Source organism: Pavona decussata, unplaced genomic scaffold, assembly GCF_977016875.1.
Source record: "Pavona decussata unplaced genomic scaffold, jaPavDecu1.1 SCAFFOLD_64, whole genome shotgun sequence".
NCBI lineage: Eukaryota > Metazoa > Cnidaria > Anthozoa > Scleractinia > Agariciidae > Pavona > Pavona decussata.
Window position 1 is genome coordinate 3591542 of NW_028145484.1, and position 71168 is coordinate 3662709.

The 71168-nt window shown below is 38.9% G+C and overlaps 4 protein-coding genes and 2 long non-coding RNA genes across 6 annotated transcripts in view; 4 read left to right on the forward strand and 2 right to left on the reverse strand.

The window, feature by feature from the left end:
* Nucleotides 1-1842: 1842 nt before the first annotated feature.
* On the forward strand, nt 1843-4889 carry LOC146478520 (uncharacterized; the record flags this gene model as incomplete). Its single annotated transcript, XM_085111704.1, has 1 exon — nt 1843-4889. A coding segment is annotated over one exon (2784 nt), but the record flags the coding sequence as incomplete, so codon positions are not given.
* A 205-nt stretch (nt 4890-5094) lies between these two features.
* LOC146478521 (xanthine dehydrogenase/oxidase-like) lies at nt 5095-31603 on the forward strand. The gene is made up of 41 exons (XM_085112151.1): nt 5095-5212; nt 5287-5448; nt 5599-5656; nt 8372-8470; nt 9270-9376; nt 9927-10053; nt 10640-10701; nt 10892-10978; nt 11345-11425; nt 12275-12416; nt 13149-13316; nt 14168-14244; nt 14709-14805; nt 15243-15352; nt 15937-16133; nt 16687-16852; nt 17569-17658; nt 18042-18159; nt 18901-18952; nt 19246-19372; nt 20145-20264; nt 20356-20478; nt 20762-20863; nt 21390-21453; nt 21567-21636; nt 21737-21824; nt 21974-22060; nt 22584-22709; nt 23142-23207; nt 23622-23767; nt 24376-24457; nt 24922-25017; nt 25675-25803; nt 26124-26198; nt 26505-26557; nt 26882-26996; nt 27593-27658; nt 28616-28804; nt 29485-29558; nt 29778-29871; nt 30532-31603. Exons 2-41 carry the CDS (start codon nt 5398-5400, stop codon nt 30580-30582), a joined length of 4032 nt encoding a protein of 1343 aa, XP_084968277.1. The 5' UTR covers nt 5095-5212; nt 5287-5397; the 3' UTR covers nt 30583-31603.
* Nucleotides 31604-44214: 12611 nt separating this feature from the next.
* On the forward strand, nt 44215-45899 carry LOC146478522 (uncharacterized). Its single transcript, XR_014865137.1, has 3 exons — nt 44215-44556; nt 44970-45074; nt 45481-45899. It is a non-coding gene; the product is annotated as an uncharacterized LOC146478522 (long non-coding RNA).
* A 1231-nt stretch (nt 45900-47130) lies between these two features.
* On the reverse strand, nt 47131-50460 carry LOC146478523 (uncharacterized). Its single transcript, XR_014865136.1, has 3 exons — nt 50127-50460; nt 48413-49276; nt 47131-48342 (listed from the first exon to the last, which is right to left on the reverse strand). It is a non-coding gene; the product is annotated as an uncharacterized LOC146478523 (long non-coding RNA).
* A 61-nt stretch (nt 50461-50521) lies between these two features.
* On the forward strand, nt 50522-65795 carry LOC146478524 (uncharacterized). The gene is made up of 21 exons (XM_085112103.1): nt 50522-50666; nt 51391-51469; nt 53182-53300; nt 53417-53519; nt 54147-54202; nt 54323-54381; nt 54486-54528; nt 54937-55050; nt 55529-55614; nt 55891-55974; nt 56629-56749; nt 56862-56892; nt 58346-58420; nt 58618-58774; nt 59273-59383; nt 59508-59574; nt 60107-60186; nt 60893-60914; nt 61385-61459; nt 62162-62201; nt 62687-65795. Exons 2-21 carry the CDS (start codon nt 51403-51405, stop codon nt 64399-64401), a joined length of 3225 nt encoding a protein of 1074 aa, XP_084968229.1. The 5' UTR covers nt 50522-50666; nt 51391-51402; the 3' UTR covers nt 64402-65795.
* Nucleotides 65125-71168, reverse strand: part of LOC146478525 (uncharacterized) — a 35043-nt gene continuing 28999 nt past the window's right edge. The window contains exons 6-11 of the mRNA XM_085112107.1: nt 70919-71006; nt 70361-70485; nt 68972-69112; nt 67746-67911; nt 67167-67375; nt 65125-66616 (exon numbers count right to left, since the gene is read on the reverse strand). Of these exons, the coding sequence (XP_084968233.1) occupies nt 66326-66616; nt 67167-67375; nt 67746-67911; nt 68972-69112; nt 70361-70485; nt 70919-71006 (1020 nt within the window). The 3' untranslated portion in view covers nt 65125-66325. The remainder of the gene's footprint in view (nt 66617-67166; nt 67376-67745; nt 67912-68971; nt 69113-70360; nt 70486-70918; nt 71007-71168) is intronic.

The following is a 71168-nucleotide window of genomic DNA, read 5'->3' on the forward strand; positions in this document are numbered from 1 at the left end:
AATCAGGTTTCAGGTTTCAGGCTTTATTTATTTCCACGTTTCAAAAACATTACAATGGTATAAAAATAAACAAGTCGAAACAAGAAAACAAATGCGCAGATTTGTGAACGAAAACCCAGTTCCGGTTATAAAAAGTTCACACACCTAATTGCGTTTGACGAAGCCGGAGAACGCAAGCCTAAATCTTGAGTCCAGTTGGTTATCCTGTGGCATGTTTAGCGCCTCGTAGCAGCGGGATTTTCGCGTAGGGTATAAAGAATACATTTCTAGTTGCTAGTATAGGAACTAAATATTTTTTAAAAATCTACTTGGCGAACATCAGTTAATGGAAATTTAGGAGGATTGAAATAAAATAAATAATGAAAGAGAACAAAGAAAAAAATCAGGAGTCCTTCAGGGAGTCGTTTTCAGGATTCAGATGTAAGCAAATGGGATTTTAAGTCTAGGCCAAAAGCACTGGGGAGATGCAGCATGCATTCTTGATGCTAAGAGGTTTTTTTTGCATCAGCAGCAAATTAAATTTGACGCTAAGTTTGCCATTCTTTGATCTTGGCGTAGAAACCGGCCCATTTTGGTTGGATCTCGAACAGTACGTGTGGATACCGGTGGACATCTATAACATTTTCAAAATAGGAGTCATAGATTCTAGGGAGTAAACTATTTTTATGCTTGTAAACAAGTTCACCCAATCGTAGTTTTGCAATTGTGATTTGAAATACAGTATCTGAACTGCCGCTTATTAGCCTTATAAGCCCCACCCTCCCCCCAGGTTATAGGTCCATCTACCCGTAAACCAAAAAATACATCCGATTATCAGCTCCTACCCCAGAGTATAAGCCGCCCTCTAGTTTCGTTCATATTGTTAGTTTTAATTTTGTTCCAAATATTGACGTTATAAACCTTAATTAAAAACCAGTAAATGAAAAACGTATTGGCGATCAACCGCTGCTATAGCTTGTTTCGAAACGTTTTTATTCCGGAATAAACCCCCTCCGATATAAGCCCTTCCGTTTATAAGTCCATCTAAAACCCCTTACGAAGGACAGTCCTTACGAAGTTGTATAAGCCCAGGGCGTATAAGCGGCAGTTTACGGTATATTCAGTATTCCTAACCTGTCAAACAATGGTTTAATGCGGACTCGAGTCAGAGCGTGCTTTGCCTTTAAACTCTTTTTTGTAACAGCAATATTAACCACAATATGACAGATGTGAATATATCCAACTGTAGTAAACTACCTTACCTACCTACCTCAGCAAAAGAGGCAAAGAGACAACAAACAACACGTACACTACAAAAGCAAGGTGTGTCATTTTATTAAAACTTTCCACTATTCGCTACCTCCTAAACCCGATCGTAAATATTCCGACCACGGCTCGTTGCTTGAACTTGGGCAGCTTGAGCTAGCCTGTGGAAGGGTGACTGGAGAATTGCAATGTGTCGAAAAATGTGTCGGATTCTGCGATACTTTCCCCTATAAACCGTGAAATCAGCCTTACTTTCATTTGAATATTTAGTAGCTTATATATTATATATTCTTATATATTATGTATTATTATACAGAGTATCTAAATATTTAGATACTCTGTATTTAATTATTATATAGAGTGTCAGTGGAGTGTGTGCACGACGGCCATGTTGGAGGACCGAAACAATACAATGATTTTCCTTTAGGAAATATATTCTATTTCAGTATGCAAATATCTTCTATTGTTTTAGTCCTCCAACTTGGCCGCCGTGCACACACTCTATATATAGAAATCATGTAATGCGCACTTGATCATTTCATGGAAGGTGCGCAATATAAGAATTAAAATTATTATTATTATTATTATTATTGTTTCTGTGATAATATCAATTATGTTTACGATGAAATTGTCCATTTCAGGAGAAATATTTTCAATGTACCATCGGGAAGAGCCGGAAAAGCCTTTATAGAAGAGCTAACTTTCTGGATAAAGCAGTTTAATTCGAATTCGGATCTAAACTCCGTTGCTTTGAAATCTTTTATGGTACTCCCAACTTTGATCCTGCAAAAGCCATCTGCTACTTCTAAAAGCAAGGAGCACAGTGCAGCGATAGAACGAAGATTAAACCTGTGGAGGCAAGGAGATTTAGATCTCTTGCTAAAGGAAGTAAGATTCATCCAAGGGAAGTTTGTGAACTCGAAGAAGGCTAGGACAGTTGAGGACATATCCAAAGTTTTTGCGAAATTGGTGTTCCAAGGAAAGTTATCTGCAGCTATTAAGCTTTTGGATAGCGAGAGCTCAACGGGCCTACTCAATCTTACACCAGAAGTCCTAGAAGGGCTGAAGGAGAGACATCCGGGAGCGGCAGATATCGCAGATGAGAGTTTATTATACGGGCCCATTGATTACATTCCTCCTGGCGTTTTTGACCTGATCGACGAGAAAATGATCTTTGATGCTGCATCCAAAACAAAGGGCTCAGCCGGGCCGTCGGGGATGGATGCCGAGCTATATCGAAGAATCCTTTGCTCCAAGAATTTCAAGGCTGAAGGCAAGATTTTGAGAGAGGAGATTGCCTTTTTCACAAGAAATCTGTTAAAGATCGCTTACCACCCGTCTTTGCTAGAAGGCTACACCTCTTGCAGACTCATCCCCTTGGATAAAAACCCTGGAATACGACCTATTGGCGTTGGCGAGGTCCTGAGGCGAATAGTTGGAAAAACTATCGCTGGATTTTTGAAGGAAGAGATCAAGGACGCAGCGGGCCCCCTTCAGGTTTGTGCAGGCCATAGTGCAGGCTCAGAGGCCGCGATACATGCTATGAGTCAAGTGTTTGCAGAAGAAGGAACAGATGGTATTTTACTGATAGATGCAAGCAATGCCTTTAACCAAATGAACAGATCCGTCGCCTTACATAACATCCAGATAACCTGCAAGGAAATGTCACTTTACATCATTAACACCTACAGAAGCCCGTCGAAGCTCTTTATTTGCGGCGGAGGTGAGATACTATCACAGGAGGGTACAACGCAGGGGGATCCCTTAGCCATGCCCTGGTACTCGGTCAATACATCTATCATGATCCAGAGCTTAAGGATAAGCACACCAGGTGTTAAGCAAGTATGGCTAGCCGACGACTCTGCGGGGGGTGGACAAATCGTGCCCTTGTATAATTGGTACAATCACCTGAGTCAGGAAGGAAAGAAGTATGGTTATCTAGTGAATGGACCAAAGAGCTGGCTGATTGTCAAGTCGGACGTACTTGCAGTTGAGGCAAAGAAGGTGTTTGGAGACGAGGTTAATATTACAACTGAAGGTCAGCGCCACTTAGGGGCCGTCATCGGATCTCAAGAGTTCAAAGATCAATATTGTCGGGAAAAGGTCCTTGGATGGAAAGGAGAACTCGAAGCCCTATCTGAGATAGCAAGGAGCCAGCCTCATGCAGCCTACACTGTTTTCACGAAGGGTTACAAATCCAAGTTTACCTATTTCATGCGCACAATAGAGTCGTTTGAAGATTACGTTGACCCTATTCAAGAGGCGATTGACGACTTACTCCTCCCAACACTATTCGGTCAAACGGAGCCCCTCCCTAGCAATCTGCGTCAGCTTTTTACTTTGACACCCGCTCAAGGAGGGCTTGGCGTACCTGACTTACGGTTTGAAGCTCCACAGCAGTTTGCTGCTTCTACGACAATAACAGCATCGCACGTAGATTCCATCACCAAACAGAGCACTTTCATGGTGGCAGGCGAGAGGTCCACGGAGGAGTTAAAAAGACAACATCAAGCTTCAAAAATTGCGTCGGTGAAATCGAGAATGGAAAGTATTGATTCCACTCTACCCTCGGATCTGCTGCGGTCAGTTAACCAATCGAGAGACAAGGGTGCGAGCTCGTGGCTTACCGCAGTACCTCTTGTCGATCAAGGCTTAGTGCTGAATAAACAAGAATTCAGAGACTCTCTGCGTTTAAGGTATAATTTTCCCCTGTCTGATTTACCAAGCAAGTGTGTTTGTGGGGAGAAGTATACCGTCTGCCATGCCCTGTCATGCAAAAAGGGAGGGTTCGTGGCGCAGAGACATGATGGCGTCCGCAACCTACTTACCTCTTTTCTTGGTAAGGTTTGCACCAACGTTGAAGTCGAACCACAACTACAACCTCTCGACAATGAGCAATTCAACCTCAGAAGCGCGGTGACAAGTCCGGAGGCAAGACTGGACATGAAGGCAGGGGGCTTTTGGTCTCGAGGAGTTACAGCATTTTTCGATGTCAGAGTAACGCATGTTAACTCCAAGTCTAACCTGGGAAAAGCAACATCGACAATCTTTAAAGAGCAGGAAGAGGAGAAAAAGCGGAAGTACCAACAGAGGGTGCTGGACGTTGAAATGGGATCTTTCACTCCCCTAGTTTTTGGAACCAACGGTGGGATGGGAGCCGACTGCAATTGCTTTCTCAAACGCCTAGCCGAGAAGCTCTCAGAAAAGAATGAGGAACCTTATCACATTACTATCACTTGGATTAGAACATTGCTTTCTTTTGAGATTTTAAGGTCGGTACACACGTGCGTAAGAGGCTCCAGGACACCTTTTCACAAAATTCCATTTGGGGATTTCATTGATGACTGCCGCTTAAACGCTAGCCAAGCGTGTCTCCGCTAATTTTAGAAAGTGAATGATGGCGTGACGTTGTAAATTAGTATTTTAGGATCTTTTTAACAACTTTTTTATTTCATCAAACTTTTAGTCTTACTATTGTTAAAAAATTGTGCTTGAAAATAGCTCTGTTGTGCTTGGAAATAGTCGCTTTTTTTTAATCAAAATGAATTTTAAATATTGAATTGTAAATAGGTTTTAATAGCTCTTTTTTCTACTTTTTTTAAAACTTGTAAATATCAATTTTGCTTGGAATATTATAATAAAGAAAGATTTTATTTTTTTATTATTATTATTATTATTATTATTATTATTATTATTATTACTATCATTATTATTATTATTCTCCTTCTTCTTCTTCTTCTTCTTCTTCTTCTTCTTCTTCTTCTTCTTCTTCTTCTTCTTCTTTTCAGTGAAGTTTCGCTCGACCCCACCGGGTGGGGGTCGGTAATCGTTCAACCCTACCTGGCTGGGGTCGGGATTAATTAAGGGATTTGGCTTGATCCCATAACGCAGAATTCATTGCTGGTGCTTGACTCTTGCAATCCCTTGATTACATTCTTGATTACATAGTTAGTCGTAGGAGCTCGAGGTAATGGCTGTTGACTTTGTTGCTAGTAAACAACAAAGGAGAACATTCGTTCTGATTTTGCTTTTTCTCCTCAGGGATTTGCGCACCTCGTGTGGCTTGGCGCAGAGCTGCAGAAGGCAGTTGTTGTTCTTTCGCCAATTTCGTTGTGTCAGTTGTAGCTTTCTGCCAACAGTTTGATTGACAAAATGCCTTCTTCAACCAGTGACGAGATTATTTTCTTTGTAAATGGCAAAAAGGTAAGCTTTGTGCCAATTTAACATAAGATGAGACGAGCTCAACGTGAACTGATCCGTAAACACGTTTGCCACGATGCATGGAAAAGCCCTTGACTGGTCAACCTTTCAGAGCGCTTGTTGACATGCATTTTTTTTATTGTTCCTTTACAGGTTATAGAGCGAAACGCTCAACCTGAAATGACCTTGCTTGGCTATCTACGAAACCATTGTATCCTTTGATGAAACGCAGACGATTTTAATCACTTTATGACCCTTTATAATAGTTTTGCGTTACTTTTTGCTGCCGGCGTTTCAAACGACCAAGAAGCTGACGCTGTTTTGATAGTTCTGAAGCGCCTGTAAGATAATATAAGATAACTTTATTACATCTGTGAGCTGTAAAGCTGCTCTGAGGTTTATGCGATGCTACTTTTGTAAATGGTGCCTGTTTTGAAAGTCCTCAAATAAATCAGTGGACAAGAAAAGATGAACTTGTAACGCCACGTTTGACTTGACCTGTCGAACCTCCTGCGGCTTACACTGTACACGGAGATGCTATTAATTTTGCTAAGTATGTTGCATCACTTTTGTGTTTTGGTTTCGTTCATGAAAAGTACAAATTGGAAAATTTACCAGTTTTGTACAGATCCTTGTAAAAGTATTGTTTTGTTTCAATTTGTCTCGCATATTTCGTTGCTCCTTTGCGTAGCGTAACTAGCCTTCGTAGCGCGCAAGCGTATTCGGGGCGGGGGTGGGGGAGGGGGTGTGAGCGAAGCATTCTTGAGATATCTTTGTTAAGGCATGAGTCGCACTTGGCAAAGTTTGGTGTGAATTTGGCCACTTTGGTATAAAAATCTGTCATCGCGGCACGTTGCGACCCTAACTTTTCTGGTTCAAAAAAAAAACTTTGAAACTCGGCCAAAACATAGAAGACGCCGTAGTGCTTGGATGGGGCAGGCGGATTTCGGAAAACTCAGGGTGAACAATAGTCATCACTGCGGTAACTGTCATCGCTTTCAGTGAATAGTGAACAATTATTACAACCTGTTGAAGTCCCCCATTGTTTTGGTGGCAGCGCGGAATATTCCCAATATTTAAATCCTCACAGCCAAATTTTCAGTCCTGGAGAGGCAACAACTGAGACCCAAACGAGCCCTTCACAGAATCCTTCTGCATCGTTGTCTCCAGATCATGTTGGTTCTAATGCATATCAAATATGATATGCCTGTCAATTTTGACAAGATAGTCAATTTGTTCAAAGGCCTACACCCGAGAATGATGCAGTTTACCAGCTTGGTGTATGACTATCAGCAGATCGAATAGCTATCAGAACTTGACAGGGCACGGAATGTACTTTGAACTTTCTTGTTTATGTTGAAACAATTATGCCGTAGAAATGATGTATATAGCTTAAAAAGCTGCTGTAAAACAAATTTGTGATTTGCCTAAAATGGGTCTCAAAATGCAGGAAATGAGGTTTCTGGAGACCTAGATTTTCAACCCCCCTAGTAAGAGCGCCTCCAGCGCTCAGCAAGATTTGGGGCTCAACGAACACCCCTATCTAACCCTTACCTATGCGCCTGAATAAGATTATGGGCCGAGAATTTTGAGCTCAAAGCATGGGACGACATTGCGAAAGCAATGAATGAGATTCATATCTGGTCTATTTCAGTTGTGCAAAGTGTAATCACTGACATTTTTCTTCCACCCAGTGGGACCCTAATAGTTTGAGTCCAATTGTTGCTTTCCAGTTGCAGTTCCGCAATTTTTTTTTTACTCAGCAAAGTTGCTAATTTTTCCCAAGTGCGTCCCATACCTTAACTGATAGTTTTTGAAGCAAATAATGAAGCTAAACTTAGAGTGTCCTTAGGAGAGGGCATACCCAAACCATAATAACAAAATGTTTTGTGAGAGGGGTCACCATCTGGATGTTGTCTAGAGCAACAGAATAGAATTACAGCCAGTCTACGTTAACCACGCATGTCCAGTATTTCTGAGTATGAAATGAACAGTCAAATTACTCTTTGTTATGTCCTGCATTTGAATGGAATCTTGAAAACGTCTCTTGAAAGCTTTTCGAAAGAGACCTATTAACTGAAAAAAAATTGAAAATACTTGGAAAACAGTTATTCTTATTTTTGAAATGCTTAATGCTGTAATGGAAGAAAATTAATAGTATTATATACCGGCAATAAACTAGGGAAATTTCTACTGGAACCCTGAAATCTCGTTAGCATTGTTCACAACTGACACGTACTGTTAATTTCAAAACTCCATTCAAATTTCAAAAATACTGGTCACGCATGACTGTACAGCCAGTTTAAAGTAAAGTTCAGTTTAAGCCAACTCAGAGCCTGCACGAGCAGATGCCCTTTCCACCTTTTGTTTCACACTTTTCACGGTGGGTAAAACAAGAACCGAAAAAGGCATCTGCTCTCGCAGGCTGGCCAAATAATCACTTTTGCCTCTATTCCTCTGACCCCTTGATTTATTTGAATTTTGTTGAAGTTAACGTAGGGTCCCATAAAGGAAGAAAAAATATTCCCAGTCACTTATGCGATAGAAAGAAGAGAAAAAAATTAACCACATAGTGCTCTCTTGTTTCATATATAGAGACCTATTTAAATAGTTAACACCTAAAACTGTGCTGGCTGTTCTGTTTTTTTTTTTTTTTTTTTCCTTATTAAGAAAAAAAAACTGGTGACAGTTATCAAACTGGAGGGCTGTTGTCATCTGATAACCCCCATCGCATTTGCACCACAGTACAATTTGTACATGTTTTGTACAATGAGACTGTGCAGAACTTAATTAGTGGGTTATAAAGAGTGATAACTAGAGTGATACACGATGTATTATTATTCTCTTGGCCACTTGAATGTGTATGATAAATTAGTCTTTTGAGCATTGCGATGTTGTTGAATTATAAACCTTAACATTGATGTAGTGGGTTTAACAGGAACCAAGCTTGGATGCAGTGAAGGCGGGTGTGGAGCCTGCACTGTTATGATCTCTAAGTATGATCATGAAAGTAAAAAGATCAAGTATCTTTTATATATTAATTATTTTACTACGGGAGCAAAATTTAAGAAAAGTATGTTGCATTTCATTAAAGAAAAAACAGTACTCATGCGCGCAGTAAAAAAATTCAACATTATTTACTAACGTTATTCTAAAAGACTTACTGGCAATTCTTAGAAAATATTTATAGCCACTGGACTCATCTTGGACAATATCCAGGGTTCTCCCTAAATTGGAGTAGAAGGAGAATGAAATGGAGTAGCCGGCAGAGGAATTTATTAATGCGCGCAAGTGCCTTCCACTGGAACATCCTTTTTCTTTTTGGTTTTTGGCACTGCCACCTGCCACATCTCAGCCAGCCCACGCTGCCGCTTTTCCGCCATTTTGCACGTGTTGGAATACAGAGTATGTTGTCTGATATGGAGTGCTTTTCGTCAGTAACCGCTGCCTCGCAATCTGAGCCTGTTTCGTTTGCTGGACGTTCGATCGACATCTGCAAGCAGATTTGAGCGATGGTGTGGCGAAATTCTCGACGAAACGTCAAGTTTATTCAGTCAAAAACATTTTTGGACACTTGGCTCTTGAAGGGAAACTTTATTTATTTCGTAATGTATTTACCCAAGGGAAAGTAGGCATCGCAGATGGAAAAGTTGCCGTTGGATGCAAAACAAAGTATCTATTTATATATATTTTTTAATTGGATCTGAGTAGCCGGCACGCCAAGGACGACTAGCCGGCGATTTTCGCCGGTCGCCGGGGCTTACGGAGATCTCTGAATATCATTAGGTCTTAGAACATACAGTAAACCTTAACATTGTCAATACACTTTTCTGCAAATGGTTGTCTCTTGCCATTGTGTGCTGTGGATGGAATGGCTGTCACCACAGTAGAGGGTATTGGTAGTACCAAGACTGCACTGCATCCAGTACAGGTGTGAACTACAATCACGTTAAATGATCATAAGTAATCAACTGGGTGACAGGATGAAAGATTTATGTTGCTTTGCACCTAAACGAAAAATATTTCAGTCATTTTTCGAAATGCAAATTGCATAGAGGCCACCTCTGAAAATGGGTAACTATGTAAAAGGATAATGTATTGTGGTCTAAAATAGGGTCAGGATTGGAAGGTTAGGACACCTTTACCATAAATGCTGAAGAGTTGACTACACCTTATAATACTAAACTAGTACAGGAAGCTATTAAAAATATGCACTTTTGGAAAATAGTAATTGCTGATTGAAGTTGGACGAGTGTGGGGGGGGGGGGAGGGTGGGTAGGTAAGTAGCTTCAGGTATTGATAGCTGATGCCTGATATTATCCCTGCATGTAGTTGAGGTATTTTTAGTGTACCTTTGAAATATTTTGTATAAATTTTATACTAGATTGTATGCATATTATAATATCAAAATGTTCACTATCATTTCCCATAGGCATCGTTACTAACTCTGATTATCTTGATCATGTGTTCTTGTTACAAAGGAACGTATTGCTAGATCCCATGGCTCCCAGTGTGGATTTTGCACCCCAGGAATCGTGATATCAATGTACGCCCTTCTGAGAAACAACCCAGTACCGACACACAAAGAAATGGAAAGTGCATTTGAAGGTAGGATGGTAAGATTAGACTAAAATCCAGCAAAATAAATTTAAAACTGACATTTGTTAAGTCTGGCATTTGAACCTGGTTTCAATACAATCAATGTTTTAACTAACCTTGGGTACTTACCTGCCTTCCTTCTTTTCACTTGAAAGGTGTGTACATAGAGTTTTTCAATAAATATTATGGCTGTTGGAACCCTGTTCAAAGCATTGCAAGAAGGATCGATCATTAAGCCTATGAATTCAGCCGCCTCTCGTTACTCCTGGCCATGCCCCCATAGTGGTACATGTTGTCTTTGTGAATGGTTATACAGGTTATAGGTGGTTTGCATTGCCGCCCTGTTGGTGTACAAAATAAAAGAAAATTTGTTGACATAGTTTGCTCAAAAATGGAAGTTAACTCCCAGAGGAGAAAAATCTTATTGTTCCTGTACACCAACATGGCCTCCGTGACATCACATGCAAACCATCAATACATGTCCATATGTTGGTATTAATCGAATGTTATGTTTTGTTGAGTCTTGGTCATTGCCAGGAATGTCCTTGTAGACATGGCATTTCCATTCATTGGTTTTACTTTCTTTCTACTGTAGGTAATTTGTGCCGTTGTACTGGGTACAGACCGATTCTTGAAGGCTTTAAAACCTTTACAAAGGTAAAATTGTATATTACTGTTGTCATGAATCACTGGAACTTCATTTGAATGCCTCACTCTTTTACAGTACATAGAAATCTGTCTAAGTGTTTTAAATTTCAATAAGCAGCTTGATTAGAAAATACTGCAGTCCTGTGATAAATTGAATAGTCATTTTGTATTGACAAGTGCATGGTTTGTTGTGTTTCAGGAATGCTGTGGTAAAAGCATTAATGGTTGCTGTGGTGGAGTCCAAAATGGAGACTGTAATAATGTAACACAGAATGGTGTTGTAAATGTGAGTTTCCTTCGTGGCAAAATCTAATTATAGTGTATTATTAATAATTTTTATATTATACAGTCAATGTATTCCATCTCTTCTAAATGCATGCTTCCATCGACCAAAAAGATGGGAAGGGCAAGGGTTCAACGAGGGCCAGGCATTTGCAGTAAAATTTGATAGATCTATTATGGTCCTTAATTTGGAAAACTTGTCCTGTCAGGGACAATGTGATCTGTCAGTGAGAAGTCTTTCTTGAGTTGCCACACTTTTGACAAACTTTCAGAATTTTTGAAAAATTTTCTATATAGTTACAACTTTAACTAGCTTAACTTGAAACAATATTCTCTTTTTTTGATATTTGACATTTCAATTGCACGCTAGGGTTCTAACGAACTGTTCAAGACAGAGGACTTTACTCCATATGACCCAACACAGGATGCCATTTTCCCACCTGAACTCATGGTAAGCCTGTGCACTGACACTGCAAAAAGAAACAAAAAATGGGACAGTCTGCATTATTGTATGCTTACCTATAGAGGCATCAAGCTTGTAAGCTTTATGGACTTTTTTTAAAGGTCTTCTAGGGCTGCTGCTGTTCCCAGTGAGCGGATTCCAAATTTAATCAAAACCAATAACAGAACACTTATTAAAAAGTCTAAAAAAATATTGTTAAAGTTATCACTGACAATGATTGAAAGAAATAAATGTAAATATATGAAACATATATTTTGAACTGCGGATGAAAGATCAAATACAAGAAAGATCCTCGCAGTTAGTACGCAACTTAAGCAGTGGCACCGGCGTCGCAGAGGTCATGGGTTTGAATCCCATTCAAGCCTGAATTTTTTTCAGGCTCTCTTTTCGCAAATGCTTAAGTTGCGTAGTAACTGCGAGGATCTTTCTTCTATTTAATAATTGAAAGTTAATTTTTTATTAATAAAATGCAATATCCAAATTCTGGTCAACCTGCTTGTCAAAATATTGTTGCCATAGTAACATTTAATTCTATAAACATTGACATGTGACACTAAATTGTTCCTGGATTCATTAGAAAAAGTTTGATGGCTTTTCTTTGGATATGAAAAGAGTTTCACATATTTTAGAAAGTCTATGCTAGTAGATAGATGAGTTCAATTTTTCTTGAAGCTTCTTGAAAAGAAAAAAAGGAAGTCACAGTTTGAGTTATCCAGGGGTTTCAATTTGTGCTTGAGAAAGAGAGTCTGATGATTTAGCCATAATTTGTCCAAGAGATTGTGAATGTTACCTATATTATTGTTGACATATATTTACTGATAAAGCTGTTATTCCAAGCTCCCAGAAGCTGCCAAACCCAAAAGTCTACATGTTAAAGGTGACCTCGTGACTTGGATCAGACCAGCGACATTGAAAGAGCTTCTTGAGCTGAAGATGAAATACCCTCAAGCTAAACTGGTGATCGGTAATACTGAGATTGGTGAGTATTGTATGTATGCACACCGAGTAAAGCATTTGAAAGGAAATTGTTTCTAATTAATAAATTAAACAAAAGAAAGATCCTTGCAGTTAGTACACAACTTAAGCAGTTGTGAAAAGAATTAAAGCCTGAAAAAATTCAGGCTTGGATGGGATTCAAACCCATGACCTCTGCGATGCCAGTGCAGCCGAGTGCTCTACCAACTGAGCTGTCAAGCCAACTGGGAGCTGGTTATATTGTGAGATTGTAATATACCCGTGAAGGATGAATAAGTGAAACATATATTTTGAACTGTTTGTTGCAGAATCAGCTTGTAAGGGCGCCTGCTTTTCGTAGCCAGCCCCTTGATTGCATACTGTTCCCCATGTCTCTGTAAGTTTTGCAATTCAAGCTTTATCAAGCTGCTGATCATGATCACACTGGGTGCATCCCATGCGAAAGGTGTTACATATAAAATTGCTTCTAATTTTTTCTAATGTTAACTTGTATATATAAATCATTAGAAATATTTAATTTCAACTGCATTGCATCAATTTATTAACTTTTAACTTGCATGATCAAACAAGAAGTCACGTTTTAACTAATTAAAAGTTCTTTCTTTCAGTAACATTACTTTTCATCTTAACAAACCAAACATACAGCCATCCTTGGCTTGCGTTTAGGAGTGAATTCAAATTGTTATGTTAATTAAAGCTCAACGAAACCAGCAAAATATTCTTCCTTGTCAAACAGGAATTGAAATGAAGTTCAAGAATCAGACCTATCCAGTCTTGATAGCTCCTACTCACATCCCAGAGTTGAACGCTGTGGAGCACACGTCAGATGGCATCAGGTTTGGTGCATCTGTGACACTTAGTACTTTGGAAGAGGTTCTTACTGAGGCTACACAAACTATGCCAGGTAAAGAAGTGGACTTGGTTGTTCAAACAATGACAGAGCCAACCCATGATCAGTGTCAGTAACAGTGTACAACGAATCCTGATTAATACCAGCAGTGTGGCTATCTGTTATAAATATTTTTTATCCTAAATTTTGATGAGGGATATGATGCTTAATTGACACATACCTTAATTTAGAATCAAGTGTTCAACCAGAAATTGAACATTGGATATTTAAGAGGTATGTCCTCCATGGGTAAAGTTTTTTTTTTCAGTGTAAAATTTTTCACTGTAGGTGAATTTGCACTCAACTTTTTCCGAAAGTGGTATTCCACCCTTCCCAGCTAAAACCTCTCTTAAAAATAAATTCAGCCGCCAATTGTAACAAGTTTGGCAATAAAACAGAAACAGACCTTGATTATCTTTTATACATGTAGTTTTGAACCGATTATAGATAACTGTCTTTCGAACAATGTTCTTGTGCAGCTTATCCTTGGCCCCTTGTAATACAAGATAATACATTCAATGCTGAAGGTCAGATGTGGATGTTGGTATCAAGGACTTGTCTATTATATCTCAGAGCAACTGATATGTATACTAAGGAATTTCTTTCTAACTGCAAGTTCGATTAATACTAGTTTATAATAATTATTAAATAATGTTTCCATCAGTCACTTCTAGATGTGTGGAGGAGTTGAAGGTATTTTTTGGGCCAGAATAGCTACCAATTAGAAGAATGGTGACTGATGTATATAACACTAATAATTATGAATAGTAATAAAAAAAAATCCTTTTGACCTCAAATTGGGAGTTGATATTTTGTACTTTAATTTTGTGTTTCATTTCACATTCAATTATTTTGTGGTTTGTCAGAATACAAGACCAGGTGGTTTGTGGCAATACTTCACATGCTCAAGTGGTTTGCTGGTCATCAAATCAGAAATGTTGGGGTACGTTTAATTGATGATGATTGATGATGATAATGGTGGTGATGATGATGATGATGATGATGATAGATTTGAATCATTTGTTGTCTGTTGAAGACTTGTCACATGTTGCCAGAGTAATGGATAGATCATGCCATAGTCTTAATATTATTTAAAAGTAATTTTTAGATAGATTAGTATCCTGTGTCTTGCAGGTTCAGGTGACTCTCACGTTGATTTGTTTTTGTGGCATCATTAAATTCCTCTGCAAAAATGAATGTCAGACTATAAAATGCACTACATGAAAAACTCCATTCTAACGTATAACACATGCTATATAATGATATTATACATGCAAGTCTCTATATAAATTAATTAAACTTCATGTTTTTTTAATTATCCCCATTGTTTTGATAATTTCTTGCCAAAAATTGGCAATGATTATTAAGCAAATAAAAATTTAAGGCTGCTTCCCTTTTGTACTCTAGGCCATTGGTGGGAATATCATGACCGCCAGTCCAATATCAGACCTGAACCCGGTATTCATGGCTGCGAGATGCCCACTCACATTGGCTGCTGCTGGAGGTAGTGTTAAGTGATAATATTAAAACTGTCCACACGATTCTGTAACTGCTTTTAGCAACCAACATATGACGGCTACATGGTGAAGGTTTGGAGAAAGTAGTTTTAGATATTTCCTTGCGTAAGCAAAGTACACTGTATCTCCATTAATGTCATAGATTTTTTCAGTCTTTAAATCATTGTCTGTTCATGGTCAAGGTGCAGGATAATGTCTCGTATTACAGAAATGTATGAAAAATTAATATGAAATTGTTTTTCAATCAGTTACAAGTACTGCATTTTAGATTTGTCTCACTGGTAATTTCGCGTGATATAATTTTTGGGCTTTCTATAATGGATGCTAAAGGTACATGTTTGTCTTTCAGCTTAGATTAAATAAATGTCGCAACAGAACTGTTTTGGTTTTTAATTTTGAGTGATAAATTTCTGTCGTACTGTAGGAAAAACAAGACAAGTCAACCTGGATGAAAAGTTCTTTACAGGATACAGAAGAACAATTTTGGAACTAAGTGAAGTTCTGGTTGATATTCTTGTTCCATTTACAGAAAAGGTAAATTGTGATAAAAATAATTTAAAAACCCCTAACTGAGTGTAAAGCTGGCCTGCTCATGGATGTGCTTGGGTGACAAATATTCAACTATTTCTAAATGCTTTGACAACTATGTAAATAAAGCGTAACAACTGTAAATGGTTTGAACCCAGGAGTCATGTCATAAGTACGTAAATTATGATCATCCAGGGCCCTGTTGTTCAAAGCCCGATTAAGCTAATCCTGGATTATCGAGAATTTTGATTCGAGTTTAAATACTAAACAATAAAGATTTTTCAAAAAGATCGCTTTCTGTCCCTCTGTTTTGACTTTGATACTTCTTTACCATTGGCTTAAAATTAAACTTTAAAAACATATTTAACGAGTGAGCTGAAAACCTTGGTTAACTTTTAATTGTGGATTAGCGTTAATCGGCTTTCGAACAACCGGGCCCAGGTGAGTGTAGTCCTGAGAAGGACTGTTTGGGGCGACTTTGACTGACTTAGTAAAGTGTGTTGGTCCTGTTGAATTCAGTTCTTTTTCTAAATTTCAATGCAGTCAAGGATAATATAAATAATAAATAAATTGTTTTAAATTTCTTGCAGCATGAATATGTTTTTGCCTTCAAACAAGCCCGTAGACGTGAAGACGACATTGCAATAGTAAACACAGGCATGAGGGTGTTGTTTGAAAAAGATATGAATTCCAATTCATGGCAAATCAAGGACTGTAGTTTTAGCTTTGGTGGCATGGCACCCACAACGGTAATGGCCGTGAAAACCATCAAGGGACTGACTGGCAGGTGATTATGGAATAAAAACCACTTAGTTTGTTATCAGTTATGTTTTTGAATGATAATTTATTCATATAAATTATTTATAAATAAGCAACTATTGAGTGCTTGTTGTATGTGAGGTGGTAGATAGCGAACAAGTCTCGTACAGTGCTGAGTGAACAATAATGACAATATTTATTTACCAGAGAGGCTAGCACCAAGGTAACTTGAGGTTAATTAGGGGGGCCTTCAAGAGTCGAATTGGAATTCGGAAGTGTTGGGTTTTGATTGGAGGGAGGAAAACCGGAGAACCTGGAGAAAAACTCTTGGGCAAGGACGAGAACCAACAATAAACTCAACTCACATACAGCGTTGATGCTGGGAATTGAACCCAGTGTTGGGAGGCAAGTGCTCTCACTGCTGCACTAACCCTACGGCCCCCAAGCACAAGTGGGTACAAAAGTCATCTAACTACTCATTCAAGATTCTGCTCTACAGGCAAATAAGGTCTAAGACAACTCTTAGTATACCCCTTTGTGCACTAATATTTTAATTTGACACTGTTTGGTTTCCCTTTTAGAACATGGAGTGAGAGCATTGTGGAAGATGCTTGTCAGTTGTTGGCAGAAGATCTGCCTCTCCCACCTGGAACTCCTGGAGGTCAAGTGGAATACAGAAGATCACTTGCATCAAGCTTCTTCTTTAAGTTCTATTTGAATGTTTCTTTACAGCTCAGCAATCAAGAGGTGAGATGCATAATCATGCAAAGTTCTGTTCTCTTGGTTAACTTTAAATGATCAAAAATAAATAAATGGGAATTTGCAGTGGCATGTCCACAGAGTGGCTCTTAGTCTACTGTTTCCAGGTTGAATTGGAATTTGGAAAATATTGTTGGTTTCTTAGCTTCCAATATCCATATTTTGTGAAACTGTCATGATTTAGTCTATGCTTTAGATTTGCATAGTACTTATTGATATAGTCTGAGGTGTTAGAAAACTTGCATTCACTCTTTTAACACGAGATCATTTCCATTGACCCCAAGGTTTACACCAATAAGATTCTTGCTTGCATGAAACAGTCATGTGTAACACAATAATTATATTAAGTGGCAATATACATGTATTTATAAGCAATCTGTTGACACTGACTTAAACATTATTTTCTCCATGGCACCTAGTTAGCAGGGCATCATTCTCAGGACAAACTGTCCCCCCCCCCCTCCCTACAAAATTAATGGTCATCTTCAAGCAAATTTGTTTACTAGACTATACATTTTTAAGTGATTTTGGAAAGTAAATAATTTAAATTATTGTTTAATTTTATAAATGCCTATTGATTTTGAGAAACAACTGAAAGGTGCACCTGTCACACTGCCAGGTTTACAGCTCTGATAAATTTAGAAACTTGTTAATGAAAGTTAATGCTGCATCAAAAAATATATAATTATGTGTTTATTCAACAGGCAGCTCATGGCACTGAAATCCCAAAGTCCTCTGTGAGCGGAACCAGCCAGTTTCATAGAGACATCACCTACAGTACCCAGACCTTCCAGGTAAAAATAAAAGAAAATGCCATATGTTAAATTATGTTATTCTGAGGTAAGCACATCAGCTGTAAGTTCTGAAGATAGAGCTTTTGACTCTGGTGTTTGCTGTTAATGCAGAGTTAGATGAAGTAGTTAGTGACTGCTCACTGAACTTTTCTACACAAAGAAAGCTTGCCATGCAATTGCATGTCAAATTCGCCTGAGAAAATTTGTAGGTGTTTTCCTGAGATGGACCAGCATTCCCTTCATTGGAGAGTAATATTTCTCCTAATTGCTTTTAAATTTTTATTATTTTTTTAATTTAGGCTTTCCTGGAAACTTGAGTTAAGCAGCTACATGTACCTGAAGCTGAAGGTAACCTTTAATTTCTACTATGATCCTTATTGCAGGAAGTCCCTAGTGACCAGTCATTAGAAGATGTGGTCGGCAGACCATTGCCTCACTTAGCAGCAGCTAAACAAGCCACAGGAGAGGCAATCTATTGTGATGACATCCCCAAATATGCAGGTAAGCCACAGGGAAGGCAATCTATTGACATCCCAAGAAAACCTGTAGGTCATAAGCCACAGGGTTGCAAATCTACTGTTATCAGACTGATATCTATCAGTCTAGTAAAACATTTCACCACACCCTACATAGAACCCCTTCCCTACCCTCCATAGGACCTCTGTATAGGAACCCCCCCCCCCCCCCCATTCCACCAACTCTAAGACAGTGGATTAGGGTGTCCTGACTATTGAGGGTTGTCAGTTGTGAACTTTAAAATATTGGGGGAATTTTTAAGGAATTTCTTACCAGACACCCTGTTGGCCAATACATGACAAGGTACATGTACCAAGCAATGCATTTTGGAAAGGAGAGCCATCTACACTCACCTCTTTCTATTGGAAGGATGCCCGTGAGACCACCTTCAAGAGAATTTAGTTGCAGACAGACATTAGTAACATTCAGCCTTGTTGGAGAGGCATTCTCCTTAAGTAATGAAGAGAATTTAGTTACCAACAGCCAAGTGATATTTGGCCAGGACCTGCCAACCTGATGGTGTATGCCCTACAGAGGGGTCCGCCATCTTTCAGTTGTGTCCACTTTGAGAGAGTTATTAGCTTATTCAGCTTTTAAGTTACAGTTACCTGACCAGTTAAGAACTTAGAAGAGTTTCCTGGGAGTACATAATGAAACACATTCCTCTGTCAATGATACTCAGTGATTGAATTGCACCTTTTCATATATTTTTTCCCTTTTTTTTAGGAGAGCTTTATGTGGGTGTTGTTTTCAGCAAACGTGCCCATGCAAAAATCCTGTAAGTTTACCTGAGTTGGTAACTTGTACATGGTTTTTTGATTGGTTTATGTTCCAAATCCACTTAATATAGTACATGCTGTAAGCATCTAGAAATCAAGGATAGACAGATAGCACCTTCGACATGCACCATTACAAATTGATGGTCATCCAAGGGATGTTTGCTTAATGTGAGATAAATTTAGATATATTTGCATGATTTAATTTGCAGTGTACAGGAAGGATATTGTGCTTTCGTCACACTTGAATGCAGTATTCAGGTATTAACACCTGTATCATACTTGTATTAAACAGGGCTGTGGACCCAAGGGAGGCACTAAAATTACCTGGAGTAAAAACTTACATTGGTGCAAATGACGTACCTGGACACAATGCTACAGGTCCTGTCATATTTGATGAAGTGGTCTTTGCATCTGAAAAGGTGATTTTAATGGAAAATCAATTAATAAAACTTTTTCAAAGCCAAATGTACAAGGTATACCTTAAATTTATTAAAACACATTTAGAACCAAATATATGGCAAGATTAGGTTAGTACATGTACCTAATTCTGTGGAAAGGGAAGCATCTATACCTTGCCATTGTTAATTGTGTTCCCTTTTCTGATGGAAAGATTCAAGGAAATTAGGGACATTAGTGCTCAAGCTAATCATTTTTAATTGAGGGACTGGTTAGGAAACCTTGCCATGAAAACAATGGTGCTGCAATTTTTGTTGGAAGGGCTGCGACCCTGCAAAATCCTTTGTTTTAATGTTCACACCACAGTTGAATATCTTAACAAAAACGTTTCAATTGGTCAGTTGCTCCAACACATTCCAAATTCTATAATTGTTGTTTGTGCACGGTCAAGGCCAAAAAGGCAAACAAAAACATATAACAAAGAAGTTTGTCAGGTTTCATAACCATAGCCTTTAATTATCTATGGGCTAATGGATAGGATTGTGGGATGTTTCGGTTGAAAAGAACTTTTTTGTCCAAATTTATACCATAGAAACCTGCTAATTTAATTTCAACTCTGTTGCAATGAATTCATTTTCTTACAGTAATAGCCAAATTGAATTCATTTTGATTGCCCTTTACACTTAACATTGCAAATTGTTACTATAATTGCAAGCAAGCATTTTTCAAATTAAAGAACTGCACATTTGTATCATTTTGTACTTCATTTATGGTGCATTAATCTGTGTATGTCAGGTGACATGCGTGGGGCAGGTGATTGGTGTCATCGTGGCAGAAACTCAGGCCCAAGCCCAACGAGCAGCAAAGATGGTCAAAATAACATATGAGGAGTTGCCCAGAATATTAACGATCGAGGTAAAGAACACAATTTACAACCCAAATTGAAAATTTCATTTTTTGCGAAAAACTGTTTTTGGGATCTCACCGTAACACCTTTTTTAAACAGGAGGCAATAGCAGCGGAGTCATTCTTTGAATCCACGCCAATGTGTATTGAGAAAGGCAGCTTGCAAACTGCATTTGCTGGGTCTGATCACGTGTTAGAAGGAGAGATGAGACTTGGAGGACAAGTAAGATTGACTTGATGATTGTAGAGTAAATTCTCAAGGGAACTATATAGTTGGGGAGAAGGAAAGTTTAGGATGGTGGTAAGAAGAATCACCAATTTGATCATGTGTTGGATGGAAAGGTACGACATGTGGACGAGTGAGCCTGCACTTTATAGAAAGTAAATTAAAATCTCTCTTGAATTTTTTGTTGCTCAGCCTAAGAGCTAAGAGCTTTGGGAAGCATATTATTTAAAATTCTTTATAACCAAGGTTAAATTTAAGTGCTTTGGTTTGTCTGCTATAGGAACACTTCTATTTAGAGACACAGGCAACAGTAGCTGTTCCTAAGGGAGAAGACGGCGAGATGGAACTGTTTGTTTCCACTCAAAATCCAACACTGACACAGGTAATATACTGTATATAGGGATAAAGACAATTTATTAATGTTTTCTTACTTGTTTATACCAGTTTGTGGCATTTGCCCCCACCATTCAAACCCGTGGATTTTTTAAAACTGCGCTTGGTAGAAATACCGTTTTTGGAAGCCTTTCACGTCTTTGTCATTCTCATGCGAAAAATTTCATCAGAACATGCATTTTGTACAGATGAAATTGCATTGACAGGAACACAGCAAAAGTGAATCGTTTCTTTCTGAAACCGTTAAATTCCTCTTGGTTTTGTTTAAAATGAAAGTGAAATGTATGAAATCCACATGTTTGAACTGCAGATGTAGGAATTCACGAATGAGAGACAATCAGCTGCAAAAAAAGGCCAGAAAAAATTAGTATTACTATGGGTTCGAATACTGTTCAAGCCTGAAGTTTTGTCAGGCTTTCTTTTTGCGATTGCTTAAGTTGGGTAAATAATTGTGATCAGTGGTGTCTCATTTATTAAAAAAAATATTTTCATTTGTTATCTTTGAAATTCCGCAGAAACTTGTTGCCAAAGCCTTGGGAGTTCCCTCAAATAGAATAGTGGTGCGCGTCAAAAGAATGGGTGAGAGGCCGTTGATTAAATGTTTATCGCCGAGGAGTACTTGTTTTACCACGATTAATTGTATCAAGGTCACTGCAAAATAGGTGAATTTTTTTCTTTCTTTCTTTCTGTAGGTGGTGGGTTTGGAGGCAAAGAAACACGAAACTGCTTTCTTTCTAGTGCGGTGGCTGTGGCTGCCGCCAAGTAAGATAGTTTTAAGTTTATTTTTATCCAAAAGTACATTATGTTTTGCTAACTCATTTCATTTCGTCAATTATGGTGCTGTGACATTTCTGTCTTTCAGGGTTGGTAAGCCTATGCGATGCATGCTCGACCGAGATGAGGATATGATGAGTACGGGCACAAGGCATCCATTCTTGGCCAATTACAAGGTAATTTTCAAAACTAAATGTAACTGAAACTATCAGAGGTTTCACTCTGATTATTGTCCAATTCTTTGTTACCCTGTCCTCCAAGCGGTAATAGACAACTGAACTCATGTTTGATGTAGTTATTAATTTTCTCTTATTGATTTCTCCAGGTTGGTTTTACATCAGATGGCAAGATCAAAGCTTTGGATGTAACATTGTACAGCAATGCTGGAAATTCCCTTGATTTGTCAAAAGCTGTGAGTATCTTTTTAAAAGAGATGCAATATTTTATTCATCCTTGCAATGTAATTGTTTTGTTAGGCAGACGAGTGAAGAAGTGCAAACAAATGTTACCTTAAATATGTAGGTCATCAAATAAAAAGCATTTGGAAATGAAGTCCTATCAAGTGCTGTTTACACAAGTGACTTTTGATGCAACGTTTGTCGCATTTCAGTGCAATTTTTTCACCCGTGATGCTGCGACATCAAATCGCAAGTGTAACCAGCTGCGATTTCACTCCGATTTCAGCGCGATATCGCTGTGCGTTTCCTGAGAAATAAGGCAAATTACCATCCAGTGTCAAACATAGTCAAAATTCTTGCCATTATATCGCGGCAATAAAATCGTGCTGAAATCGCCGCTGTTTACGTACGCGATTTAAAACTGCGACTTGAGTACGATAAAAGTTGCAATAAAAACGTGCGACAAAAATTGCACAAAAATCGCATGTGTAAACGGGCCGTAAAAACGGAATCTAATTCCACATTTCTTTCCCACAGGTTATGGAACGGGCTCTCTTCCATTCTGAGAACTGTTATCGTGTCCCAAACATTCGAATCCGTGGTTACATGTGCAAGACTAACATGCCTTCAAACACAGCGTTTAGAGGATTTGGTGGACCACAGGTGGGTAATTTCTTGGAATCACGTGTGTTGTGCGTGCGCAATTCATGCCAAAATATTGCTGGGAAATTTTAATATAGGAATTTGACTGTAATACTAAAATTGTTGTGAAGTATATTTTACTTACATTAATACCCTCCCAACTAAACGAACAAGCAGAAATTCTTGTGGGACACTCAAGCTGCACGCGTCAGTTTGTTACGAAGGTTTGTGAAATTATTAATCACTTGTTGTGATGGTGCACTTTTGTTCCGATAAACCTAGATTTCTGTAACTAGTATGTTTGAAGGAGCGTGTTGCAGGGGAATTATTTCCTCAATTGTAGATGCAATTTAAAATCGCCTTTCTGGTTCTAAATTATATTTAATTTTTTTGTTATCTGTGTGTCATTTCTTTATCACTATCACAAAGCAATAATTTATGAATTCTTTTCAGGGTATGATGTTTGCTGAATCCTGGATCAATGATATTGCAGTCACTTGCGGCATTTCACAGAGGCAGGTCTGTATGTTGTTCAATAACTTTCATTGGACTGGTTTTCAATTGAGCGGCGACATTTACTTTGTTTTTGCTTCACTACGCTCCGTGATTGGTTTAAATCTCGCGCCACTTTCTCAACCAATGAGAAGCAAAACCTAAACCAATCGTGCCTCGCTCGCACGCGTTTTCCCGCGCTTGACGCCGGTTACATCTATTCGCTTCGCATTCTGATTGGTCCACGTTGTTTGCGTCTGTTGTGATTGGTCAGAGTAATTACTTTGGTTTTGGTTTTACGACACTGCTCTTTAAGGTTCACACACTGATGGGGTGTCGTAGGAGACTTGAAGGACAGCAGACCCTGGTATCAACAGATTTGACATCTAGACACTGTCTGCTTGTAGTTGCCATTTAGTGTTTTTGTCGCCTAATTTTCAGGTCAGAGAGGTGAACTTTTACCAGGAGGGAGATTTGACTCACTTCAACCAGGAATTGGCAAGCTGCCACATCCGGCGCATCTGGGATGAGCTGGTGGAAAAGAGTCGTTACGAGGAAAGAAGGGAACATGTTGAGTCCTTTAATCGGTTGGTGTTACTTTGTGTAATTTAGCTCCTGTCATTCCGTACGGCTTGGACCGTAATTTATGGCGCAAGCGTTTGTTAATATTCTAAAGTGTAGTGCATTAGAGTGAACTTGTGTCGCTTGACATCTGCTTACCCTCAATTTTTATGTCCGCGACAGCTAGACTACGAGAAGTCCCTGACATTTTTTTAGGGAGTGAAACACCCGAACGCGGGTGAACATTTCTTCCCGCGTGGTGACGCAAGGCACGTCGCATTCCCTCGTAGGAGGCAATTTTCTCTCGCGTACGCGTTTTTCGCTCGCTTTGCGGAAAAATAAGGGAGAGCTTGTAGTGTGACTACACCATGAACACCTTGACTTTCGCCACAAAATAAAGCGCTTAAAATCTGTCAAACCCCAACGATGTGACGTGAAGACTTAGTGGCGATGAATCGACTTGTGGGACTCAATTTCGGCTAGATTCTCGAGACGTCCAACAAAAAGATCCCGCAATTGCTACCAACTACAACAACCGTCTTTTTTATCTAAAAAAAAAAAGCCCCCATGATGTTTCCAGTGAAAATAATCGTGCGAAATAGAATGCATTTGCTCTTTTTACCTTTTTATCCAGGGAAAACCGTTGGAAAAAGCGAGGCATTGCTTTGACGCCTACCAAGTTTGGCATAAGTTTTACTGCTACGTTTATGAATCAGGTGAGGCGCTTTATTGGTGGGGAAAACAGTTGAATTTATATCACCTAGGCCAATGGTAGTTTTTCCTGGCTGGATTCGATTTCGTGACAGGTTACACCCATTATTTGTTTGATTTAATTCACCTAGAAAAACAGAGGCGACATGGAAGAAACATGTCCGATCTAACGCTCGGACCAACAACGTTTCGTTCTCTAAACCAACGCGCGTGTTAACCACCCCATAACAATCTAAATACAGTGGAATCCCGCTTTACGGACACCCTCTTATTAGGGACGGCCGTTTTTCCCGACGAATATAGCCCGGTGAAAAAACCGGTTAATACGGACAACGGACACATTTCTGTGACTCGAGTGGCACGCTGTCATACAAAATTAACCTTGCTTTATGGCACATATATTTGGTGGTTTGAGTGTCCGACCGGTTTGCGGGAAATGAGTTCTCATATGTAACCTTTCTTGCACCAGGCGGGAGCTCTTGTTCATGTGTACACTGATGGATCAGTTCTTGTTACTCATGGTGGAACTGAAATGGGACAAGGACTTCACACAAAAATGGTTCAGGTAAGTGCAAAAGAAAAGTATAGAAACCCAAATTCAGGCTGAAAATCGTAACAAAGGGAGGAGGGACCGTGAAGTCATACGAATCATTGTAGAGTAGTAAAAGCAAAGTTACAAACTCTACTAGGCTGAACTTGTTCAAAAGCATGAGCACTGAACAGACTTTCAACCAGCAGAGATAGGGCACTAAAAAAAACACACACTAATTAGAAGCAAGCCAAGGCAGTTGTGACTTGTCTTGGGTGTACTCCGCCTACATATTTTCCCGCGCTTGACACCAGTTACAGTTTTTCCCGCGCTTGACACCAGTTACAGTTTTCCACGCACCTGGCGCCGGTTACAGTTTTTCCCGCGCTTGACACCAGTTACAGTTTTTCCCGTGCCTGGCACCGGTTACAGTTTTTCCCGCGCTTGACACCAGCTACAGTTTTTCCCGCGCCTGGCACCGGTTACAGTTTTTCCCGCGCTTGACACCAGTTACAGTTTTTCCCGCGCTTGACACAAGGTACTGTTTCTCCCGCGCCTGGCACCGATCACAGATTTTCCCGCGCTCGGCACCGGTTTCATGTTCTGCTTTGAATTCTGATTGGTTTATCGGTCATTTCCGTGATGAGCCATTGTGACTCCTACTCTAGCATGTCTTTGAACTCTGTTCTGCAGGTAGCTGCGCGGAGCTTTGGCATCCCAGTGTCCAAGATACATATCACAGAAACCAGTACCAACACAGTCGCTAACACTTCCCCTACAGCCGCTTCAGCGTCATCTGATTTGAATGGCATGGCCGTCAAGGTAAGCGTTATCTCTTTACCGAATAGGGGGTCCCAGGGTAATATTTGTCATATTTCGTCAGATTTGCATATGTGAAAAAATAAACAGCCGATGACACCACGAGAAAATACACGTTGAAAGTTTGTGGTACGTAAGTAGGTCCTTGGCATCGGTTACATATTTTCCCCGCGCTTGGCAATGGTTGCATGAGTGTTTCTAGTCCGAATTCTGATTGGTTCATTTTACTTCTCCAGTCAGCCTACTTTGCAGTGCTTCTTGATGTGAAATTTACGATATATTTGTTACTCTTCTAAACTTTTGCCTGTTTTATGTTTTTGCAGATTGCTTGTGAGCAAATCCTGGAGCGACTAAAACCATATCAAATGGAGAATCCTAAAGGTTCCTGGGAAGACTGGGTGAGCCAGTAATAAAGTCTTGAACATTCAGTCAGTCAGTTGGTCAGTCCGTCCGTCCGGTTTGTCAGTCAGTCGGTTGGTCCGTCAGTCAGCCGGTCAGTCAGTTGGTCAGTCCGTCAGTCAGTCGGTTGGTCCGTCAGTCAGCCGTTCAGTCAGTTCGTCAGTCCGTCCGTCAGTCAGCCGGTCAGTCAGTTGGTTAGTCCGTCAGTCAGTCAGCCGATCGGTCGGTTGGTCAGTCAGTCAGTCTATTTTACCGTTGTTTATAAAATTCTTCAGTAATTTTCGCGTGTCGTCCTTCTTCTCTAGGTTCGTTCTGCCTACTTTGATCGCGTCAACCTCTCTGCTAATGGATTTTACAAGTAAGACCGCAGAGTTTTCAGTGAGCTTTATAGAAATTAAATCATAGCTTTTAGTTGATGCTAGCAAATTATAAGAACGCGTTTTCAAATTGCCCGAATATTCCGAGCTTAATGAAGATTACCAATACGGCGATGAATCCTGTTTTGTTTCCTTTGTTCCCACTGGGTCTGTATTAGGCTAGAGGTCACATGAGCTTACCCCCCCCCCCCCCCCCATCCCCGGTACTTGCCCCAAGGCTAGTTAAGCCGTCAGTTTTGTTGCGTTCCTTTTCGTGTGTAATTGCAGTCATAGTTTCGGCTAAAGGTCTTCTTTTCATCTCACAGGACGCCTGATTTAGGATATGACTGGAAGAACAACTCGGGCAGAGTGTTCAATTACTTCTGTTTTGGTGCTGCTTGCTCTGAAGTGGAAATTGATTGCCTCACGGGAGACCATCAGGTGAGGCCATTACTGTCACGCTACGGATAAGCTATTTCACTATTATCACGCCGAGAACCTAGGTCACGCACTATAGTACAGTTGATTCCCACTATCTCAACATGCAGTGGAAAGCTGGAATTCTTAGCAGCCAGTTGTGAATTACTGTTAACAGTAAGCGAGGGAGAGGAGTAACCCAGTGGTTTGAGAAAATCGCTGTTTAGAGTAGAGTCAACTGTATTGTCACGGCGTGTTGAATTAGCGCCTGATTTCCTACTCTCTGTCGTCTTTTATTCGTAAGGGACCTCCAGATTTGAATTGGAGTACAAGATTGAGTACGACCTTCAAATTTCAAACCAGTCACATCCCCAGAACTGTCGTTCCTTCCCGCTGTTTACCAGCAGATAAGGAGAACCTAGTGACACGATTGGTGTGACAAGCGGTTTTCTAAACCAAGCAAACTAGATTTGAAAAGTCGTACTCGTAGTGAAATCCTAAGGTCCCTATTTTTTCCGAAGCTGTCGTGATCAGAACTGCAGACAGCTCCACACGCAGTTCAGGTTTGATTCAGTTCATATTCGTGTCTGGTTCCCAATTATGTTACATTTACTCTGTAGGTTCTTCGCACAGATATAGTGATGGATGTTGGTACCAGTCTCAACCCAGCTATCGACATTGGTCAGGTGAATACAGTTTCCTTTCTCCGTGTTTTTTTTATATCAGATAAACAGATACCTCTCTGTAGCGAACACATCGGGCGTTTCCCATTTGGCAGACCTGTCAGTTCCGTAATGGGGTGGGTCAATTTAGAGGTCATTGTTGTACAAAATAGTTTCACACTTGAACCTTCCGAAAATGATACCCCTTATTCTGAAGAAATTTGAAGGACTAGCATATAACCAGACCTTCAAATTGGTACATTCCCTTTGCGAACGGCCTGGTCTGATCTGCCAGTTCTGACAAATGGAAAGGGCTCATGGGTACGAAGTTGCGATCTTTGGTTACAGTGGGTTTCAAAATAGTTACACCTAAACGCCATTTTTCCGCCACTTGAAATGGCTTTAATGGAAATATCTCGTTCGCGTTTCAAGCAATCCAAAAACCCCATCATCATATCGTGAATCTGTGTTGTGGGATTGTTGTGGGGTATTTTGTGAATTTTTGGGTGATTGGAGTAGTTTTTTCTAGAAAGATTGGTAAAATTAAGAGAAATAAGAAATATTGAAGATTTAGTGAAGTTTTAAAATTGGAATTTGTAGTTAATAATTAAAAGACGGATACCAGGTTAGTCCACTAGCAACCTGGGGTGCTCTTGCGTGGCTATCGACTGTCTGTTAGTGTTCCAAAAATCATTTTCGTTCTTCTATCCCTTCTTAAAACCTCTTCAAATTTCATTCAAATTTAGGTGTATTGCCCCCTTAAACTATGATCCGTAGGTGATTGTCCGCAGCGTAATTTTGACCGTTCATATCACTGCTTTCGACAACAGCAGTGTAAATGTGTCTATCTTCTCTTTCGCTGATAGAAAAACGATCCTTTAATTCTTGTTCTCGAATAGCAAGACTAGCATTTTCAAACAATTCTCCGCCTTTTGTGTGAAAACCTTATGTTTATCTACTTTTGTTGTTGCTATTTCATAGGTTGAAGGTGGTTTTGTTCAAGGCCTTGGTTTGTTTACTATTGAAGAAGTGCGTTACTCACAGACGGGCTCCCCATGGACCACAGGGCCTGGTGCCTACAAAATTCCCGGATTTGCAGACATTCCAGTGGAATTTTACGTGCATCTTTTGCGCAGCGCGCCAAACGAAAAAGCGGTTTATTCTTCAAAAGTAAGAATTGCTCTCTGTTGTTCAAAGTGGCAACCTCGTTCCCAGGGTCCCTCGTCTTCCCATCCCCCGAAAGGGAAGAGACCCTGGGAACAAGGTTGTTCGAAGTAGTATTTAGGAATCGCTTGAGTCGCGATTTCGACAGTAGTCGTTGGCAATCCAGCTTTATGTATTCTTTATTGGAATGTAGGTGAACCTTCTGACAAGGAACACTCTGATAAGTTCCCTGAGATGTCAGAATTTGTTTTCGAGAAAAGAAATTTTTCGTAAAATCTGTACTGTGTAGCTTGTCCGGTAAGTCTCCCGACTCGATCCATACACTTACAGACCGCCAAGTTAGCGCAATGAAACCTTTAGTCTTCCTTTGCTTTTCTATTTTAGTCGTGTTCTTTTTATTACATCCTCGTTTCCAGGGCCCTCTCTCTTACTTTCTCGAGTGAGGACGAGAGAGGACCCTGGGAACGAGGTTGATAGAGCTTTCTCACTCGGCGGCCATGTTGAGTCTCAGAAGAATAAAAAGCTTTGTTTTTGCACGGCAAGCCTCGCACTGAATTCGCGTCTGGGAGAGGCTAGCCGTGCAAAAACAGCGTTTTATTCTCCTGAGACTCAACATGGCCGCCGAGTGAGAAAGTTCACTGAAGACAATGTATTGTCGTCGTTCAGCATTGTTAACTTCCTTTCAGGCTGTTGGTGAACCTCCTTTGTTCCTGGCGTCTTCTGTCTTTTACGCTATTAAAGATGCAATTACGTTTGCCAGGTGAGAATTTTAAAAATTACAACGTTTTCTGGGGGAAGTTCGGACAAAAGAGGAAAGCTGTGAAAACACGAGTCGAGTGCGAGTGTCTTTTGTCGTTTTCATTATTATTATTAAGTGCTTTCTTCAGATGCAAAATCGACGCGCCAGCAGAACCACTGCACCTCCGAAGACAACTGGTTGAGTTCTAATCCCTTTTCTTTTTCTCGTTTCACTAAACAGACGCGAGTCAGGTGTTGAAGGAATTTTTAGGTTGGACAGTCCTGCTACGAGCGAGCGCATCAGAATGGCCTGTGTTGACAAGTTCACTCAACAGGTGAGAAAAATGTCGTGCCTGTCCAGTTTCTGTTTATGAATTCAATGTTGGGTGGATTTAAATAAGGAAAAAAGTGTACGCTTGTCAACCCACAGCAGTTCCTTCCATGAAGTTAAACTCGCTTTAGGCAGCTACGTTTAGTCTACTTGCATGCTGCAAGCGAAAACGTTTCCTGTAGTTTTGGTCCCCTTCTTTTGTTTATAAGTATGTGTAATAGAGCGGTTTTCCATTTGAGTGTTGTAAAACCAAAACCAAAGTAATTTCTCTGACCAATCACAACAAATGTAAACAGCACAATGAGCCAATCAGGACTCGATACAAATACATGGATAATCTGCGTCAAGCGCGGGAAAACGCGTGCTACCAAGCACGATTGGTTTTGGTTTGGATTCCCATTGGTTGAGAAAATGGCGTGAACTTTGCCAACCAATCAGAGAGTCTAGTAAAGGAAAAGCAAAGCAAACGCTAAATTGCTTTCGACACTCAATTGAAAACCGCTCTAATGGTAGGCATATTTGTTACCACATTGTCTTGAGGTGCTGCTGCGCTGGAAAGTTTAACCTCCTACGAAACCCACGCCTTTGCACACCACTGAACTTGAAGAAGAGATTGCGTGTGTGATAAACTTAATAACAATGTTCCTTCTATTTTGCTTTACAGTTCACCAAACTTGCAGATCCAAGCGTGAAAGACTTTAACGTTTACCCATGAGAAATTAGGTTTACGTTTCTATAACGAATAGTTTAAACGAAAAGGCTTTAATTTGTAGGAGTGATTTTCTAATGAACTGTCGTGTTTGGAATTGGTCTGTTGCGATTATTGAGGACTTGAGAAAGTCGAGCGACGTACTTTAGCCAATCAGAGGCAACGTGAAACACCATCATGAGATTGCTTGTGCACGTTTCCCGCGCTTGGCACGGTTTGCATGCTTTTACTTTGTGTTCTGATTGACTGATTACATTGTTTGCGAGTTCAGATGACGATTTCTTACGACAGTGATTAGAAAACCTGTAAGTAAAGAACAAACGGTAATTAGTAATTTTTTTGGTGTACCTGAAATTTGTTGTCTATTAGTTAAGGGAGTGAGACTTTATTCAATGAAGGAAAGTAGACAGTCATTGATATTTCGTAATTTGCGAAGTCTGACCAACCTTGATTAAAACTGGGGATTTTACAGGGCACCACGAGAGACTTAATTTATGATGTTTTTGGTCAAAAGGCCGGGCAAGATTGTAATGTAATGAAACATTTTCCTTTGGATTGATATTCTAAATATCTCGACAGTCAATGAGTGTTATTTAATGATCGGTATTTTAGCGGTATTTTTCATTGCATGAACTCAAACAAGTTGTAAGAGTTTGTAATTTTTGTAAGCCAAACACTTACTTCGGTGCATGTGATAATTATGTATCGGTATCAAGAGACATGATCAATTTGTGTTTCAGCCGTGGCAATGTTCATTGTATTATTGGAAAATGATATTTTTACATCTCAGGAATATTTTAACTAATGACCCAAGCGGAACATGAATGGAAAATTTATACTCGGAAATTTTTATCTCCTTCAAAACGTAATATAATTATTAACTGACAAGTACTGAGGTTTTAAATATTTTGGAATGTACAATTTCACTGTGTAATGTGTTGTGGAAAACGGAACATAATGGGATGATGATGTGTATCGGGATATTAATATATTGGGCCTCGTATGCAAAATAAATTTGAGAAAATGATTACTTGCGTGTTGATCTGCTTCATCCTCGGAGAGCCACGACTTTCTCTCATCCCGACAAACTGTACGCGCGAAGAATTTTTTCCCGTTTTGAGTTTCTCTAGCTCCGACTGTTTGCCCCTGGCTTATGGCTTCCTTTTAATAGTTTATTCACTTGACGAAGAAAACAGTTCTCACTCTGAGAAAAAAAAATACAAAAGGTGCAGTTTCAGGGAGCTTTGTTGCTATGGAATCGTCAAGTCACGTGAATGCCGAAAAGTCAAAAGTTTTGGTGTTTGTTTGTTTGTGTTTAGAATGCTGCACTTCGTAACATACCGAATGGATCGTACGGGGTTTAACTTACTCGGGTCGAAGATGATTAATACTTCTGACTCGGAGCTACGCTCCTCGTTGGATATATGTCATATGACATCCAACGCGTGCTCGTGGAATAATTGTAAGAACGGTGCCTACTAATACAGGAGTATTTTTGCGCAGGTTATAACTATGCGGAAATAGCAGATCTTTTCAAGATATTTTGAAATCCAAAAAGGAAATGGGGGGGGGGGGGGGGGGACCGTGCTTTTCTCAGAGGTAATAACGCGGCAATAATTGTAAAAAGTTAGCGTTAAAATATACAACAATGTATGGTATTTTCTTCCTAATTGAAGCCTAACTATCTCTGAAAATGTGTGATTACCCCCATTTTCGTTTTGGATTTTAATAACCCTTTCTAAGACCTTCTTTTCCCTCAAAAGCTATTAATCGCGTAAAAATACCTTTGAATTAGTAGGCGCAGTCCAAAAGGAAGGAGGATTTCTCGGATCGTCCCGAGGTACGCACAACATATGCGCACTAGCTAAAGGAGTCACCGTCCTTATTACCCCCGGGTATTTGGGGAACTGACGAGATACAGCCACTGAAGAATGAGACTGATCACGGTAAGGCCTCAGAAAAATGAACTCAGAAAGACCTTTGACGGGACGAAAAACCTCAACTTCGGGAACTGTCCAACCCCCCCCCCCCCCAACCCCGCCCTGAGAAAAAAGAAAAAAAAGCGCGTACGCGGATGGTTAACGCGCTTTAAAATTTTGTCATGCATTTGTTGATAAAACTCGACAAATTCTGCTCGAAAAATTTACAAACGTATCAAAAATTGAAAAGATAGCAACTTCCTTATTAGGCACTGTACAATTTACATCTCAGGTGATCAAGTGTGAGAGGTTAAGCAATCATTGACATATCAGATCAGTTTATAGAAATTATTTCTCATCGATTGCCTATTTCCAAGAATAAAGGATTTTATTTTGAATAGGTCTATTATAACAGAATTTGATCGTATGGTCTTACGTTTGCCAAAATAATTTTAAAATAATTTGAGCTATTTTATTTATATTCATTGCAGAGTAATTCCAATATGCGATAACCTAAAACACGTGCTGCAAACGTTTGACCAAAGGTACAGTACTTTTCAAATGCAAATTTTAACCTCCAGCGGCCAGCTGCTTGATTAGAAAGTGTTCAGCACTGAAAAAAAAATCAAGGAGTTGAAATTTAAAAGATAATTTTGACAACGTAATGCATTGTTTTTTATTATTACACCACTGATAAAATGCATATTAATGACACTAATGAATACATGGCCAGCGTGAAAATGCACATGCCACAAACAAATAGTCGCCACATTTTTATTTGCATGAATCAAAGCGAGCGATTCTATCCAATCAGAAAGCTGTATCAAGATTCACGTGATGCGTCGAAGCGCGGTTTTCAAACTCCTCGCTTTAATTACAATTTGACAAACAACTCAGCGCTTTAGCAAGGTAAAATGGCGAAGCTAATGTTTCTTCTTCATGAAACAGTATTAATGGAGAAGTGTACTGTTCTGAGCAACCTGAAGACAATTATGGAGGAGGAAAGTTCGAAAGGAAGGAAGGTAAAGTTCCTACATGTAATATCTAGTCGCTATCTTTCATTTGATATTCGGTCATATTAGTTAAAACTTTGCATCATCCGAATGTTCCGTGAACTTGCTTTTGGTGAAATATTTCTCGAGAGCATTGGTTTTCTTTACGTTTTCGATACCATTTTGCTTTCGAAATACCAGACGAGCGTAGGGTAGAGTGCTCAGAAGCAAGAATTTTTTTCTTTAATTTGAAAATTGTTTGACAAAACGCGAGCACGTGGCCATGGTGAAGAGTATGGCTGTGGTTGTATCATCTAGTTTAGGCCTAATTCAAACGTCATATTTCAATTCAGGTTCCAGATAAGACGCGAATCATTACTCTGTTGAAAATTTATGACATTCACCTTTTAAAGGACGTATAGTTTACGAATTCTTGTGTGTAGATATTGCTCTGATATATAATGCAATTTTTTCCAGTTTTTCTGGCTGGGGGTTGAATTCATTTACCGTTTGGATCGACGCGACCAAAATGAAATATTCGACTTTTCGTTCTAAGCCTTGCTCACTTTCCGTAAAAAGGTTCATTTCATTCTTGCATTTTTGTGTCTTAAAAAGCAGGCGAATAGAATATAAACGGCAATTATTAGGAATTGGTTGTTGAAAATTCCCGCGTCTGCCTTCGCAGAAGTTCACTTAAAATTCTTGAATAAGCAACCGCCGAACCTACCTTTGAAAATTGCCATAAAAACTCGAAAAAAAGTCTTTTTTTAAGTTTCAATTCGATTTAAATTTCCTCTTCAGCTTCAACAACCGTGTCATCTTCTGCCATTTTCTGCGTCCGTTCTATCGCAGGCAAGATGCAAGGAGCTGAGCAAGAAAAGCAATTTTTTTTTCAAATGCTACTTTGGTGCAAATTGCCTTTATTTCTTGAAAAAAAAAAAAAGAACTAAATATGCGAACTTAAACTTAGGTTTTTTTTTTCGTTTGTTGAACTAATTATTTTAATTTTGGAGGAACGAGTGACGGGTTGCATTTTTTTCTATCAATTAATTTTGTAATATTTTCTTTAAAGGTATTTCGAAGGACATACCTCGCTTTTTCAACCGGCTATTTGGTAGTATTCTCCTATACCAATCGACGTGAATTTTACACTATTTATTGGTTTTGAGTTGAGGTTTGTCAGGATTAATATTTTAATGAAATCGATATTTAATTGCCATGACTACAATAAACAAAAAATCTCAAAATCAGGAAATCGTAAATTGTGTGTTTTTGTACGTTGCAGAATTGAACAAGAAAAACTAATATCAAAATCTTGAACTGTGGTATATCGCAAATAAAATAAACAAAAATGAAAAAAAATGGTATGTTTGATTTAAAAAAAAATTGTAAATCGCAGAAGCGTTTAAAACGGCGCAGTGTTTGTGTGGCAAACGTTAATAGAACGAAAAATAAACAACTCTTTTAAAAGATGTCTTGAAATATTGTTAAAATGTGCCCTGAAGGTATCAGCAGCGAACTTAAACAGCGACGACGGCAACACCAACGAAAACACCACTTCAAAATATAACTTTATTTGATTTGTGCTACTTCAACGGTTATTTCAACTTCTACAGAAACAACGAACTGCCCAACATAGATCAAATATCAAGTCTTGAAGTTCCTCTGTATTTTAATTTGTAGCTTTCCTTGGCTGCCTGATGAATCACCTCGACCAGCTTTCCACAGTAACTCCAATCCAATGGAAACGGCCAGTACCACCACAGCATCCCCAATGAATACCCTCAGAACCACAGCACGTAGTGTTCAGCCTCAGACCACAGTGATCCCATGCACAAATCAACAACAGAGCCACACCTTACCTCAAGCTTCAAAGTACCCAGTCAGATCAGACCGCCCCAACCCCGTTCAGTTAGTTTCTACCGCCTTCCTGCCAGCACTGACCCACTCTCAGCTTCGCCTCGACCACTCAAAACAAAGAAAACATCTTCAGTATGGGCAGGAGCCCATTGGTCAGTCGTTTCCTTGTGGGGTTGGGAATGGGGGCTAAATAAGAGCTCTGGATGAACCTTACAAAGCACACTTTATACACACACGTTCGGCCAGAAGTCAGCGGACTTCATATTCGGCTTAACTTAACTGTACTAACAATTAGTTAATGGGTCCCCTTGGGTTGGACGGTTTTTTCCCCCCAAAAGCTTGCCTTACAGGCTCCCGTGGGTTCCTTTGCAGGTTATTCGGTCAGTTGTCGAAATTAGGCCAAATTTTCTTCGATTTTTTCGGATTCGATTCGACTTTTTTCGGAGCACTTCGTCGCTGTCTTTACCGTCTTTTCCTTCGTCGTCGTCATGGTCATCGGTTCGGTGGCGATCACCAGCTTAGTTGCGCAAAAGCAAATTGAAAATGACACTCTTCACTTGACAGCGTGAGCGCTGATTTTAAGTGAAGCTTTCTTCCGTAAGGTTCAACCAGACATTTATTTAAAACAATGCTAGAAAACTAGAGGCTATAGGCCATTCAACCATTGTAAGGAGACCTTATTTGGCCACTCCTCACAGGTTTAGTGGTCTCTCTGGTTACAGGTATATAGTTACTCGGGCTCGCAAGTTTGGTGGGTAATAACCTCTTCAGGTTAGGGGCACCATTGACGTGTAAAAAATAGAAAGCAGGTCCTTTCGATGCATGATTCCGTAAAATGTAAAAAAAAAGCACTTAAAGTAGTTAGAGGTTATTGTCTACCACCAAATCTGAGAGCGTAGCTCAGTGTCAGGAAAATCATGACTCAGTAGTTAGCCGGGATATAATGGGACAACGCACACACGCCAGTTTAGATCGTTTACAAATCGTAAGCGTACGTAGTCTTCGAGACCAATCTACGGCGCAGAATCATTGGACAAGCCTGGAGCTCGGACCATAGACAGCCAAAAAGTCAGCGAAGATAGTCCAAGAGTATCGTTATTAAAGTGACAGGCATTTGGGAGGCTTTTCTTGCTGTGGCAGTGTTGACACTGAGACGTCCTCGAGTTGATACTCAGGCCAACTAGTCTCCTTCGCAGGCGAAATTTGGATTGTCACGCTTTGCGCAGCGATCTAGTCGGTTGCGAAGGATTCTAGGGATGGTCGAGCTTGAGTAGATTCGTCTCTTTGTTGATATTTCCTTGTGGGAGGAACCTCCTCTACAACAGAGGCCTGCATTGCACTTCGCGGCGAGAGAGCTTAGATCGTCTACAAATCGTAGGCGTAGGAAGTCTTCGCAACCTATGGAAACTGGTGAAGTACGAAGCTTGCCGTACACTGTTCGGCAGAGCCACAGTGGTGCATATGGAGCAGCCTTCGGTCTACTGGTCAGTCGATTAACGCTGGTGCTGGACGGCCGAAGAAAGAAGAACAAAGACTCAAGCGCCATAGGTTACTTGAGTAGTCAGTATAAGTAGGCGAGTAAGCTGCCATAGCGGCGATGAACGAAGACGACGAACCAAGGACCTGGACCTGAATGTGACATAGAACAGGTCGTTTGTGCTTAGATGCTATTGGTTACCACTGCCAAATTTTTGTTTAGGCGTTTAAGGGAAGAAAAAATTGTTTATAGGTGCAACCGGTGCCACAAAAAATAATAAACTAAAACACTGCAGATTGCAGACGAGTTATCACGCAGCAGCTGAAGTCCAACTAACGTCTTATTGCAAACGACTTGTTGTTGGGATTAGGAAAAAGAGTAGTCAAAGAAGATAGCAGATAGCAATAATTTTAATTTCAGCTGTTCTAACTGATGTTATTGGACAAGCATCATGAAGGGCGGAGTAAAACGTTTTCAAAACATAAGGAGCACGTTATGTTTTAATAATTTCGCACTTTTCTCGCAATTTATCCGATTAATTTACACCTCTATTTGTAGCCGTGTTTTAGCTCCCCCATTGAAGGCAACGCCAGCAACAACTATTGGAACAGTTTTATATACATAATACTATAATGTCCGTTTTCGCAATGGTGAAAGTTGATTACAACCACTGCAACTCGTCTAAAACCAAGAGACTAAAACCTAAACTTCACTTCACTTCATCAGTTAAGCATATTTTAAAATAAATTAAGCCAAACGTACCAGCATACCGAGCGAAAGCATAAAGAACTTTGGTGGTTGTATTCCAATCACACTGTTGTGAAAACGAGCAACTGGCCGGCCGGCACCAAATTTCGGGTAAGACCTTATCTACTGGTCAAGATGTCGACGCTGATTACCCGTCCGTTCGAATCACCTGTGACTTCGGAGCCTGCACCAGCATGGAGCAACGTCCTGATACGTGAGAGCCAACGAGGTAGGTTGCCACTGGCAACAGGTATGTGAGTTCACCGCGTGATACAACCACGAAGTTGTATCACGCTGGAAGATAACAGCAATCCCGGATCGTTGCTTAAACCGCAGCATGATTCTCTGGTCGTACACTTTTGATCGTCCTCGCGTAGATCGTAAGGTTTTCGTAAGAGAAAGCAATGGTCTAGGATAGGTGTTATCTTCTAAAGTTATATATTAAATGTTCGGTCCCAACTTCGATATTTTCGCTTCGATTCGGCTTCTCGATATTTTTTCGGCTATCGAATTCGGCTTTCGTTCCGCTGCACACTTCCGAGAGCACGGGTAAAGGCTTGATATCGACAAGGTCTCGATAACAAGCTGCAAAACACCTCAGCACAACGCCTGGTGGACCCTGGGGAGTTCCTCTCGTAAGTGTCAGGTTTTATGGACACAGGAGCTCTCTTCGGTTTCTCTTGGCTCCAAATTTTTCATGTAGGAGCGCATCCCTTCGGCGATTTCTTCGATATGGAGCTATATTAAGATGTAACTTAAGATACTTCAAAAAATAAATCTACACTAACAAAACTGTGTCTTGTGTCTTTATTTTAACTTAAACTAAATTGAAACCAAGTAGATCTTAAAAAAATAAATCTACACAAACAAAACTGTGTCTTGTGTCTTTATTTTAACTTAAACTAAGCAAAAAATACTAACGGAAATATTTCATTTCAGGGAAAATACTAACCCAGTGATTCTGTTTCAGGAAAGAAGTACACTATTTTTTTCTCCGATAAAACCTTTTTTCGACGACAATGATGGCTTGGAATCCTCTTCTCTTTTTTTCTCGCGTCTTCCTGGGCACCTCCGACGACTTCCATCGCTATTTGCCCCACGCATATCAAGAATCAGATTGCACGAAGATGCTATATGTGTTTTTAATGGCTCAATTATATTAATAATAAAATATACAAAAAGGTTGCCTGTGTCTTAATGTCTATTTCGCATTCAAGAACTTAACATAAATTACCTAAAAATCAATACATTGTTATAAAAATATACCAACAATAAAACCTTCACCAATGGAAGTTGTAAGAGTATTTTATTTGCGTCTTGCGTTGTTTTTCCACAATTAACGTTTCATTTTCAGCTCTTCATTTTTTCACATTCTTCGAAGGATGCACCTTTTTTTTTTCTCATTCAACCATCATGGAATCTCGAAGACATCTCTGAACAAGACTACCTCAGCGCATGTGAAGTCCAATGGCAAAGAGGTAGCGACAACTTTTACGGAAAACGCACCTTTTTTCCAAGCAATCGACGCTCGTTGGAACACTGCATAGAAAACCATCGAAGGTCAAGGAAGAGAGGAAGTTAACAGCTCTAAAGACGAAGAAATCAGTGAAGAATTTACAAGCATATCCATATTGTTTGCCAAGAACAGTTTCAGAGTTGAGGTCAGGTGAGCCATGTTCTTTTGTTTTGTTCTTCATTCTAACAGTGTATGGTATACGTTCGCTTTTTAGTTCCCAGTGAGTGCAGAGCTTCAATGCTGAACAGCCATGGCACCAGGGAAATCCACAGACAAACAATTCAGAAACAGCCTTGCACCTCAAGGGAAAACCGTAAGTTCAACAAATTAAAAATATTCTGCCTAACTTACGATGACTGTCGATTCAATAATAGTCAAATTCGAAAATAAAACCATAACTTAGGACAATAACAGCGGTGTACAATCTGGGCACTTAAGTGGGATTGAAACCCAATGGCCTTTCAATATTTGCTCTAGTTAAAGTTTCCTTTCACCTTCTCTACTACAAAATACATTGTGTAGGTCAACAAAACTTGAGTAAATTCTCCGCATTAACTGAAATTCAACCAATTGAAATCTCAATACTACATGACCCACGTCAATTGAACTCATGAATTTCATTTCACCTGCATTTAGGTCACCAATCTGGAGAAGATCAGCTTAAGTCCAGAGTAAAGTCTGCGCTTGGAAAAGAATTCAAACGCGGCGGCTTCTTAATTAGTTTAGAATATTTATATATATCTATTTTTACCTTATGTAATCTCCGCCATTGCAGTCATAAGAGCCTAGAGTAAACTCTGCGCCATGAATGGAACTTCAAAATTAATTTAAAGAATTTATTTTACTTTAAGTAATCAGCGCGCGGGAAGTCAACAGAGCCCAGAGTAAAATCTGCGCCAGGAAATAGGATTCAAACCTAGTGACTTCAAAATTAACTCAACGAATTTATTTTACTTTAGGTAATCAGCGCGCTAGAAGTCAATAGAGCCCAGAGTAAAATCTGCGCCATGAATGGGATTCAAACCCAGTGACTTCAAAATTAACCTTCAGGAATTTATCTTACTTTAGGTAATCAGCGCGTTAGAAGTCAATAGAGCCCAGAGTAAAATCTGCGCTATGAATGGTATTTAAACCCAGTGACTTCAAAATTAACCTTCAGGAATTTATCTTACTTTAGGTAATCAGCGCGCTAGAAGTCAATAGAGCCCAGAGTAAAATCTGCGCCATGAAAGCGATTCAAACCCAATGACTTCAAAATTAACTTAAGGAATTTATTTTACTTTAGGTAATCAGCGCGCTCGAAGTCAATAGAGCCCGGAGTAAAATCTGCGCCATGATTGGGATTCAAACCCAGTGACTTCAAAATTAACTTAAATAAGTTATTTTACTTTAGGTAATCAGCCGGCGGGAGGTCAATAGAGCCCAGAGTAAAATCTGCGCCATGAATGGGATTCAAACCCAGAAACTTCAAAACTAACTTAAATAATTTATTTTACTTTAGGTAATAAGCGCGCTCGAAGTCAACAGAGCCCAGAGTAAAATCTGCGCAATGAATGGGATTCCAACCCGATGACTTCAAAATTAACTTAAGGAATTTATTTTACTTTACTTACTAGTTAAGTAATCAGCGCGCTGGAAGTCAACAGAGCCCAGAGTAAAATCTGCGCCATGAATGGGATTCAAACCCTGCAGTGACTTCAAAATTAACTTAAGGAATTTATTTTACTTTAGTTAAGTAATCAGCGCGCTCGAAGTCAAAAGAGCCCGGAGTAAAATCTGCGCCAAGAAATGGGATTCAAACCCAATGACTTCAACATTAAGTTAAATAATTTATTTTACTCTAGGTTATCAGCGCGCTGGAAGTCAATAGAGCCCAGAGTAAAATCTGCGCCATGAATGGATTCAAACCCAATGACTTCAACATTAAGTGTAGAGAATTTATTTTACTCTAGGTAATCAGCCGGCGGGAGGTCAATAGAGCCCAGAGTAAAATCTACGCCATGAATGGGATTCGAACCCAGTGACTTCAAAATTAACTTAAGGAATTTATTTTACTTTAGGTAATAAGCCGGCGGGAGGTCAATAGAGCCCGGAGTAAAATCTGCGCCATGAATGGGATTCGAACCCAGTGACTTCAAAATTAACTTAAGGAATTTATTTTACTCTAGGTAATCAGCCGGCGGGAGGTCAATAGAGCCCAGAGTAAAATCTGCGCCATGAATGGGATTCGAACCCGGTGACTTCAAAATTAACTTAAGGAATTTATTTTACTCTAGGTAATCAGCCGGCGGGAGGTCAATAGAGCCCAGAGTAAAATCTACGCCATGAATGGATTCAAACCCAATGACTTCAACATTAAGTGTAGAGAATTTATTTTACTCTAGGTAATCAGCCGGCGGGAGGTCAATAGAGCCCAGAGTAAAATCTACGCCATGAATGGGATTCGAACCCAGTGACTTCAAAATTAACTTAAGGAATTTATTTTACTTTAGGTAATCAGCCGGCGGGAGGTCAATAGAGCCCAGAGTAAAATCTGCGCCATGAATGGGATTCGAACCCAGTGACTTCAAAATTAACTTAAGGAATTTATTTTACTCTAGGTAATCAGCCGGCGGGAGGTCAATAGAGCCCAGAGTAAAATCTGCGCCATGAATGGGATTCGAACCCAGTGACTTCAAAATTAACTTAAGGAATTTATTTTACTCTAGGTAATCAGCCGGCGGGAGGTCAATAGAGCCCAGAGTAAAATCTGCGCCATGAATGGGATTCGAACCCAATGACTTCAACATTAAGTCTAGAGAATTTATTTTACTTTAGGTAATCAGTGTGCGGGAAGTCAACAGAGCCCAGAGTAAAATCTGCGCCATGCATGGGATTCAAACCCAATGACTTCAACATTAACTGTAGAGAATTTATTTTTCTTTAAGTAATCAGCGCGGGGGAAGTCAATAGAGCCCAGAGTAAAATCTGCGCCATGAATGGGATTCAAACCCAATGACAGACTTCAAAAAGGAATATTGATCTTACTTTCGAGAACCTTCTCGGAGGAAGTCAGCAGTGACTAGCTAGATGAAGTCAGGTTTCACTAATTTTGTCCTACGAGTTGATGTTTTCAGCTAAACCGTTTTCAGCGTGCCAACATGCGGAAGGAATATCCACAGCCCTAATGAAAAGAGATCGTAAGGTAAACCTTCTTAAAAGACTTCACGTTCAATGGAATTACATGGAAGAAAGACGGCGGTATCATGTCAAACAGTGTTGAGTCACTTTATCAGATTTTTTTTCTGAAAAGCGAAGATTCTCAGTTGGAAATCGAATTATCTTAAGAGCAGTTGAATTTGTATTCTCAAATAAAAAAAATTGTCAGGGTTGTTTTATTTTCCCTCTCAAAGCTACTAACATTATTCCCTGTTAAGCGATGTTTTTTTCAGTGGATTCCTTATCCTTAACCTGGTGATGCAGCTCACTGGTTCCACATCATTACCATCAGTGGCATGAAGACGTGATGAGTTTTCGCCGTAGAAGTCAGCCAACGGTGGTGTTGTGAAGGTAGCGCAGCTCAGTCTTATCAACAGAACACTACATCTACTGTCCTGTCAGCCTCTGCAGGCTTTGCTTCCTCACTGTGTGCAAGGAATAAGAGACAAGCCCAATTTGTACAGGTGACCCGCCAACGATCTACTTCTGAGGATTTAAAGAGCAGTGGAAAAGGACCATGTTTGCAGTAACCAATCAGCATACTCTTCGTCTGAATAAGAGTCTGGCGTCCGCTGACAGAAGGTTAGGAATTGTAGATCCGTTCTGTATTTTAAAACTTGGATTTATGAACTGAGTGGGATTCATACCAGTTAACTTTGTCCCCTACCCAACGTTGACTCTGAAGAATTTTATTTGGTAAAAAAGATGAAGACACGTTTGCAATTTCTTTTCAGTTGACTTATCCAGTAGCCTGCCCAAGAACTGACAAAAAAAATTAATTTGTAGAACCCAAGCTAAGTAGATGTTCCCTGCTAGAGACCTCTGCTAGCAGGGGAAAGCTGATGCAATGAAGAAATGCTCAGTACTGTCTCCCACATATTAATAGTAGTTCTGCAGATTAACTTCCATTTCTATTTAACTTTGGGATTTAATTTGTCGGTCAGTACTCGAATCTCGGTCTTTACGGTGGCCACTCTGCTGATAAACCTCGTTTCCACTCCCTACCGACGTCGCATCGCAGTTTTTTTCTTTTTTAGAAAAAATACGCAAATGAATTGCTTTTTTGTAAAAGTGGATCGCGGTGAAACAAACATTTAGTAAAGCAACCAACAAGCCAACATATTTTTGTGAAAGTGAAATATTATTCACAATCAGATTACTTGGTTTCTTGTGACTTACTGTTCTGTTGTTCCCTTCATGTTATAGTGCATACTTTAGACGGCGCTTCAGATACACACAGACTCAACATTGGTCGACTTTCAGTATTGAGAATTAAGGACCCCAGGCCGACTAAATGGATCTACTGACACCCCTGATTAAGGCAGGTGTCTAAAGGTATAGGCATGCATTAAACATTTTTAATTTTCAGATCTGATAAGTAATTAATTGTTTCCTGGAATAACATTTGTGTCAAGATGTTGAATCAGACAAGTAGAATATACAGAATCATTAAGGAAGTATATAATTTATTTATTACAACTTTATTTATGCATATTTAATGTGGGGGAGTGTACGTTCCCAAACAACCACGGGTTTCTAAAATCACCTATCTGCCAACTCCACCCTTTTCAAGAAACAAAAAATCAAACGGTTAAGCTAGGATCGAATAGCATTATATATATATGGCCCAGCAAACTCGAAATCACTTTCAAAAGTAGTTTAGAGTTTTCTTCTCATGTCAATTAACCCAAATCACTTGTTTTGTTTTCTTCAGGTTCACAGTGCCTTCTGGCTTCCTACTACTAATCTAGCTTAGTTTCCATTGTTTCCAGCGAGGGTAAGCTATTGTATTGAAAGCTGATTTAAATACTAATCCACAATTAAAAGTTAATTGAGGTTTTCATCTTGTTCATTTAAAGTGGTTTTGAAGGCCAATTCTAAGCTTAATACTAATGTTTCCCCTACCATAACATGAGTAAATATGGGTATGCTGTTTTTCAGACTAAAGTATTGAATGACACAACTACAAAAACAAACAGGTTTAATTTGTACACTAAAACTGCACAAAATATTAATATATAAACTACAGGTAATACAAATAAACAAAGAAAACTGTTGTTTAAAAATCATATCCTCTCTAGGACCATTAAGTCTTTGATTTCATAACTTATTAAAATGCATATGCCATAGATTCTAATTTTTGTCAAATTCAAATATTAGGTTCAGATCATGCTCTCAGATGATGTGCGTGTTCATTTTATCATGGTGCCTATCCTGCTCATTATCTTCGACTGTCATTGGCTGGCTTGCAGTGCTAACTTTTACAAAATGGTAAGCTATACGTGACATGAGGTAGTAGTGGTACATCGTCAATGATCAACACCGTCATCATTTAGTATAAATTTAATAAGCTTGACCTGGTGAAACGCTGAACAAGGATCAGTGTGCCATTGGAGCCCCAAGGCGGCTTCAAAATTTATGATTGATCTTTCTGCAATTAGAATTGAAGTGTAATCAGTAATGAGATTGTATTTTTGTTTCTGGATTTCATTACTCTTACATGTGAAGTTGATACTGCATCCACGAACTCAAAACATGACACAAACTCTAGATTTGACGATGATTCCATGGCGACAAGGGGTGCAATCTTATCTTTGCCTGCCTTGAAACAATGAATTGTTCAGAATAATCTGTGGATACATGAACTTGCAACTAATTTTTGCATTTTTGTCATTTGTTTTCAGTGCACAGAAGCTACTTCATTCAGCATGGGAGAACAATTTCAACTAGCTCCCACAAAAGTCGAGATTGTCCTATTGTAATGTAGGCATCTGTTCCAAATCAAAAAGGTAACCATCCTACGTAACGTAAAATTTCAATTCTTATAAGTGATAGGAAATCAAGATCTAGAAAACCAAGGAGTACCTTTGGAATAACTATGCCGCAAATTCCAGGCTCTCCTAAATAAATTATATTTTAAATAAAATGACTGAAAGCACAAAAAATTGTACCCTGTGTTAACCTAAAGATTTATTTGGGATTTTAGTTGAAATTATGCAGCAAATTGCATTGCTTCATTTCAAATGTGAGAAACTCAAAACCTCTTCCCTGCTATAATTGTAGAAAGCTATGGTTCACAGGTACTTAGAAAATCACGTTCTTCAATTTAAAAAAAAGAGTCATTTCACATTTCACAAAACAAAAAACATCCCACATAATACTCCCATCCTTAAAGTTAATTTTATTAATTTCCAGTGTAAGGACTTAGCACTCAAGACTGCAGGATAGCAAGAAGCTGTTTCCACCATCACATTTGGATAGTAAAAAGACTGTTACACTGCCGAGGAAAAAGAATGGGACTGGCCAATAAGATGTCTCCAAAAAGATGTCTTTAGGTTTATAATAAAATATTATTGTAATTTTATCTAACTTAATTAAATATAACCCTTTTACTCCCCAAAACAATTAGAATAAATCTCAAACAGTTTTGAGTCCGGGGATAAAATGTGATCGTTCTACTATGGGCTACAAAAAAAGTTGCAATTTGTTTGTTAAGATTTTTCAATAACTGAATGGCATGGTAACATTTCCTTACTTTTGAAACAAGGTGTTTTGGGGAGTAAAGAGGTGAGCAATTTCCAAGTTAATGGTGATGGAAGTTTTAGTACTTTGAAATGAATTGTGGAAGTAAGAAGATGAAATTCGGGTACAGCAAAGCAAAAGAAGATTTGTTAGTGACCACCTTTGCAACGATTATTATACAGACAACCTAATTATCTGTACTCCAGTCACTATTCAGAGACGCAAAATATTTAGCAAATTAAAAAAATGTATGATCAATAGCCAAATGCATTCACTGCTTGTCTCATTTACCAAAGAAGATAAAAGATTGGGTGTTTAAGTCATTTCCAAAATTGAATTTAAATTTGTGCATCAGATTGCCTGTGCTTCAAGGAGATGCCGGTTTACCCTACTCACCCCTCCCCCACCCATATCCTGGACTGTTTATAAACATGAGATCATTGCATGAAGTCATGTAAACATCATTATAGCTGCTCCTTATAGTTCCATCATAAGCTTATGTACATGAGATCATTATTTTATTTTAATTTTCTCACAATCATGTGGTCATAATCCCTCACCTCCTTATTGCCAGTGGATTACTTCAAATGGGTGATGCCGCTCTTTCATGCGTCAGACAATTCTACAGTTATTGTTATTGGAACAATTTGACCAACTGTTTTTACATCTTTATAGATATTAGGAAAATATGGGAGGCTTCTAGATCTTGTGACTGAAGGGCTTTAGTGCAGAAAGGCCTTATCATCATCATATTCATGTGTTTTAATGTACTTCAAAGGCCATTTTGCTCTAACAGCCTTTCACTCACATAACCTGAATTTAAACACAGGTAAACTTGAAACTACTGAGATGGTTCCTCAAAACAGACTCTAATCGAGCTGGCATTATTCATATTTTTTAATTCATTAATTTTAGTCCCTCACAATTGCACTCAAAACAGGAAGATGTTCATAGCCTCCTCCCTTGGCATTTTCTTGAGGTATTCGCAATCGAAATGCTTCGATCAGAACTTGTAGAAGATAATTTGGCGAAGTACTTGTAACTCGTTGATTATTAGACTAGCTTTGACTGCATAAGGTTACCTGGATTATGTTTTTTTTGCACATCAAATTAAACTAAATTGTTTTGGTCATCAGCCACTTTTTAGTTTGTTTTAATCATGTTAAGGTGCGGTTGCTAACAAAGGTTTTACACTGAACCTCACAGAGTCAAAGCTCAATTTTTTTTAATAGCAGTAAGTTATAGTTATAGCTCAATAGTTGTCAAATTGAAAATATTCGGTTTGGATGTATTTTTGAGAAAGGTTTTTAAAAAAAGCACAATTGTACAACATTTTTGTCTGCAAAGGTATGAAAAGTATTGACCTCAGTCCTACTCTCCAGTTGGTAGTTATTTCTCTGTAAGAACAATGCATTTTGCTCATGCAATTTTTTATTGGCACGCAATGTTTTTAGTGATGCCTTAAAAACCCATTTAATTTTCCTCATTTTTAATAATCACAATAATTGATCTTGCACCTATGACCCCGTTGAACATTTCTACAAGCTTAGAAAACATTTTTCTTCACTCTTTCAAACATCTTGATTTAAAGGTACCACTTGAACAAAGCATCGTGTTAGAGTAAGATTGTTGACATTGTTTCATGACCAGAAATTTGTTATGGTGTTCGCTGTAGGTATGGATTAGTCGTGTATTAAATAACTTTTAATTAAGTGTTTCTATGATGAAGACCAAGGTATGTTGAAGGCAATATGTTTTTGGTTATTAAATTCTCGTTGAAGAGGAAGGGAACATTTGTGTATAATTATAAAAATAGCGCATTTCTAAACTAGGGTTTCTTTACTTGCTATTGTTTCAATCTACTGATAGGAAAAGACTTCCAAAAATTCGCAGTTTTCAGATATTTTCCCGCCTTTAAATTCAAATTCAAATTCTGATTTGAGGTATGAGTGAAATAAAGTTTTGGATAGATGTTTAGGGGCCTTGGAACACCTGAATTCTTCTTAATTTGCTTTTAATCTGAGCTGATCCTAAAATAACCAAATAACCATAACAAAGCAACAAACTAACCCAGGAGAGGTTCTAGGTGTTCCAAGCCTTAAATACTTGCAAACCAAGCTTTCTTTTTTTTGGTGGCTAAAAGTTTTACAAGGAGCTTCAGTGCAAGACAAATGTACACTGTGAGATTGGGGTAAGAAGTTAAGATCAGGATTGAGAGTTAGTGTCAGTAGGTTAAGAGTTAGAGGTTAGTCTTAGAGTTAGTAAAGTTAGGGTTAGGGCTAGGAATTGTCAGGATTCAGGGTTAGAATTAGGGTTTATTAGTTGTCATGACATGAAGCTAGTGTTGCTAGGTTTAGATAGCTGTCAGCGCAGTGTGCTTTGATCTCATACTGAGTTCCCTGAATTGCTTTGGAACATCAATTGAAGAAATGACCGTGGTCATAGATCAAATTCAGTTATTCTAGCAGTGATTTTAAGGCTTTAATTTATCCTGAAGTATTAGCTGAATCTGGAGCTATAAAATCAACAAAATTGCTGGAACTTAAACCTTTTGTGGAAATTCTCATCGTTTGAAACAAATTTAAAGATGCGATATAAAACAAACTCGGGAGAATATCAGTTTCATGATTATATAACCTGACATACTGCCTTCATCATCAGTTATAAAAATTAGCCAAAGTTCTTTTAAAGAAATTTGATATCATTCATTAATAAAAATAATTTTACTGGCCTTAGAATGCAAGCAAGTCATCTTCTTTTTCTAATTTACTTAGAACAAGCCTAAAGAAACTGGGTGGGGGAGATTGCTCAAATAACTCCCATTTTTTGCAGAATTGTACAATTACTAAGTTTCGGTTTGCTTGTAGGATCTTTGGAAAAAAACGGCAACTGCCCACAGGCTTACCACTGCTTGTAAACATATCGTATAAATAAGACATAATAAATGTAACTTGTCTTGGCAGACCTAAAATGAAATGGCAATGACAGACCTTTAATAATTTACCCCACAGGAGCTCGGTATGGAGTAAATGGACTCTTGTCTACCATTTGTTCTGTTTAAAATGTTATAAATTATGTATGTTTGCAGAATAAAGTTATCTTCTTTAGAATACGTAGTTTGTTAATATCAGTCTTAATTTTTAAGAGGTACTTCATAAATACAGTCTAGATAAAACACTGGTTATATAGTGATGTGAAAGATGAGACAAAATAAACAAGACGTTCATTGTTATGAAATAATTGTAATTTTTGCACTTGAGATTTGCCTTGAAATTCTTTTAGATTTAATCATATCCAAACTGCATAGTTATGTGTTTTTATACCAAATAAAGATGATGATGAAGCTCATTTTGTGTTTCATTTCTTTGCCTGCATGGTACAATGAGCAAGCAGTATGGCCTGTATTTTCTTACTGGTAAATTTTTCTCTCTGAACCTTGGTTCAAGCAAGGTGGTTCTAACTTTTATGGCTCAGTAGACATGCTTAAGCTTTCAGTGTTTTGGCCAGGGTTGGGGGGACCCCATATAAAGTGGCAAGGATGATTGCCGTACCTTTTAGGGGTTAACATTCGTGGTTTGGTATCCCTTAGGTTGCTTACATCTAAAATAACTTCCATCAGAGGTATGGTGGTACCTTTTAGGGTACTGAGCCAAAAAATATGAGAAGAAGTTGATGTCAGTCAACTGATTTGGTACCTCTTAGGGCAAAAAAATTGTTTCGACCACGCCCACATAACAGAATTCTGGTAGCTTTTAGGGGTTCCTTTCAAAATTTCCAATGATCACCCCCATCACTTTTATATGGGAGTCCCCCCATCATCCCCGGGTGTTTTCAATTGGTGATTCCTTCCTCTTTTGGATTTGGGTTATGCTGAGAATGAAAGGGTTGCCAGTGATACTAGCTACTGTGGATCGATATTTGTCTACTGTAGCTTGTACTTTTAAGTAATTTTACTACTTAAAATTATGCTTGAGTACTTGTGTATAGCAAATACTAACTAATTTTTGTTAGTATTTCCTGTACACATGCAAGTACTCAATCATAACTTTACTAATATCATAATTTAATTACCAAAAGTGTTAATAAATAAAGGAAGATTGATTAATTGTAATACATGTATTTTGCGATATCTGTTATTTCGTGCGTATAGGGGAAGAATGTGACAAATAAAGAAAATTTCCAGCTTTTCTGCAATAAAACTAGACAAGTGTGATTTTTTATCAATGTACGTGGTACGTGTTGAATGATAAAACAATTAATTATCCTGCTCAATCTTGCGGGTCGTTAATTTACTTTATTTAATTTAATCCTTACCCGACCCAGAGTGGATTCGTCGGTTCCTTTGACACACCATGATCCGAGTGATCTTGGATCAAAGATCCGGATTCGGATTTTCCCAAAGAAACGGACCCTTAAAGCGCACACTGCCGCATGGCTTTACTGACCGTTGTGAGCTGTTGTTGAAAGGCGGAATGGATCGGCTGGTTCGTGACAACAAAACAAGGCCATTGTTGCTCGTTAGTATAGGTTCGACTGTGAGTATGCTGTTTCGTTTGGCTGCTCTTCCGCAGTCTCCCATGCACTCATTTTGCAGGGTAAAAACGCCTGCATCGCGAGGTCAGCTACGGTTGATGGTGGTCGATGGTGGGTTGCCTGTGGTGAGGTTCCTGGAGACGACGTTCGTTTTAGACCGAGTAGGACTCACGCGAGAAATCATATTTGACTTATTTCGCGCGATTGCAGTTTGGTTTGTTTGAGAATCGAACTTGTACTTTGTGTTTGCAGTTTGTGAGAACTTATACTTGTTACAACAGTCAAGCTTATATAGAAGGCCTTGGCGTTGCTTTAGAAACGTCTTGGTAAGTTTTACGTTTACTTTGTGCTTTTGAAAACATTCGATGAAGGCCGATCGTCAGAATCGTTGGCTGAGCTTCACAAGCTTAATAATCTTGCTAAGCTTAATTTTTTTAATACTAAAAATTTACAATTTTTAAATGAAAACATTGCTTCGATCTTCGTGTTTCTTTGGCCCAAACGTTCAATGAGCCGCTGCATCATCTCAAGTACTTTGTTTCTGAGTTGATTTTCGGTGAAGCAGGGTGAGGCTAGCATGTATAAATAGTTATGTCAACATTAGGAAACCTTGCCCGTGGCTAAACTGGGCAACGTAAATGTTGTGGTTTAAATATTGTTTTGGTCTAAAAGTTTTCAAACCAGTTAAATTTTTATTTTCCTTTGTTCAGTATTCATTACGATAATCGGAGACAAAGGAAATGAAAATCAAACTGGCCCACCAAAAAAAATTGAACCACAACAGTAACATTAAAAAGTTTTGGAAGCAAAATGTCAATGTTTGATTGGAGCAAAAATGTTTGACAAGCTTCAAAAACATTTCTTTAATTCCAAGATGACCTTTATTGTTATTTGAGCTGCAAGCGTGTGGGGTCTTCCATTCAATGTTCACTGTGTTAAAGCACCAAGAGGCAGTAACTCAATCATTCTTTCACTGATCGACATTTGATCCACTTTGACGTGTCCTCCAAGACATTATTGTAGTGAAAAACATTTCTGATTTTCTTGTAGGTATAGGCAATAATGCCATCAAATCAAGCTGAGAACATGTCTACCCAAGAAACAGATAATCATGTCGTAGACCTTTCTAGTGAGTACCAATATAAACCTTGTCATCATGTGTACAATTAAGGCTCCCTCAGTTGACAGTCGACCAACACTCAACCAAGTCTCAACTAAAGCCCCATTTACACTACAGAAAATCTTTGGCACGGATCGGATAAAAATGGCACGCGTACCCAAAAAAAGGGTTCGGTCTCGGGTAAATTTTTTAGTGTAAATGATTTTGCCGTACCAAATTTTATACCTGCCGAACCAAAATTTCACCCGTGCTCGGCCCTTCTGAAAAGGTAGTCTGAGCACGGATGAAATTGGTACGCGTTCCCAAAAACCCGGCCCGGCTCAGACGAAATGTGTAGTGTAAACGATTGACCGTGCCAAACCGTGGTGGTCAGCAACATCTGTTGGAGCATGAGTAGTAATTCCATTCAACATGGCTTAATCGGCGCGCCCTGCAACAAGCAAGTCGCCAAGAAAATCCCACGGTCACTCTAAGAAAGGAAATGAAGCAAAGGAATACACTCCTTGTCCCTGAATACTGTTTCTAGCAACTCAAATCAGTGACCCTTACGTGTTAACATCCAAAATCATTGCTCGATAGGACAGTTACAAGCCAGCTTGCTGCTATTACAATGAATGCTTTTGTATCTTCGCGCCTTTTCTATTATTCTGGAAAGAAGAACAGGAAGAGACTAATTTTCAATGTCCCTGCGACAAGATGACACTCCAAATACTTCTCGCCCGCCATGTTTGAGTGGAATAAGCCATTGGCCGCATGCGCTCTAAGGAATAATCGCGTACGCTACCCAAGATTTTGAGCCTTTTACCCGTACCAAAACATTTTCTCACACCGCTTAGCACAGCAGAAAAAAAAGACGTGTAAACAGGACATCAGTGCTAGAGTTTTTGGTACGTGTACCATTTTTATCCAAGCCGTGCCAAAAATTTCCTGTAGTGTAAATGGGGCTTAAGAGTCGACCGACATGTCGCCAACGTGCTACTGATAAGCAGTCAAATTGTTGGGCCACAGTCAGTCAACACATTGGCCTAGAGTTCTGTCGACTCAGTATTGGTAAAGAATATCTGTGAAGTAGTGATGAAATATTGGTGATGAAATGGTGAAATATCGCCAAAGTATCAGTGAAATGTTGATGAAGTACATGTATGACTGCCGTGAATTGTTTGAACTTAGGAGTCATGTCATACATGTAAGTACTTAAATTATGATCTTCCGAGTAAGTGCTGTACTGCGAATGACTGTTTGCATCCGTACCATATGTCGGGAGACAAGCGACCGACACTCAACACTTGACCAGCATTTGGATTGGCAACCGATTATCGGTTTATTATCGGCAAAATGGCGACTAAGTATCAACAAAGTCTCAGTCAAGTGTCGACTGACATGGCACCAACGTATTGTTCAACTTCTGACATATACTCTCAGCCAACACACCATTTGATATTCACAGAAATATTGATGAAGTGTCAAGCGAGTGTCAGTTGCACATCAGCCGACACTTGGTTGACACTTGACCAACATGTTGGTAGAGGTGTAGGTTGACATAATAAGTAAACAAAAAAGCAAACAAATAACTTTATTTAAGGTAGTTAAATATACAAGGTTGATGATAAAAATAAATATATTAAATACAAATTCAAATTCAAGTTGTAATTTTGTGTATGATGTGAACTTCTCTCAGATGGTGACTTAAAGATATCGATATTGCATTCTTCTTATTTCAGATTGTCATTTGAAGAGGATAGAGTGTTTGTCAAAAGGAATTTCACCTTTTACACTTCTTTTAAGTAACAATGAGATTTCAAAGGTGGAGAATTTGCAATACTTTGCACATTTACAGCAGGCAAGAGACTAGTGTGAAATTGTTAAATTTGTTAAGTCTGTGTTTGGTCATACCTAGTGCATTTTGAACTCTATATTTGGCTGTTATTAAAATTTGCCTTTTTGATTTTTCAACAGCTTTCTTTGGCTGGCAACCACATTGATGATATGACAGGCATCAGTGCAGCTCAGGGCTTGAGAGTGCTGGACCTAAGTAATAACAATATTGTCAGCATTGAAGGTACACTTAAGTCAATCAATAAAGATCAAGACCTGTAGACTTCGGAACCTGGTCACAGAATTGGAAAATATTTTGCATGAGTAACATAAGCTGGTGACACACTGGGTGGTTTTATATGCTTGAATCAAGATGACTACAGATGCTCGAAAATATCCATGATCCCCTCCAGAAGGTTTTTTGTTTTGCGCCCACTCCTGTCAGGAAATTAAAGTTTAGCTTCTTACTTTGCTTCTAAAAATTTGACTTGTAAGACACCCCCTCCCCCCCTCATAGGAATTTTCAATGACCCTCCATTAGGTGGGTGTGGATTCTTTCTGGAACTGCACAATCATCATTAACTTTGTGACTGCTACTGTCACAGGAATTCTTGCCAGTGATTTCGATTGATCACCGCAGTTAGTGATCTGGTATATGTACATATACACTGTATATCATAATTTATATTGGTGATGAGATTCAATTCCATAGAAATTACAGGGAATTATATTTTTTATTTGCAATGCTCCCACATAATTCTAGAATAAGCCCTGATTTAAGTGTTCATGTATGAGTTTTTTCAAACAATGAAGTCAATGTTTTGAGATTTCCTGTTAAATGCTACCAATTTCCTTTCCTTTTTTTTTGAAGACATTAGTCCTCTGAGGAATCTTGAGTGGCTTAACCTGTCAGGAAACAGCATAGAGGTAGAAAATATGTACTCACCAGTGGATTGATGAAATTACATGTATATGTTAAATAAATATTTATCTTTAGCATTTTTATATGATTTTAAATAATGTACTCTGTGGCACTGTATTTTCCAGGAAATTGAAAACCTTGACAGGAATGTTAACTTGTACCATCTGGATTTATCAGACAACAGGTAAAGAGTAATTACAAGTAGAAAATGAACTTTCATGTGCATACATTGTAACTAATCCTTTATTTAGGATTTATTCTGTTTTTGCTTTGGTTGTCTTCTTATAGTATTGCTGGTATCTCAGGCTTAAGACCCCTCACGAAATTAAAGGTATTGTGTATACCTAGGTGTATCAGTACATTTGGTAAAAAATTCAGTTATAGAATGTTGCACTCAAGGTCACAAATCTGTTGGTTGATACCTTTTCTCACACCAAGGATTTTCTTCATGTTCCCTGTTTTTCCTTCTTCTATGTATCACTGACTCCTAGATACATGTATATTAAGCACACTGAATTGTACATACTGTACATCATCATCATCATCAGCCAACTGCACTGCAGTCGGTCATTCTTCACTAACTTATGATGGCATTTGAATATGCCATAACATGTCTTTGAAACTAGGAAATAAGTTATTTATTTTATATGTACCATTTTTCTTTTTTGAAGGGGCCGCAGAATTATGATAAAGACTATTAAATAAATTTTTTTCTTGTAATTTGTTTCTATTCGTCTAGACCCTGTTGCTTCATGGAAACTTGATATCTTCCCTGGCAGTCGTCAAAGAACAGTTGTCAAGCACAGTCTGCACTCTTTCACTGGCTGACAATGAGTTATCGGACCTAAATGAGGTACTTACCATATGTCTGTGTTAATTTTATAATATCACTAGACCCAAAATCAAGGTCTCTGTGTATGTATGTTTAAAACATTTTCTGGATAATGTGCAGTACCTACTAGGTGCAGTTTTGCCTATGCTATAGCTAATAAATGTTATTCCAATTTAGCTTCATTCTTTTTGGTTTTTGAGACCCCTGTCCTAATGAAATACAGACAAAATGAGTTTCTTTCTTTTTTTTAATTAATTTTTATTTATTATTAAATATTCAAGAATACAATTTTAACAATTACAAGGGAAAAAGACTAAAACACAAACAACAACAACAACAAAGTGAGTTTCTGAGTAGTGTGCAACACAAAGACTACTGTGAGACTCCTCAGTATTAGAAACATTTGAATAGAGAACACAAAATTGGAATTGGCATTGGACTGGAATAACTCCACCTCTGCAGTTTTAGATGTAATAAAATCTCATATTTCTAATTTCAGATGATGCATCTCTTATGCCTGGTCAATCTGGAGCAGTTATCTCTTGTGAATAATCCATGCGTTCTGACCAATAGCTCATGGAGACTGTATCCTTCAGGCAGCTGATCGAAGTCCTGTTTACATAGACAACCGTGTGAGAAGTCTGTAAAATTATCAATTTTACAACTTATTATGTTTCGATTGAACTTGGGAATGAAATTGTACTTAATTTGAAGCACGGAAAGTTCAGTCAGACTTTCGTATTCTTTTATTAAAACTAGTGCCTTTTTTTCTTTAGTTTTCCTCTTGAACTGTCATTTGATCTACAGTTGCTGTTATGTGAATAATTTTGTAATCAGTATAATTTCCTTGACTGTGAGCAGAGAGATAAACTACAGACCTTATCTTGTGTACTGCTGCCCTAACCTCAGAAATCTGGATGGATGTTTAGTCACCAACCAAGAGAGGTAAAATTTGTTTGAAACCCCAGGTTGCATGAAGCAAGGATTATAAACAAGCAGTTAATTATTTATTGAAATGCAATGTTCCACTATGTTTGGTCAGTTTGAGCTGACCATGCCGTGACACTTGCGCCCTGTGTCAAAGCTGCCATCAAGGGTTGTAACCCATACAATGTAACACCTTTCAAGGCTGAACACTCCTGGAACAACCTTGGATGTTACGGGTAATCTTGACAGTAGTATGTTCATTTTTAAGGGACAGTGTGAATATCAGTGCAACATGTACGGCTAAAATAACATTTGACAGCCCTGCTGTGTCATGTACATGAAGATGAAAAATACATGAGATTCAGTAAAGAGGGCTGTGGTTATAAACATGTAGGCATGGCAACAGGGGGTCTGGGGCTTTCCCCCTTACCCCTAGAAAATTGATGGTGTTTATAAAAAGAAATTTTCAGATGAAGGGAGGAAACCCCCTCCCCTAAATCTTCCATTAGACTCAACACTTTCTACTAATCTCTAAACTATTAGCATGGCTTTGAGTTTACGTAACAAATTGAGGATGAGGCATGCTGTATGTCTTTATGACTGGAATATTACCAGTTACACAATTAATGGCAGTATTATTACAACTATTTTTGTATTTCTGAATGTATACAGAGTGCTTACAAGACTGCTGAATCAAGCTTTCCATCAAATTGGGCATCCTTCTCTAGGACAACACATCCAGCTTGTGTCTATTTTACACCACATCTGCACTGAACAAACTTCAGCTACTCAGGTCTGAGACCCATTATTCATTTATTTCTTATCTAGACCAGTCCACTGCATCATTGTTAAATATTAGATTCTGAAATTCTTAAATTTTAAATTGTGTTACTTTGCTGTTTCAGAAGTCTCTAGATGATGTCAAAGAGGACCTGAGTAAGTACATCAAAAATGTTTTTGCTAACCTAATTTAGCGATAACTGAGATTCCTGTTTTGTTTATTTACTGATCCTCTAACAATAGGATAGCCAGTTGAAGTTTAAAGCTCAAAGCAAAGTTACACTTCAACCTCCATGTAAGTGGCCCATAGTGGCTGCAGCTTTGCTCTGGTTTAGTCTGTACCATAAATCATCACCTTTGGGGTATGTTACAAAATAGTTTACGAAATGAATAGCTCCCAGTTGGCTTGATAGCTCAATTGGTAGTGCACTGCATCATTGTCACTGAGGTCATGGGTTCAATTCTCGTTAAGCCTGAATTTTTTTCAGGCTTCCTTTTTTTGCTGCCTAAGGACGGTGCCTATACTAATACCAAAGTATTTTTGCACGGTTTATGACTATGCGGGAAAAGCAGAAGAAAATTGGCGGCAACCAAGTATTTTTTAGAGATAATTAAGCCACAATTATTCTAAAAAGCCGTAAAATACAAAGCAATGTATGGCATTTTTTTCCAAATTGAAGCTTTGTTATCTCGGAAAAATGCATGGTTACGCCCAATTTTCATTTTGGATACCAAGAGCACTTGCTGAGTTCTGCTTTCTCCGCATAGTTTTAAACCTCGCAAAAATATCCCTGTATTAGTAGGCACCACCCATAAGAAACCTGAGTATCTCCAGATACGCAGAACGTATGCGCAGTAACAAAAGTAGGCACCGTCCTTAAGTTGCGTATAAAACTGTGATGGTCTTTCATTTATTCAAGCATATAAGTTAGAGCATTTTCAGACACACTCCTGAGTGGAATGTTAGTCCATCGCCAAGTTACCCATCAAGCATTTAGTACCCATCTATACATTGTGCAAAGAGAGACAGTGCACTTTCTTGAAGAAGGAAACAGCTGGAATATGTGAAGACCAACATTGCTTGAACAAGAACTAGCTAGAAGCTAGAGCTAGAACCACTGCTCCTCCAATCTTCTGACTACAAGTTCTATAAAAAATCTGACAAATTGCTAACCACAACACTACAATGTCTCTTGGTACATTGTAGACAAATTGCAAATGGCTGTTTTTATACCAGAGGATGCATTATCCGTCTGGAGGAACTTGGACAAACATTTGTTGTTCGTCTGGTTGTTTGTCTCTAGTATAAAGACGGGCACAAGATGCATTATCCGTCTGGACCCAAGATGCATTATCTGTCTGGACCAACTATGTTCCGTCGTGCATCATTTTGAGACGAAAAACAGAAGATTATTCGTCCAAGTGCATAATGCATCTTGTGCCCGTCTTTATACTAAAGACGAATAATTAGATGAACAATAATATTAATGTTTGCCCAAGTTCATCCAGATGGATAATGCGTCCTCTAGTATAAAAATGGCCAATGATTAATGTAGACAGCAGTCAATACAAATACCATCACCTGACCTGCATTGGGTCCTTGCTTTAGATGGTGATACCTTGTTGGAATCCGAGAGCTTTTATATTCCAGTCCCTCCATCAGATATGGAGCAAACACTATCAGGTGAGTTGTTTCTTTTTGGATTACAATTCGGGATTTTTTGAACTAAAAAAATCAAACTATTTTCTATGGAAATTCTTATGAATCCTTTGAAGTTTGTCATTATGTTGAGGCGAAAATGCATTTAACTGAATGTGGGTAACTTTATTAAAATTAAGTCAATTTACATAGAATCAACACAGTTTTATCTTCAATCCAAGATGAACCCATCATGACAGAAGAAGAAGCATTCCGACTGTTAAGTCTCGCAGCTACCATAATCCAAGCCCATGTGCGAGGATACCTAGTGCGAAAAAAGTTTGATTTCTGTCAGTACCGGCGCCAAAAATATGCAGCAGCCTGCATTCAGGCAGCTTGGTAAGATAAATCTTGTCTCTAAAATCATTTATCATACATTGAGCAATGTTAGTTGCTAAAAACAGTTTAAGAATCATGTGTAGAGTCTTGTCACTGAACACTCCCTCCCTGCCTTCCTTCCTTCCTTCCTTCCTTCCTTCCTTCCTTCCTTCCTTCCCTCCCTCCCTCCCTCCCTCCCTCCCTCCCTCCTTCCTTCCTTCCTTCCTTCCTTCTCTCCTTCCTCTCTTCCTCTCTACCTTCACCCCTCCCTCCCTCCCTCCTCTCTCTCTTGATTCCTTCCTTCATCCCTTCCTCTCTCCCTTTCTTTCTTCCTTCATTCCTTTCTTCTATCTCTCCCTTCTGTTTCCTTCTTCCCTTCCTCCATTTTTCTGTCTTTCCTTCTTCATTTTTCTTTCTCCCTCTTTCTTACCTTTTTTTGGGCAGTACTGTACCTCCCCCTCTGCTTTTCCCTTTAACAAGAAACACTTCTTGGGTATTTGCAGTTTCTCTATCTTTTAGGAAGGGGTACCGTGCTCGAAGAAGGGACATCAGAATTGTGAACATTAGGAATGAATTGAGAGTCCGGAGGCTAATCTCTGTTGTCAATAACTTATACAGCAAGCTAGAGAGGTGAGCTAATTTTAGTCGCATAATTGTTAGTGGAACATTTTTGGGTGGAAAGAATTGGCAGGAGATTGGTGAGGTCTTGTGTGAAAGGAAATAATTTCTTTTCGTTTTTTTTTTTTTTTTGTAGAGAGCATGAGGAATCTGTCAAAAGTAGAGAACAGCTCAGGACAGTTGTCAAATATCTCTGGTGTCAGGTATTCAAGAGATATCATAATTGTAGGACGTTTCACCTTATCAAGGGTTATAGCATATCCATCATTTCTTACCTTTGGCGCATGAATGCATGGTAGTTGTACAGTGTTTACCAAAGCATTCTTTAAACTAAACATGCCTCAGTATTGCATGAGGCCAAAACTATTACCTCAACATCAATAAGATGTGTCTAACTAAATTGTAATAATAATAATTGAAAAATAATAATAATAAATAATAATAATAATAATAATAATAATAATAATAATAAAATAATAAAAAAATAGTATTGTAATAATCATAGGTTTTTATTTCAAGCAAAGTGTATTAAGCAATGGATAAAACATAAAGACAACGTTTCCTAATGGAATTGTAGGCTGCATGCAAACGATCCTTTGAATCTGAACTAAAACAGTAAAAAGGGATCTAAAAAGTTCTGGAGGCCGGTTATGTACTAAGCCCTTCAGTTGCCCTAAACTCCGTCTTGAAAAAGCTAAAAGTAATACATATATAATTTCCATCTGTTCGCATTAGATCGCAGAACAGAAAAGAGTTAATCAACTGCAGCTCCACAAAGAACAAGTGAAGGCAGCCATCTCAATACAAGCTTGGTGGTGAGTGTAATGACTCTTTCCAAAAATTTTAACATTCTGCTGTCGATCTTGGTGTAGAAAAGACAAGGAATGTAAAGTTGAATCCCTTTCTCCTTATCCTGACTTCGTTAGTTCTTCATACGGTGTTTCATTAAGTACTCTTTATTAAGGTTTAAGTTAAATGTATCATCATGTCACCTGAGTCATCTATCATCTGAGACTTTAATTGGAACCAATCCCTTGAACCTCTGCCACTGCTTAGGAAGTTATTTATAAATTTATGACGCTAACACAGAAATCTCCTTCTGTGTAAATAAAATGATGCTTATACTGTTACTGACGAATTTTTCCCACTCCCTCCCCAAAATCAATGTTCATATGGAAGAATGCTCCTAGATGCATGGGCGCAGTGTTTTTAAGGGGGTGTGGGTGGGGGGAGTATGGTGATTGTTGCCTTGATTTAGTGGTAGAAATAACTAAAAGTAGAATTTGCCCAAGAGTTTTGTCCACAATTGTAGGATTAGTCAATACTGAAAGCTTGATGGGTAGTGTAATTTGTGATAAGACAGGTAACCTTGAAGCTCGATTATGTTTGTACGCAGTGAGATGTACTTGCACTGTAGATGGTCACAAGAGACTTCTTAAGGGGGCATTGTTTTGGTTGTGATTAAACATTAAAAGAAGATCTGATTTATTTGTAATTTTTGTTTTCATTCTGTGATTGCAGGAGAGGATATATCTGCAGAAAGGTAATTGATAGTACATATAGACTAGTCCAAACCCAGGTTGTTTAGGTTGAGGTGAAGCTATAACTAAGTACCTTTTCAAGCACAAGAAAGTGGATTTCTAAAGGGAAAGAAACCAGTACTTTGAAAGTATTTTTTTCCACGACTGAAAGGCAGAACTTGAAAAAGTTGTGTGTTCAGGCTGCAACCCATTTTCATCTCTGCTATCCATAGCCAAAATTTCGGAGCACCATTGTAATAACCTTTAACAAATCAAGGTCTTTAGTTTTATTGTAGGTTTCCGTTGATGCAAATATCTTTTGGCTTTTTAAAGTGGTGCTAAAGATAGTACATAAGCTCTTTTAAACAAATTCCACCAAAAACGATTAATTTGAGCAGTCATTTCAGACCACGATGACTACATGTAACACCTTTCATGGTGGTCATCGTGGTATGAGAAAGGTTAAAAATATGAAGTTACCTTTCTCTTGTAGGCCTTTCCCCGTGTCCACAAGAAGGCGGATAAAGTCAGCACGCTCTTTGCGTTTTGTCGCAAGTTACAGATGCAGGTAATAGAGCATTTTCATTTGAACTGTGTAAAGAAATAAAAGCAAGGGAACTTTTGTCATTGATTTTTGTTGCCCATAAGAAGCACTTTTCAACAAAATTCAATCATTTTAGTGTCAAGATCAAGTCGAGATGAACTACTTGCGTAGACGTGTAAGGCCTCATTGCTAACTAAACAATGGTGACTTAACTTCGAAATTGCTCGCACGTTTTATCTGTGGACAATGCTGTAGTAAACGTCTGAACAAATGAAGCTTTAGAACATTGAAATATCCAAACATTTTTGACTGGATTTTTTGCGTTGAGTTTTATTTATCCACTAAAACAACTCCGGTTTCATGTTCACATCTGCCACGATCTCAAACTTGTCATCTAAAGGAACTGCTTATGGCTGCTTATTTCCCTGAGACTGGAGCCTTTTTTTACTTGAATGACTAAAGAAAGATTAGGCTTGGTGTGTGTTCTTCAGCCTCCTACTGAATATCTTATGTATTTCCCAAGTTGTGATCGATGTTTGACTCCCACCAAACAAAAGAAGCCTACAGCAGCCAGTTTTTTTTTTTTTTTTTTTTTTGCGCAAGGTCTCATCTTTTTAATAAATTTTCTTTTTTATGTGTTCACCATCCAAACGTTTGTTATCACTTTTATCTAATAATGTCAAGTCATGATATTTTAAACTTCACCAGTTTTTTTCTCTTCCGCAGCTGGACGAGGTCAAATCTCAGATCAATGAAATCGCCCAAGGTTTGTAATCTTCTTACTCCTTCTTTAGAACCTTTTTTAATTTTAAAATTCTATTTTTAATGATGAGTGTGCCTAATGAACGTAACTAATTTCAACTACATTCATATTGGGATAGTTTGTTAAGGATTGCCAATGTGTGTACTGTTATTGTGGCCAAAGCTTCGTGATGTACCTGTCAGTAGTTGAAATATTATTTGAGTTTTTCCCGAGTGAAACTTTGAGAAAGTTGCCAATATGTTTCGTTGGCCCTTTACTTTTATTTATTTAATTATTTTTCCGGTGCTGACATTTACAGCAATATATATTGAAAATGAGAAAATAAGAAAGTAAAAGTACATAGATCTTAAGGTAAAAAGGAAACAAATTGGCGAGGAAGCCTGCAGAAAGTGTAGGAGTTTATAAATTTAGGTTTCCTCATCATTCACCAAGTATCAGATATAATTTTGTTTGTGGCTCTTGACGTAAAGTTTCCTTATCAATGGCAGGTGACAAGCTGCGTGACGAGTCCAAGAGGGATGAATGGACTTCTTCTGAAGGACAAGGACTGGATTCTTTCTCAGATGACGTGGATCCCTTCAGTGCTGTGGTTCACCAGGTGGATTCAAAGGAAGACGTGTCTGTCGTCGTTGTTGCCACACATACAGGCAAGGCACACGAGCCAAATGACGAAGAAGTGAAGCCCGGTAACTGGTTAGGTCAAGTGAATCGTCAAAACGATTCACAGGAGCCTGAAGTGAACGCATTGACTTCATCAGTAGCTGATCTAATGATCCAAGAAGGGTACAAAGTTGCGTTGACAAACCAGGATCAAATTGACACTGGAGAAAACGAATCGTCTTCTTCAACCGAAGGCCCTGATCTTCGAGGGGATGATATGGAAGTGAGTCCTTTTTCACACGTTGAACATGCAGGTCGTGATGAGAGCGGCGAAGAACTATCCCCTTTAGGTCCTGTGACCTTTGAAGGTACCAAAGTGATTCAAGCTGATTTCGACCAAGAAGATGTTCAGGAGGGATGTAAAGCTTTGGCTTTCAATGGTCAGGTGGGCATTGAACTTGAAAACGAGATTCATCCGAATGATGAGCAAATGGACGCATTGGAAGAGTCTACAGCTCCATCCGAGGTCCTTAAAGAGTCCCCTGGCTTTGAAAATACCGACAAAGGACAAATACAACAATTAAGCGAGGAAGATCTTTTACATGTTGGTGTACCAGAGATAATAGTGAGTAGCCCTGTTCCTACTGATGATGAGAGTAGTAATGATGGGTCTGCTGGTGAAAATAGTATTGAGGGGTCTGTTGATGAAGATGATGTGAATAAGGTTCAAGTGGAAGCGGAGCAGCGTTCGGATGAGAACGACAGCCAGTGTGATGAAGAGTTATCATGGAAGTCACAAACGTTTAAACATGAACACATGGAATCTCATAAAACTGCAGAAGATTCAAGCGCTGCTCCAGCTGAGAGCAAACAAGAAAATGACATCTCTGGAACAACTAAAGGAAATAACTTTGCTTCCACTGAGGCAAGTAGCGGAAACAGTGGTGAAGGAGCAACTGTGGGTCAACCAAGCTGCAGTGCAGTTCAGGGAAGTGTACCTAATTTGGGCGAAAGGGCTAGCAACCTGCTGTCACAGCTCAGGTCTGAAATTGCCAGTATGAAGTCAGCACGGTTGAGCAGCGTTGTGCCAATCATTGCTCCTGAGGATGATGCTAATGAACCTGACGTGGAGAATAACCAGGGTCACGCTGGTCACGAAACATCACAAAAGCGTGACTTGTCATACCTGGAATCACAAGACCGTGACACTTCCCAAGTAACACCAAAAGAGCTTGACACATCTGAACATGCATTACAAGAGCATTGCTCATCTGATCAGGCATCAAGAGAGCGTGACATACCTGAACCATCGTCACAAGAGCTGGGTATATTTCATGCAGAATCGGAAGTACGTGACACTTCTGAACCAGTATCACAAGAGTGTAACACAATTCAAACAGTGCCACAAGGGCGTGACCCATCACAGCCAGGACCTGTCTCCGCAGTCACGTATGGACTACCGTTGTTTGAAGACGTGGACAGCACTTGTACGTCTTTTTCATTGGATGACTATGATCCTAATGTTGAGGAAGCTTTAGACCTTCCTTTAGAGACTGGTGATAGATTTGATGACAACGAAGGAGAGAATAAAGGAACAATCTGAAGACAGGGTTATGGATAGTCACAGGAAATTTGTTAGTGACACTTTTTCTGGATCCTCTGATTCTGGAAGGGTTTGGAAATCCGTATTCTAACATTATCCAATCTCGTATCCAGGGGCCCGTTTCTCGAAAGTCCCGGTAACTTACCGGGCCCGATAAGTATATTGTTAAATTTTTTTTCGCCGATTACACAGTGATTACAGGTATGGTACTTGGCCAATGTTACCATAGAATTATAAGATTTTAAAATTTAGTATTGAAAGTGAACAAAAATTGACTTCTGTTAAGAAACATTATCACGAAAATCACTTATCGGGCCCGATAAGTTACCGGGGCTTTCGAGAAACGGGCCCCAGAGTCCTTATGCTCGTTGGTCGCCTGTAGAGACTCGGGATTACTGGAATTTTTCACCGCAGAAATCCTGCGGTAAAAAGGCAGAGCCGTTTATAGGGCAGTCAATCCAAAAATTTAAGATTCCCCCATTCGCTCCAGGCGACCAACTTCCGGCCAAAAGGACTCTGGGTACGAGATTGAATATTGGTGTGACACTGTGGAATTGTACTGCACAGAACTTCAATGCTTCAGTTTGCTCTGCAGAATCCGAAGGAATCCTGGAAAAATGCTGGTGGAACTATGTAAATTGTAAATGCTCTGTTTATGATGGATGTATATCTAGCTACCTGGCTTTGTTTGCAGGCCTGGCACTCAAATAAAGGAACACTGTATTGTAAATGGAATACGTTTATTAATATAATCAACTTTTTTTTTTCAAATACAAACTGGCTGGAGGCCGACTGGTTAGCACATTAGAAACTGTCAGTTTTAAACATGGGGCTACTGTGTAACAAGTAAAGCGGGTGACCTGTTAACCTTTTCATGTCCGACCACAACTTTCGTGCACACATTTAGTTTGCTTTCTTTAGTCGAAGAGTCAGTTATTGAAGGTGACATGTGGACCCTAAGATTTTGGCCTTGAAAACCTGCCAACGTCAAGGTGTACGGGGCTATAAACCATTTTGGATCCGTCACAAAACGTGAATTGACAGGCTTTCGTTTCACACTGAAGCCCAGCCCTTTTCCTTCCAGAAGTCATCTCAGACGAGCCTTATTATCCTCCCCTAAATAAAAATACGACTCCTTCAGGAGCTACTGGATTCCCCTAAGAAGACTGCAGGAAGGAGATATGGATCGCCTATCCACGCAGGTTGTACAGCTGCTCCAGAATTAAGAAGCCGTAGCTGTGCTGGCAAATATCGTAATTGTTTTATAAAATAGTTACATTTATTATTCATTTATAATCCTTATTATTATCATTGCTGTCATTTTTATTAATATTATATTATGGTGGCCGATGAAGGTTTTCACCAGAAAAAATGAAATTGCTCTTTTAAAACTATATATCTGACCTGTTAAAAACGATGCTTACATGAACACGTCGTATTCTCAATAGACACTTCCGTGTAGTGTCTTAAGCGTTAGAGACTGGCCACTAGCAGGGACGCTATGAACACTGGGACTGAATTCAAGGCTAGGTTACGTTGCTACGATATGCAATGTAAAACTAAGCTGTTGTTCATTCATTAAATTCGACCACTCAGGCATGAGATAGTGAAGAGCGAACGAGCCTTGTTAAACATTCTTATTCATTTCCACTGCTCTGTGTGCCTGATCATGAAGTCACAAGGGCAATTAATGTTTCAACTTGGCTTTCGCTTTACTAGCGCCTAAATTTAATTCGAAGCAAACTAATAACAATGATCTTGAACATGTCCTTGTGTTTTAATACTTTTGTTCGTAGACGCTAAATTTTACTATTGCAGTCAACTAAAATAGTTATAGCCCTCTCGAATTTTTCTTATTTCTTAGTTTCCATAACGGCTTAGACGACATTAGCTAGGCTTTGTCGCCTTTTCTAGAACTGTTACTTTACTTCTTTTCACTCATTCTCGCCAACAAAGCATCAAGCTTCTCCTCCAAACTTCTTGTGGCTTTTTTAACTTCTCTGCTGATAACAACCTCCAAGTTCTCCTGGATATGCAAGTTTTGGTTGATTGGACCATCTCTCGAGCCCAAATCATCTCCAGAGGTGTCGGCAAGTTCGGAATACTCCTTTTGAATTTCCAAGTCGTGACAAACCACGTCCTTTGCATCGGCAAGATGAGAATTTAGCTCTTGAGATTGTGAGCAGTAATCATTTTCTTTCTCCCTTGCACACATCTAGAAAAAAATATAAATAAACATGACAGGGAGGTATGCTAATGATGGATCGTGACAACATGAACATATGAATTAAAAGTAGATGAAAAAAAAAATGTGCTCGCTGATATTGAAAAGATTAAGAGTACCAATCCAAGAGATTTCTGCTCAACGTTTTTGCGTTTTTCAAAGTCATGCGCTGGGTAGAATGATTTGGCAAATTAAAGTGCCGAACGACTGGTTTGGACTTGGCTTTGTAATTTTTCCCGACATCTCGTAAATTCTCGGAGGAACGAACACCTGGCCTTCTCCCTGTTTCATAGAGGGCGTGTAGGTTACGTGTAGGTTATGCAGCAACCTGCAAGCAGAGATCCTTCGATCTTCCTGGAAAAATCAGCTTTTCTAAGAAGATCGAAGGGTTCACCGCCGTGCAGGGTAGACAACATGAGTCAAGACGCAGGGGAAATGATCGGTGATTATGACAGATCAGTTGCTCCTGTGATATGCTCTTTCATTTGCCAGACCGAAAACTAACTTACAGAACCAAAACAATCTCAATTACAGTTGTTACCTTGGCCAATACACTACTTCCTTCTGTCATGCCAATGTAGGGGAATAGCGGTTCGCTATCATCATAGTCCATAAAAATGTCTCCCCCTCGGATAACAATCTTCTTGCCATTCAAAGCAAAGATAACTGGAACTTGTCCGCTTCCCTCTCGCATGCTTTCAAACATCACTGTACATCGAACGCGGTCACCTCGACGAGGCATGGCAGGGCCTGTATCAAATAAGCCGGATTCATGTAGATAAATGAAGTGTCATGAAGGTATGTATCGCCTCCATTTCTCGTTCTTAGGGTTCGAGCCATTTAGGAGTGATTACGTAAAAAGGCTGCAGTTTCCTTGAATTCCTCCTAATTGGACACTCTTCGAAAATCTTCTTCAATATTTGAGGGTAATCTTTAATCAGGATCCCAACATCACAAAAGTGCTTTACAGAAGAATTTAGTTCTTCACCTCCACCTTCAAGAACTACATCAAACCAACAGAGCATTACTTTCACGGAGTGATGTTGTAAGTTATAGTTTGATATTTTTGTCTGTGTTTGATAATGAACACTTTAAATATTAAATCATAAGATATATATACCTTCAGTCTCCTTGACAGGATCACAACCATTTTGGAAGATGTTTCCATCATCAGTATGGTATCCTACTGAGCCATCGTCATATCCCGGCATCTCGTCGACATCGTAATCTTCATGTACTACTCCTATTCCGAGCCATGCTGCCCTCCCAGTTTCTATAATGGTCACCTGAAGAGATAAAAGCCAATTGCGCATTCTCAAGGACGATGCCTCCTTAGGCTACTGCGCATTTGTTCTGCGCAACCCGAGATGGTCTGAGATTTTTTTCATTAATTGTTATTTTTTCTTCTTTCAGTAGATCATTGGTCTTTCAATCATTGTTGTTATGTCGCCTTATCCGTTAGGTATTAGACTATATCATATTTTCGCACACCTGTATTTGTAATTATATATATTGTTGTATTTGCTACGTAATTGCGTTCGACTTAGAAAGAACGCATTCGTAATTACGTTTGGAGTCGAGATTCTATGGGACAATCAATCGATCAACGAATGAATGAATGGATCTTGGGACGCGTATCTGGCATCCCCCGCAGATTTTGCAGGGGCGGATGACATCATCACCAACTTGGCAAAGGAGACAGAGCCTGCGATCGGGAACATCGAACGCACTCTTTATCTTTGATTATTACTAGTGTTTATAGATAAATTTACATTTGTATAACATCCTTGAACTGACCAAGGAATAGTGTATCCCGGAAACATGCCTTCAAAACTCAAATGTATAGTTATTCCTACATTCCTAGTTTAAAGGTATTTTTACGCGAGTTTTTACTATGTGGCAAAAGGAAGACCTCAGCAAGGGCTATTAAAATAAAAATTGGGGTAACCATTAAGTTTTCAGAGACAATTAAGCTTTCGATTTGATAAAAATTTCATACATTGTTATGTATTTTAATGGTTTTAGAATTGATTATTATCTGAAAAATTTGTGGTGTCCACCAATTTTCTCGTTGCGTTTCAATAGCCCTTGGCAAGATCGGGTTTAACTACACAAAAATACCTCTGTATTAGGAGGCACCGTCCTTAAAAGTTACTGATTTCATGAGTGAAAGACACATGGGAGAGGGTGGACACCGCGGGTTACATGCACTTGCTTGGAATTCTGATTGGTTCGTTGCGTTGTTTACGGCTCTTGTGATTGGCCAGAGTAATTACTCTGGTTTTGGTTTATTATATAAGTAGTGTTTCTGTCCTTGTATTTAAATTTGTAGTTGTTGTTACTCACCTCGAAATGAGGAAATTCAGGAGAAAAGCATGTGCGATATCTAACGCCATGAAGATGCTTTTCCACTGAGCAGGACTGGTCTGCACATTCAAACGTCAGGAGGGGACCTTCTATTTGTATACCCTTGTCGAATTTCCATGCCTTGGAAAAAAAATGGATTTATGTGTCATTGAAAAAAAGTTCCTTGTTAAGGTGTGTACGAGGAATGGGCCCTGGTAGGAGCAGATTTTTGCAGCCTTTTACAAGGCTAATTCGCACGTACCGGTTTTTTAATTTGACCAATTTGGCCAATTTAACAAGGGGAATGAGTAAATTGAGTGAGCGGTCCAATTGATAAAAACCTATGGCACTGCTACAGCGCTATACCAACAACAAGGGCAAAATTGTAACATACAAATTGACCCACGCGACTGAATTTACCAATCGGGCCGATTAATTGGTACGTGTAAACTAGCCTTTAGACTACAGTTGCAAGAAGCGATAATGGTGACGACGACGACGATAATGATGATGATGATGATGATGATGATGATGATGATGATGATGATGATAATGATGATGATGATGGTGACGATGATGACAGTGATATTGGTGTTTATTGAAACTTTTGTGATGGGCCTGGAAGGGTGATTGACTGATTGAGTGATCGATCGATTGATTGATTGATTGATTGATTGATTGATTGATTGATTGATTGATTGATTAGTAAGTAGATAAGTAAGACTTTATTTTATGAGGGTGAGATAAACTAATGACCTCAAAATTGCTTGATTGTTTTACTGATTGATTTAGGTGTAATGATTCAATGTAAAATGGAGGAACGGAACTTGGTGGAACTTGACGTAATATGTCAAAAACGAGGGCGAGTGCTTTATCACGGGTTCCAAATACCGAGAAACAGATGAAAGCACGAGGCCGCAGGCCGAGTGCTTTCATCTGTTTCGAGGTATTTGGAACCCGTGATAAAGCACGAAGCCCGAGTTTTTGACATTTCTTCTCAAATGAAACAATAAGAAATTAATCTCATTAAAATGCAAATGTTTCATCTCAGATGAAAACCTGGTGGTGTTTCATCTTGTGTTTCATTGGGGTATCAAGATTCATCCACCTGACCGAAATGGAGGTCATTTATTGGCTTTTGACTGCATGAATTATTAATGAGTTTGAGAAAGTCGTACCTCGAACCCCGATGTAGCATTCAAATTCATCTTAAAGTGGTGTGAAATTCTGCCTCCTGAATTCACGCTCAATACTGAACATTGAAAAATGTGTTGCGATCCTCGTGCTTACCGAGAATTGGCTGAAAGAGTTTGTTTCTTTTATGTCTATGAAGAAGCATGTCTCTGTGGTTTGCAAATCAGCTTTTTATCATCAATTTTCAATGATTACCTTTCGACCAGAACACAATACTCCCCCATCTTTTCCTTGGGACGTGAAAGTTGCGCTCAGTATTTGACTGACCATTTGTCGGTTTCTCTCTGTCTCTTTCATCACAACATCAAGTCTCTTTTCCTCTAAATGAACAGATTGATGGATTGTCAAATCTCCCATCCAGGACTTACACCAGATAGACAAAGCATGTATGTTTATCCTGACGTGTTTATTGGTACAACCTTGGATATTTCTATCCTTTAAAAGAATATTTTCTTTCATTTAGCTCCGGTTATTTTTTTCACCTAACCATGCATTGATGGTGTTTCTCTGATGATGAACTATTACGTCACGTGGTCAGTTTAAGTAAATCAAACCTGGAGAAAACTATAATTGCTCAGAGAAAACTCAGATTCGTAGTTTTCATGTATAACACTCGAAAACTGAATATATTTTATCTAAAGTTCCATTAGGCATCAAAAAAGATTTCTCTTTAACATCAAGTGCTGTCTATACAGTCTAGCGTTTGACTAAGCGTCCGTGTTTAATCAGTCTCATTTATATGGTGACACTAACCTGTTACAGGAAACACGTTTCCATACTCTGCGAAATATTCCTTTTCGAATATATCTACATGTCGTTTCAGCATAGGAGACGCCGGCACCTTCAAACAGAATTGTAAAAAAATATTTCCAAGAACACTGCAATGATCTATAGTCTAAGGATAAAAATTAGCCAAAAATTAATAGTCTATAGTCTTAGGATGAAAATTAGGTAAAAATCCATAATCTATATTATTAGGATTAAAATTAGGCCGAACTCCATA

Coding starts and splice junctions, on each gene's coding strand:
- LOC146478521 (XM_085112151.1), top strand. CDS start 5,398: ATGCCTTCTTCAACCAGTGACGAGATTATTTTCTTTGTAAATGGCAAA. Junction 14,245..14,708: donor ATCAAATCAGAAATGTTGGG/GTACGTTTAATT, acceptor TTTGTACTCTAG/GCCATTGGTGGGAATATCAT. Junction 16,853..17,568: donor TACAGCTCAGCAATCAAGAG/GTGAGATGCATA, acceptor TTTATTCAACAG/GCAGCTCATGGCACTGAAAT.
- LOC146478524 (XM_085112103.1), top strand. CDS start 51,403: ATGCCATCAAATCAAGCTGAGAACATGTCTACCCAAGAAACAGATAAT. Junction 51,470..53,181: donor TCATGTCGTAGACCTTTCTA/GTGAGTACCAAT, acceptor TTCTTATTTCAG/ATTGTCATTTGAAGAGGATA. Junction 54,529..54,936: donor GACCCCTCACGAAATTAAAG/GTATTGTGTATA, acceptor CTATTCGTCTAG/ACCCTGTTGCTTCATGGAAA.